The sequence below is a fragment of the Gastrolobium bilobum genome, unplaced genomic scaffold (assembly GCF_033153095.1).
Source record: "Gastrolobium bilobum isolate Gb01-03AN ecotype WA unplaced genomic scaffold, APGP_CSIRO_Gbil_v1 utg38240, whole genome shotgun sequence".
NCBI lineage: Eukaryota > Viridiplantae > Streptophyta > Magnoliopsida > Fabales > Fabaceae > Gastrolobium > Gastrolobium bilobum.
In genome coordinates this window covers 15,163-86,195 of record NW_026896106.1, presented here as the reverse complement: position 1 = coordinate 86,195, position 71,033 = coordinate 15,163, and the positions used below count along the sequence as shown (strand labels likewise).

Below are 71,033 nucleotides of genomic sequence, written 5' to 3'. Positions count from 1 at the left end.
CAATCTTTATCGGTACAAGCTATAAAATATTTTTAAGAATGAATTTGGATTTATTTTAAGAGAAAATAGTTTCTTCTTTTAAAGGAATTTTTTTTTCTCTTACTAAAGATTCATAGTATAAGTGGAGCCTAAAAAATAGTGAAGAAAAAAAAAATTCAAGGTGAGACTTATTTATGTTATGAGTCACTAATAGGATAAAAAAAATTTCTTTAAAAGGAAAAAAATATTTTCCCTTATTTTAAATATAAGGAAAGCGGGAGCAGTTAGTTGAAGGTGGTTTTTTTTTTTTTTTTTTTTTCCAGTTAAGGGGACTTGTTTTAAATAGAGTCAAACCATGAGTTGGGAGTTGGGAGGGGTAAGGAAAGAAAATATTACCTAAGCGAATTGTGAATTGAATCAGATTGCACCCCAAAATAAATTACTGAACTGTTTAAAATAATTCAAATAATTAAATTTAGGATTTTGATTTTTTCATATAATAAGAAATAAGTATTTCATACTATAAATATATATTGTGTGTAGTCTATATCTATTTAAAAAAAAAATATACTGCACGGAAAATAAAAAAGTCATTGTAGAAAAAAATAATTGAGAGTTGTTTTTCGAATTTTTGACCACTGTAGTCTTTTTTTAATAATTAAATATCAAATTGACCTTCATTTTAAACTATTTCGAAAATTTGATCTTTCAAAAAAATATAATATCAATCTGTTCCTGTTTGACCGTTTGACCACCAAGCCTACCCAGATATTTTTTGAAATTTTTTATCTACTCGGGTAAGGAGAGGGATACCCTGGTATATTGCTTGAATATAGGAAAAAACAAAAATTATTTACACGGTAGGAAGAGTGCTACTCGAGTAAATGAACCATTTTTCTTGCATCCAACAGCCACCAAAGCATTATTAGACACAAACTCACCCCCAAAGCAACTGGTGCATAATTGAATGTATTCCAAGAAATTGGGTACACAGTTGGCAAAAGGAATACAGAACATGTGTAACAAATTCACAGAAATGCCACCAGGCAGATTGGTCATTCAATGCACAGAGCCAAACTGCATTTGAGGGAACCTTGTGTTTTGGGTGCAGTTTCCTCCATATGAATGAAAAAGGAACTCCCTTATCTCTTGACAGAGCATAAACCTGAAAATTGTTTGAGATACACCACACTGGTAAGGAGGCATTATTCCCCCGAGTGAGTTACTCTTAATACACCAAAAGAACATTAAAATTGTTGAACATATTGTGAAGTACGTTTCATAATATTTTCTGATAGAGATGAACTATAGTAAGTTTATTTGGGTTTAATCAAATATCTCCCACTTCTATTCTCTCCTCTTAATCATAGAATAAGCAAGCTTAGGCCATCCTGTGGCAGTTATAGGTATATATAAAGAAGCAAAAGTACCTGCCACCATTTACCTAGGAGGCATTAATTTCTTATGGTCATTTAGGAAACTTTACATACTAAAAATACTCTATTCCTGCTGCAGAAATGAGTAAATGAATTTAGTAGTTTACAGAACTAACTAGTACTTCCAATTAATATAACAGACAACTGGTTCTCTATACTTTTGGGCTGCCCATTTAGCCGGTCCCAAATAGGGACCATTTTCTTCATGGTGCAGTGCTTGGCTCGAAGCCATAGGGCTTATTGCTGGGATTGGGACTCAGCTACTTACCCGAGTAGGATCTTTGTATCCGGAGAGATAATTCAAGCATTTTTTCAGATTCAAAAAATATATTCGAGTATCTTCGTCTATATTCGGATAGGTAAAAATTTTTAAAAAATACCTGGATAGGAAGGGTGATACACGGGTAGACTTGGTGGTCAATAGTCAAACATGAGTAGAGGGCAGATTGGTGTTATATTTTTTAGGAGATTAAATTTTCGAAATAGTTTAAAATGAAGGTCAATTTGATAATTAATTATTAATTAAGGGTTATAGTGGTAAGAAAGTCGTTGTTTTTCCCTTAAACTTAATTTTTTTTTTTTAAAGAGGTTTGTTAAAAAAAAAAAAAATTGGATTCATTCTGGAATTTTAAAATTACAAGAGGTTTGCTAATTAATAAATGGTTCAATTTCGTCGACCGCAATTAATGAGAGTGACAAATAACACATTAGAATTTATGAACCCTAAACACTATTTCTGTTTTCATAGTACACTGATCCACAACCCTGCTTGGTCTTTCCACGACAAGTATATTCCGGCATTGGAGCACAGGGTCATCAACGACCCTTTGGCTTTGGGTGATCCTTATATGACGGGAAGCCCGGAACACTAAAATATATCCCATTTATGAACTTCTAGTTTTTCATTTTCATAATTGTCATCATCCAACCAAATACATATTTCCTGAAGGGATATCCGCAGCATCTTCCCTGAAAAAAGTGACTGAAACGTACCAATTCTTCTTCTCACGCTGTTCAGATATTCTGATGCATCCTCAACAAGGAGAAAAAAAAAATTGTGCAATAGATGTAGGTATATTCATATTAAAAAAAATGGAACTTAAAAGAAATTATAAAAAGAACATATGGGTTAAAAAAATATTTACAAAAATAGAAAAAATATAAAAAAAAAATCGTCTTTTAATAAAAGGAAATACCAAGTTCGGTACTCTTATAATACTAAAGAAAATTCCCTCAACAAGATTATGTGGCAGCCTATCTGCTGCCTAGGGACATTGACCACGTTCATGAGCACACTTTCTACGCTACTGGAATACTTACTCCCTTTTCAAAAAGAAAAAGAAAAAAAGAGATATAAAAGAAAATAACAATAAAGACATGAATAGTGTAATTATATTACTTTTTCATATTTGGTAAAAGATGCACTAAGTACTCTTGTAGCATTTAAAATATTGTCAAAATACCACGACGGCAAACCGGCTATTTGTGGCAGCGGATTTGATTTGTCACGTGGCAAAATTCTTAAGGCCAGGTTGTCAAGTCAGTCAGAGAAGCTTAGAAGCAGAGACACATGGCAGCCAATATGGGACTCGTTGTCAATGGCAACGACTATATAGAACTACACGGTGATGACATGTGACACAACTTTTTTATAGTTTTACCGTAAACTTCGGAAAGTCGTAACTTTTGTCTTCAGTATCCGAATCAGATTTTTTTTAATTCCACGTAACTTTTCGAGATCTACACGCTCACAAATTTACAAAGGACTATTTATTAGTGTTGGAAAGTAAAAATAAGAATAAAAATTAAATAACATCACTAACAAAGATAAAATGTGGCAAACGAGCACAAGGGTGTATTTTTAAGGAAATTTTTTTGACCAAATCCCCTCCGGGAATCGGTAAGTGCATAGATCTCAAAAGTTATGACTTTCAGAAGTTTTATGATAAAATTTCTCAAATTTTGTGCCATGTGTCATTTCTGTGTGAATCTAGACCCTTAAACTTGCTGGCACTGTCAACGAGTTTTAGACTGCTTGACAACAATTTGACTCGTTTGACCATTAAACTTGCTGTCAGTTGTTGGGTATCACTCATATTTCGCATACTAATTAGGGCTCTTGTTGGTGGGGTCAGCAGAAAGTCAACTCGGGTCTTGCTCAGACTTGATACTGTTGTGGGCCAATGACTTATTGTAATTTTCTTTTTTCTTAGTAGTTTGGACTTGAGCCCATGAATAGATGTTGTTATGGTTTTCCTAAATCCTATTTATATTCCTTTGTAAACCGAGTGACTTGTAACGAGTGGCGGTGAGGTGAATATAGTATAGACAAGCTGGACATAACCTACATTGGGTGAACTAGGATAAATCACCGTATCATTTCTCTCTCCCTTTCTCTTTTCATTTTCGATTTATGTGTGTTGTGCGATTGTCGATTACCAACATCAGTTGCAACGAGTTTGATAGCCTAAGGTTTCGTGCCTTGTGACTTTTGAAATTGACAACGAGTTTGTTACCGAGACATTTTGGCAAAAATTTTGCCCTAACAGCGTTCTAGTAAAAAAAATTTGGTAAATGTAATAGTACGATCAAAGTCTCTCTATCTCAAGGTATTGCTACCCGCCACGTTTTTATACTTTTGCAAGGAATTTCAATGTTTTTATGTTTATAATATGAAAATATTATAGTGTAAATAAAATATAAAAATAGATTAATGAAATGTAAATAGTGATTAGTTTTATTATGATCATTTTTTGTGTGTATATTTTGTATGTGAAAAGTGTTTGTCCTTTTAAATGACACAATTTATATACTTTCACTCTCACAAAGAGGTGGGACTCACACTTTTATTTTTTTATCCACTCTCTCCTCCTTTATCTATCTCTTTCTCTCACTTAAAATGACACAACTTTACATCCTTTAAAATGAGACACATTTTACCCATTTTTTATTAGTAAGTCATGTTAATAAGTAAGTCGAGTGAAACCAAAATCTCCTGTGGACTCTTTATAAATGTTTCCTCCTCAACTATTCACTAGTTTCGCCTACAAGTAGGGGTGAAACTGGGCCGAGTCGGCCTACAGGAACCTACGACTTAGTCTATATCAGGTCAGACTCGGCCTATCACATATAATTAAATAGAACAAGATCGAACTTTTAAAAAAGCCTATTTATGAAGTAGGCCATAGGCTTTTTTTTAATATATCGGGTCTATAAGTCTACGGGTCAGCCTATATTATATTATTTATTTTAATTTAAATAACATAATATTATTCATAGTAATACCAAATTATAATAGTTCAGTCGGTGCATGTGAGCTGAGTAGGTGGTGGAAGGACCTAGGTTCAATCCCCCATGAAATACTACTTTTGGAAGTGTCGTAAGATCTGTACCAATCTTTATAGTATTAGCAGACTCAACATTTAGTGTTGGAAGAAGAGTTATTGATGTCTATCATTCTAACTTGGCTGAAAATACCATCCAAGTTTTAATATATGGTAGACATTGGCTACGTAATAAGTATGGCTTGAAGAAAAAACAAAAGGTATAAAAATGTTTTTTGATTTTAATCTTTTTCTTTCTTTCTATTCTTTAATATTGTTTTTTGTTTTCCACAATTACAAATTGTTTGTTAACTTATGTAACCTCGGAGTTGTACTTGCAAGGGAGAAAAAATGATGAGAAGTTTTTGGCTACTACAAGCATCATGATGCATTTGTTAGATTCATGCAGTTATTTTAATTTATATAGTATCAATTGATTTGTTAGATCTGCTGAAATATATGTTATTTAGTTTGGGTATCTTGCTTTTGAAAGTGATTTAAATGCATATTGTGATAAGTTGTTGTTGTGAATAATGATTTTGTTTGAACTTTGAAATTGTGATTTTTGTTTTAATAATAAAATTTGAGTATTTTGTTAAATTGATTCATGTTCTGCTTGGAAGTTAAGAATTAACAGACTAATGGATTAGGTCAGACTATTTGTTGTTGTATAAATAGGCACAGTCAGACTAGTACTATTGTAACACCCCAAATTCTAACAATTTATAATAGCATAAATAAATTCAATAATTTTATAAATAACAGCGGAAGTTCAAAATAATCAAATTTGGGAAGTGTTACCGCCGCACTTGTACAGGGACAAGTGCAAGGCTAACTCTATTACATTCAAATAAAAATCTAAGACTACAGTTTTTTTTTTTATACATAATATTTATGACAGCTAGAAATATCCGAGTCGTGATCCTCACTACCCACAGCTAGTCTCATCCTTTGCAACATGCTTCACTGAAAATCTGCTCCCCCGTGAAGGATCATTGCAGTTAAACAAACACAAAAGTCAGCAAAGCTGGTAATCCCAATCAAAATACAATTAATGTAATTAATAACAAATTAAATCAAATATCAAATAGTGTTCAAATCAATTCCACATTAATCAAATCAAATATCAATATAATAATCAAAATTCCATTATATAATATTTATCTTTATTAAGTTCATTTAATGTATTTGGTAATTATCAACTAACATATTTAGCACAACATTAATCATAATATGATAATATTCACAACTCAATGACATTCTTCATAATCAAATCAAATAACAAATTTCATTATTGATAATGTTTAAGTTCATTATATTTAGTGGGAAGAGAACCATGGTAGACCCGGGAAACCCTGCCAGTCTACCCTGTGACCCGTGAAACCCTGCCAGTCACAAACAAATCACATTGGCCATAATCAATTCACATCTTCCTAGTGTGCACACCTCTTCCCAAAGTTGCTACTAGTACACCGGAAAAAAACCACTGTTACCAGATACCACTTTGGGAAGAACGTATATAATCTTTTTCACATCAGTTTCACATCGGAGGCATAAAGCTCAAAAGTTGTGTTCATCACCTTGGGAGGTACCATCCCAAAGCTATCCTCCCACTATTAATTTATTCAGTCACATACAATCAATTCAATCTTGTCACAATTCTCATAATTGTCAAATAGTTTTCATGATTTCCACATCAATTTAATCAAGATTATAATTTCCAAAGTCAATCTTTCAATAATAACATAATTTCCAAATCCATTATAATTTTCAAATCCATTATCCAAGAATATCATAATTTTCATATTCAACATATAACAGAGTAAAACTCAAATCCAATCATTATATCATAATTTTCGAAATCAGAATTCAAAGAGTAAAATCCAAATCCAATCGTCATATCATAATTCAAATATTCACATCTATTATAGTAAAGCCAAAATCTAATAATTAATCCAATTAATTTCTAGAGGTTAAAATAATTTAATTTAAATACCTTAAGGGTTACATATAATATATGAAAACATCCTAAAATTTCCTAAGGATTGAGATTACATATATCAAACATATAACTACCTGAATAATAGGACACCCAATAAAATTTTATACACAACAAATCTACAACCACCTAGATATTAGGATTACCTGGTCTCCGCGCTAACTTCTAGAAGAAAAGAGTAATTTGGGGCAGAGAACCGGTTGATAAAAAAAAAATATAAAGATTGAAAATAATTAAAATAAACTTTTTGGAGTGAGAAGAGAGAGAGAGTAGCAGAAGAGAGTGAATTGGTTTGGTTAGGCTAGGTCTCTATTTATAGTTGAAGTTTAGGGCTTATACATTACTGACTCAATGCTGACTCATCATATCTAAACAATATATGTTTGTTGACTCATCATATCTAAACAATTTATGTTTGTTGACTCATCATATCTAAACAGTTTATGTTTGTTGACTCATCATATCTAAACAATTTACTAATCAATCATTACTAATCAAACATAAATACATAAATCACATATCAATTAATAAATCAATTAATCATAATTTATCATCTAATATATATATATATATATATATATATATATATATGTATATAATTATATATTATCACATAAATAAAATAATATTACTATTATTATCTTACCTCTTATTATTTTAACTATTATTAACTCATTAATTAAAAATATTAAATACCAATATTATTAATTACAAAAATACTAAATATCATCATTATCCAAAAATATTTATTATTATTATACTATTATTATTATTTTATTAAAAGAAAATATGGGGTATTACAACTATACTATCATGCCACTATGCCAGGTCAAATTAAAAAAATTTAGCATAAATTTAAACTTTTTGAGACAAAGTTCGGCCCAAACCAACCCTATTTCACCCCTACTTACCACTCCCAATCTTCCCCAATTTCAACTCCATGGCCATGGCTGCACCATATCTTGTCCTAATCCTTGAAAATCCACACCCTCATTTACAAGTTTGGTGCATTTTTTTTTTTTTTTTTGGTACCCTCAAGTTTGGTGCATTTACTTAAACTTGTATTTAGCGCATTTTGTAATTTTTATATAATATTGATAAAATTATGTTTTTTTATATTTTGATGAGTTTATTCATTAAAATATTCTAAGCAAAAATTAAAAGATCAGTCAAATGAAAACTAATGTAAATAGTATCGTATTAAATTAGATTTACAATTAAAATACAATTTAAATACAACTAAATGATATTAAAACCGATTATATTAATTTAGTTAACTTTTTCTTTCAAAATCAATCAAATTCAATCGGTAAACACACTTTATTCCGAGACGGTGCTAGTTGTTATTATATGCTGAATTCCATATGAAATGATGCTCATCCGTAAATAGTGTTCATTTTCGTTCTACTTGATATCAAAAAAGAACTGTGTTGATATTCTTAAAGGTTCTTCTATTATTTTGTTCCAAAATGACGGAAACCCCTCCATGAAATGTTACGTTCCGATAAATAGTCCGTTTGAAAAAATGGTTTAATTAAACAAATCGTTTTCTTAAGTTTCAATTAAAAATAATTGATTAAAAATATTTTCACACTTAAATTTAATTAATTCAAATACATAATGATGAAAAAACATCATTGAATGTGGAATGTAACGGGACAAGGTAAGCACAAATGAATATTAATTTATCCACTCAATCAATATTTAAATCCATTCATTTATTTATTTAATATCGAGAATCCACGACCACATTCCAAAATTGTGTGTTTTTTTATGGACCCGTTTGCTTTCTATTCATCCACTCGGTCGGGTGAGTCGGTGACAAAGGACAGAACATATTTTCACCCCAAAAAATGACAGAACATATTTATGACAATTTTGTTGTAAATATGTGATATTAGTAATTCAGAAAAATATTTCTCATGTTAATACAGATAAATTATTTGTATTTATTTTCAAAATTTGTATTTACTTCTAAAACGACGTCGTTTTGGAATTGAAAGATTAAAAAATTATAATTATAAAGACTATAATAACTCTGAAATAAATTAAAATTACAAAAATACCATGATTTCTGTCCGAATACGATGTCGTATTGGGCTTACTGCCGATAACTTATCTGCAGTAACTGCAGAAAAAGTGAACTCTTTAGTAATTAGATACCAAATTATAAATCTTAGAGTAAAGCTCTTTTTGAATCTCTAATAAAAAAATACAATCTCCATTTTTGTCTCTTAAGAGAAAATACTCATATTAGTCATTTTTTAGTGACTAAATTAGATTTTTATTAAATTTTTGAGGCACCACATTTTCAAAAATTAAAATTATAAAGGGAAAAAAAATTAATTTTTTTTTATAAAAAACAAAAATAGAATCCATATTTTTTTTATTGAGGGACTCAAAAAAGAGCTTTATTCTAACTATATCAAATTTACTACTAGAAACCTGTTTATATCTGATTCCAAATCTAGAGCCAGAGTAACTAAAGATCTTATCACCCGCTACAGTGAAGGTTTGGAAATGTATATATACCATCTTCCTCTTTCTATATTTATTTACAATTCCAACCTTCCCTCTATTCTTGAGATGCTCGCCAAGTGTCTCGTACTGTAAGAGCTGCCTTATTACTTTTATTTTATTTTTTTAAATTAATTCAATTTTAATTATTTTTTGAGATGAGTTACTTTCTTCGATATTCTTTGAGTTGATTATGAGACTAATTCAAATATGGAGTAATTCAAGGTTAAAGATATTTAAATTTCTCTCAAAAATAATATATAAAAATTGAATTAAAACCTTTTTTCTTTCCACTTCCTCAGCTTCGTTACTTCTAATTGGTACTTTATTTCTTCTTAAGAACAAAGACCAACCTCTTCTAATTAATTCATTGAGCACCATACATTTTTTACAGCAATTGGAATTCTCTGCGGCCGAGTTTCAAGACAGTATTGTCTTTGTTGAAGTAAGTGGAGTATGATACTTGCAACCAGTTTGAGCCATGTTCATTGCTCCAAATCCAATCCTATTTCCTAGGACCTAAGAAGCCTTTTTTACCCCCTTGTTCCATAATGTCAAAGTGATAAAGTTTATACCATTCACGCAATATTTTAAGGGGGGTCACTAAAGTAAGGTATAAATAGTGGGTCCAAAATACGAACTCGACAAATATATGGACAATCAAGAATTTGCATCGTTTTTACTCTTTTTATAATGGATGGTGGTTTGAGATCGAACTTGGCATAAAGGAAATTTCGCTTCTCCTATAAAAATACTTTATTTGATATGATTCATTTAACTTTACTCTGAAATGTAATTCAATCAGGTTAAAAGTAATTAAACAAAGGAAAATAATTATCTTATATTGCATGAGATAAGGTCCACAATTTTTATTTTTATTTTTTAAAAATGATGGACCCCATTATTTTGTCTCTGTTGCATGAGATAATCATGAGATAAATAAACCCCTTAAACAAATTATGAATTTTGCGACGAGGGCCACGTTGGCCAAATGAGTCTTCGTTTCATATATAAAAAGTAGGATTTTATAATTCTCATGTTAAATGAGAATTGAAATCTTATGTTGTAGAGACAAAAAGCATGTGGGACCCATATGTTAGAAAAAATTATATGTAAGACTCATGTCAGCACCGAAATCGAAGGGTGTGTAAAAAAATTTCAATTCTCATATTAAATGAGAATTATAAAACCCTAAAAAGTATTATAACACAATGTGATATTACAAAATAAAATGTTTTGCTTTTAATTTGAATTTGAATATTTTATGGAATTCAAGTTAAATTCAAGTCAAATGTTTGGATATATTTTTATTTCAATTATTTTCTCTGAATTCATGATTATTTTCTTATTTATATAAATTCATTCTTTTCCTCAAACAAATAAACTACCAAGTGAGTAACATCTAATTTTCTAAAGCACTTAACATGAAGCTTAATCTCCATTGTTCCACCTTCTTCCAACTCATACAACGTCACAATAAGTTTGATCAAAGGTTAGGTGAGTAATGAAAGAGTAGTTAGCATGTCTCGTTTTAATACTTATTTACTATTTTAGATTTTAGATTTCATTCAAAATTGTTTACGGAAACTTGAACTAAATGGAGAGACTAATAAAACACATCCCTTCATTAGGACAAGTATTTTTTTCCCCATTGCTTTCTTTCACGAAAGATAAAGTTATTCAAGTTTCATGGATTGTGGACGTATTCTCCATTTAGACTTCAGACCATATGTACTTACATCCTCAAAAGGAAACAACTGCCACAGTAGACAAATTACTTAGTCATATATTAGCCCATAAACGAATTACGTACCTTTCCACAACTACAACTTCCCACTGTAGAGATTAATTATTGATTTGCAAATCAGTTAGATCTTCACTTGTGCGAGCTACAGTTTATTTTTGAATTGAAATAGATCCTGGTCCCAGTTAAAAATGTGGCCAAACCTTTAGATATCAAATCTTATTTTAGTATAACGACTTCAAGAAGGAACCAAAGTCATTCGTGAGGGTATGGAAAATTTCAAATACGTCAAGTTTCCAACAAATCTTTTGGATAAACATCAAAGGTTTATACTATGCAAATAAAGCTCAATTTATGATGCAATTTAATAAATGCTACTTTTTGTCATACACCTATTAAAGGAAAAAGATGAGGCGGAGAAAGAGGTAAACAGACCAATAATTTTCTCCAAAGAGCTGAATAGCACCTGTTACAAAAAAAAAATGTATATGGTAAGAAATCAAATACTTATCCTGATTGCAACAAATTGTTGGACCACTTTCAGTGTTATGTTTACCTGAACAAAATTAACCAACGTATTACACACGGAACAGCAAGCATGGTCACATCAATGTAAGAATATGTCCAAAAGTGTCTGTTTTGGATAGGATCATTTTGCAAATCTGCAGTCAATTATATGATCAATCTCAAGATAGGGTATAGGAAATTTGGCTCTTCTTTTGGACTCTTTTGGGTCCATATTAAGGATAATTATTCTTCCGGACAATCCTAGCGTGCTGTGGGTTTTGTTGTTTTCTCTCATTGCCGTTGGACCTTTTTTTTTTTTTTTGGATCAAAGACAACCTAACAACTTAAAAGGGTGAATTATTCAAGCAACATCATCCAGAACCCTCCCTCCCCCTGACCCTTTTTTGTTTTGATTCGTTGAAGAGACTTCTTCGAATTGTAAATTACAAAAAGGTGGCATTAATTTGTCTCTGGTTTCTAGAATCTTTCACCAATGGTTTCCGATTTCCACTAGGTGGGATATGCTTCATGGAGGAGGGCATAGTTTGCCGTTTGAAGAAGGCATCAACTTTTCCTAACTCACATAAGCAGCTTTGTTTCCTAATAACCTTGTAGAGATTGCTTTAGCCAAAGTAATGATACTCACAAAACTTAGCTATTTGAGCTTTTGATAATGTTGGCCTTAAAAGATCAAGATAAGTTTTGACGATGACAAAATATAAAAGATGAAAGGTTATACTTATTATTATTTTAGTCGTACTACTCTTATTATTTAATTGTTTATTGTTGCATCAATTTGAAGTCAACGATTGAAAAATGAGAAAAATTAACTACCATTGATTTCAAATTGATCCAACGATAACCAATTAGATAGTAAGAGTAGTACGGTTAAAATAATTGTAAGTATAATCGCCCTTTAAAATTTGATATGTGTTAAGAATCTTAAGATAGTAACATTTTGTTTATGATGCGTTTAGCAATATGCTTATTAATTTATACTATTCCTTGCTTTGTTAGATATAATCCTTATCTCGTGGGTTATTCAAGGTTAATCTTGTTTAACACATGTTCTGTAATGATATATTAAGCATTGCACACAAAAGATTTCATTCCCATATATAAATATTTCACCGTGAAGAAAACACATTCAAAAATATTCTCAATCAACAATAGCTGCAAAAAAATTACCTGCAACTATATTTCAAGCCATCTACACCTATAATCAATAAGAAGACTTTGCCGCCTCATCCACTAGTTGGGAACTATGGATTCCCTAAGCTAGATCTTCTCCTAAACTTATTTGCACAAATTTGACTTGAGCATCCGAGTATCTTGTAGGTATACCCTTCGCTTTATTCCATTAAAGGCCTAAAGAGGAGCAATTTCAAATCAGCCTCAAAAGATTTTCAATAGCAACATTATGGTTAGCCGATATAATCCCAAATAGTTCAACACCTATATTAATGTGCATATGATGTTCTAGATCATGTAATTCTTTATAATGAGAATAAATGTATGGTTATAAATATGAAGATAATTTGAAATGATATATATTTTAAGAGAATTTTTTTTTTGATTTCGCTGCAGAATTTTTTTTTTTTTTTGTCATACTTACATAAAAGTTAGCGGTTCCCACTAATCTTTTCTCTATCTTCTCTTTACAATGGGATCCACCCACTTTTGTGTGAGTGTGGTAGAATTTTTTTTTTCTAAACCTATATTTTAATGTGATTTGTACTAACAAGGGTCTGAGCTTTATAAAAATGCTACATAATTAATTCTCTGTTTACATGGTGCTCATTTCTTTTTATGCCAAATGTGATTTAAGTTACAATGTCTAAGCTTTATTTATTTATTTATTTAAAGTGGTTTAATTAGGATCATTGGGGGAGACTCTTCAAATAGCATTTTCTTTATTACTGGAATTCAAAATCTCTGATTAACAAAAACAAACCCCTATCCACTCGATACATTTACTTTGCATGATTGAAAAAACCTTGGTTTATTTAATGAACATGGGTTAATTTCTCATAAGGGATAGGTTATTGTGTCTCTGTGTACTCATCCCCAACATAGGTAGATTAAAATTTTTAAGAAGAGAGAGAGAAAAAAAGTAAAAATTAGTTGAAATTTTAATATAACAATAATGGAAATGAATAGATAGAGTAAGCATGGAAAAAAAAAAATCATATATTTTATCTCTTTTTATAAAATCAAAAAATGGGCGATAAGCATTTGTAGCAACATAGGCCCATGTCCTCAATAACCATAATTTTGGGTATTAAGGCCCGAGCCCTTTCTTTTTGTCAAATTCAAAACTTGGCCAGACCGAAATAATGGACTAGAAAATGGGCCTCAATAAAGGCACTATTCGTATTTATGAATAGCGCTCATTAAAAGGTGGTCGATGATGTTGTTCTAGATTATTAAAAAAGGCCCAACCTCCAAAGGAAAAGGAGAAACAGAAGTTAACAAATTATGCTGTTCAGTTGGCTCTATGTAGAAAGGCTACGAACCGGTCCACGTTCACAATCGGATCGTCCGAGAACTCCTGACAGTGTGACACGTGTCAAACCTAAATACTATCGGTTCAATGTATCGGTGCAACAGGGGGGGGGAAGGCATTACCTGAGTGACACGTGGCGAGAATTGGCTCGAATCGGAAAGTGACGGCCGCCGCCACCGGTGTGGTGCAGAAATGTGGCGGCCAGTGGCGTCCCCTGCTTCATGCAACCGCACATTTGGCTGTCGCACCAACAAATAATGCAAACGTTATAATTATTAACCCATTAATTAATTATTGGGTGGTTTGTGCACGTGCGACGAGGTGGTGATGAACAGAAAATATTGTGGACCCTGAGTCCTCCGATATGACGAAAATGTCCCTGCCCAATCTCCTAAAATTTGATACATTAAATGTCTTGCGTAGACCCACTTGGAAAATTGAATTGATATTTATCCACAAACTTTGAGAAGTCAATTTCTTATTTGTTTTGCGCGTATTTACATGCTTTGAGAAAAGTACTCTTGAGAGAAAGTCACTTGGAAATTACCCCCTTTTATAATTTTTGAGCAAACGTGTAGTGTTATTTTTTGAGCTTTTTTTAACTTATCTAAAACTATCGTGAAATTTACTGAAGAATGTGCATATCTACTTTGAGCTTTTCATAGCATGATCTGTTTTATATGTTGTTTTAATAATTATAGAAATGTATTTTATTTGTAAACTATTTCTTATTTTTAAGATTTTACCAAAAATGATAAAAAGTTGTTTAGTTTATTCTTTTATTAATGATTATGAAAGTGTCACATATTTTAGTTTGTTTTTAACTTTAAATTTTTTGTAAAAAAATTATGTAATTCAAAAATTTTATTGTTTTTGTCATTTCTTCCATAAAAGTTTAAAAACATAAAACAAAATAAAAAATAAGGTAATATTTTTAAATTACTAATAGAAATACATCCATTGAAAGAAAAAGAAAAAAACCAAACATAGTATACAATTTTGTTGTTTTTTACTATTTACATCACAGCATCTTAAAAATAGGGCACATAATGAAAATGAAATGACATTATTATAATTATTAAGGTAAATTACTCTCTCTTCTTTTAAGAAAGCTTATGTTGCTCTTTCTATTATTTTATTTTAAAATTTCATTTACCTCCCTTAATTAATCAATCTGTGATACACTTTAATTTATTTTAATATGAACAAGTTTTTTGAAAATATTTCTCCACTTTTGGGATTGTTAGCGTTATTGGTGATTAATTTTTAACCCCACAATCGATTTTGAGACTTTATATAATAAAATGAAAATTTTAATTAAATTTCAAAAGTTAATAATAAGACTTTATATAATGTTTTTAATATATTTGTTTAGTTTCTAAAAATCCTTGAGAAAACATATCAAAAAAACGAGAGGGTGGGTATTTTCGTCCATGTAAGTGACCCTCTTGTTTAAAGTTTGGGAACCCCACATGAGCACATTCTCCCATGGTCGTTTCTTTGTAGTTTGTACTTTCACTTCTCAATTCCGTCCCTGTTTTTTCTATATTTATAGCTATAGCTCTACAAATATCACAGAGAGAGGAATCAGAGACAGAGACACACAGAGAAATTAGATTATTTTATTCATTGTGTTGAATCTGAATCTCAGGGAACCAATTGTTGCACTATAAAAAAAGAGAGAAGCAAGAGACTCTGCTGATTAATATAAAAAATAATGCAAGATTCCTCCATTTTTCACACCATTGTCGGAAGCAGTACATGTCTTGTCAAGCTCGCTGCTATAGCCACCATTGTTGGACCTTCCTCTTCAGCTTCTTCAGAATAGTGCCTGTCTGTCTACATTTACTACTGCTTGCCTACCTCTCACGGTATCTACATACATTTCCATTTTCTTTATTTTTTTATGCTCCTCTCCTTCTGTGTGTGTATTTTGGTTCATCTCATTGAATTTGTTATCCATGCAAAAAAGTGTCAAAACATTGAAATCAGGTTGCTAAAGTTTGCAGATCAGGTATATTACCTCCACAGTACACACACTTTTTGCTCCTTTTATCTATTCAGCTTTCTTATTTTATGAACCTTTTTTTGGAAGAAAGTTTAAACGATTGAAGGTTGTTATTTCAAAGTTCAAGTTATCATTTTATAAAGTATGTTCTTCGTTTACTTTATTTTGTAAAGAATTATTTCAATCTAAAATCTTATAAATTATTTTCGTCTTTCTCTCCCTCTGTTTCTCTTTTGTTATAAAGAATCATCTTATCTTAAAACCTTAAAATTTTAGTTGAATTATTTCTTTACATGGGAGCTTCTTTGACCATAAAATTATAGACTTTAATCTTTACTATGATTATTTTTTAGTAGAATTAAATAAGCATTAGATTTGTGTATACACACTTCAAGCCCTAAAGAACTATTGCACTGGGGATATAAATCATTTAAAAAATTCTCACCGCTCAAGATTTTAGATTGAAATAATTTTTTATATTTGTTTTTTAAAATTTTATTGGGGTTTTGATTGGGTGCATTTTACTCTTGTCATCTTGCTTATGTATATCAACACACTGGTTTCGATTCCTCAATTTGCTTGTTCAATTTTTAGTCATTGTACAGTTTTTCTTTTTCAGTCAATTTTCCTAGTAAAAATTGTTCGTAAAACTATCTTTTCATTTTGCAATTTCCCTTTTTTCTTTAAACAAATAACAATTTGTAAAATATGTTTGTTTTTATATTTATATAATCTTTTCATATTAAATTATTTACTCGGAATTGATTTTTGAAATATTCGCTTCGCAACTAAGCATGTAAGATCTAAGACGTGGTTACACCTGAATCTATTTAGTTCGGTATACTCAGGCACTAACAACCATACAAACTTGCCTTATTCTTTACCTGAATTTATACGCATGTGCAAGGATCATTAATGCTTGTCCAAATATTAAGTTGGTGTGAAAATAATAAGTAAATTAGCAATGATTGGTGGCTTGGTGCTCTACACTGTCTCTCTAGCGCTTAGCCTCTTTTTTTTCTTGCAAAATACGAAAGAATATGTTAGAAATATTAGGGTTAAAATTCCGAGGTACTTACTTTATAGAGTTTTTTTGTTGTTGTTGTTGTTGTTGTTGTAGGGTTAGGTAACTTGGAGGAAGTCTTTTTCTTTAAAGTTTCCTTCCTACCATGTCGGTCGAAAGCTTGATCTCTTAAATGATATGTGACAATTCCAAGAAAACCAGCTTACAATCTCAGATGTAACCTTTACTAACTAAATTAATGAAGGATGTTTTGTTTTCAAACCAAAAATCAGATTTGTATTCACCAAAAAAAAAAAAAACCAGATTTGTTTTGCCCTTTTCTTTATCATTGTTTACTGTGACTTTTTCTGATATACTATCTCCATGTATACATACGACAAATAGCTAGCTAGTGCATGCCATTATTCAGAATTATAGAATTGAACGAGCGTGGCATGTCTTTTCCTTTTGGCTCAATGTTCTTATAGTCCAAGTCAATATCCGACACAATGGTTTAAATCGTCAGAGTTTTGCAATAAAAACACTGTCTCGAACTTAACTATGTCTTGGCTTTGGTAGTAACACACACAAGTTAACGACGTTTTTGTCTATACCTTGATATAGGAGTTAATTTCATTGATGGGTGGGAAAACTAATTTAACTATGAGATGTCTATAAGTTTTAGCATCTTTAAGAAGGTTCTCGTTGATAACAAGAAACATAGTTCTTGTAAGTTTTCTTATAAAATCCATATCCGTATGTCAGGCTAGTTTCAAGAAGCAAATCTCATCATATCAAGCTTTTGAGGTCTGATGATTTGTAATTTACAGAAACCAAGTAGAGCCGAAGGATCTTGCTGACTTGCATAAAAATCAGAAGCCATGGCCTATGCTGCAGCTGGCATGCCTACCTCTCCAGCTACATCTGCAACTGTGGACATAACAAAAGAGCTGAATGGTCTTCGCCGCTCGCACTCCAGCAAAGACCTATGCACACATTCTATTATTATCCGGCGGTCTTATTCTGACAATCATCTATGTTGCTCCATCAATCGCATACAAGCCACATCAGTGCAACCAGAACTTAAGAACAACCGATCAATGGGAATTTCTCCGTTTCAATTTCCGAGTTCCATTTTTCCAAATTCTCTACGTTCCTTCTTATTTTCCCCAGAAACAAGCAAGGACATGGATATGGGGGAGAAGGGTGTAGATATTAAAGAAAACACGGTGGAAAGCAGTGAAGAAGAGAGAGTAAATAGAGCCAACTGGGTACAGAGGCTTATGGAAATTAAGAAACATTGGAGAAACAGACTACCAAAAGAAAGCATGGATCCGGATATGACATGCAACATGTATGATGAATGTGATTGTGATGATGACAATGTTTGTGTGGTGGGTTATGAAGAAGAAGATGAGCAAGAAGTGACATATGATCGTGACTCATTCTCGAAATTTCTGGTTCAAGTGCCATGGTCTGATACCAAACTATACTCTCAGCTAGCCTTCCTGGGCAACATGGCTTATGTAATACCACAAATCAAGGTGAAGCATCAACTTCCTTCTCAAGATCTTCATATTTAGTAATGAGATTTCATGTATGTTTTTCTTTTTCCCTTTTCCATGTATGAATCAAAAGAGAAACACAAACAAATAACTCTTGCCAATCAATTTGCAGGCTAAGGACTTAAGGAGATACTACAGCCTTCAATTCATAACATCTTCTTTAGAGAAGAAAGCTGAAGTGGCCAAGTTAAAAGCCAAACTTGATCAGGACTCCACTCGCGTTCCTATATATGACTCGGTAGACTCTCAAGATGGCTTAGAGAAAGGAAAAGATAATGAACAGAAGGATCAAATCAGGCTTGCTTATGATATTGCTGCCTCAGCTGCCTCTTATGTCCAATTGCGAGCTAAGGACCTCTTGTCCCTTGCTGCTAAGTCCCAGCAGCAGAGTGACAATGAGGATTCTAACAGAAGAGGAGACTCACCACGAGAGGAGGCAGAAGGAACTTCACGGGATTATAAATCAGAGGTTGCAGCTTATGTGGCGGCGTCAACAATGACTGCTGTGGTTGCAGCAGGAGAGAGGGAAAAGCAGGAAGCAGCTGAGGACCTCCAGTCGCTTCATTCCTCACCTTGTGAATGGTTTGTTTGTGATGATTCCAGCAATTATACTAGATGCTTTGTAATTCAGGTAATTCCTTAATTACTTTTCATTGTCCTGAGCTATACCATGAGGCTGCATATTGTTGAAATTTGATTTGCAATTTGTTTCATGTTGCAGGGGTCAGACTCCCTGGCATCTTGGCAAGCAAACCTCTTCTTTGAGCCCACCAAATTTGAGGTAAGAATAATTCTTATTTTATGGAGACACATTCATTCGCTCTGAATTACTATTTTCAGATGTAAGAAAACCACCAAAGCACTCATAATCTATTCTCTTACAGGGCACGGATGTTCTTGTTCACAGGGGAATTTATGAAGCTGCAAAAGGAATATATGAGCAATTCATGCCGGAAATAATGGACCATTTGAAAAGACATGGGGATCGTGCAAAGCTTCGATTCACAGGGCACTCCCTTGGGGGTAGTCTATCTCTTTTGGTTCATTTGATGCTATTGACTAGGAATGTTGTCAGTCCCTCAACTCTATTACCAGTAGTGACTTTTGGCTCACCATTTGTATTCTGTGGAGGCCGAAAATTAATCGATGAGCTAGGCCTGGATGAGAGCAACATCCACTGTGTGATGATGCATAGAGATATTGTTCCCAGGGCTTTCTCCTGCAATTACCCTGACCATGTAGCTGTAGTCCTTAAGCGCTTAAACAGCACATTTAGGTCACATCCTTGTTTAATGAAAAACGTAAGCATCATCGTTCTATCGGTTCTTCCATAACACTCGTGAGAAATTTAGTTTCATGCATAATTCGGCTGGCAGGTTCATATTGTTTTCTGCATGCATGGCCCGGGGTCGAAACTTGAAATTTGGGCTTGTGGGACAAAAATCATAAACTCATAATGAACTTACTGAATATATATTATGAAGGACTACTGTCAGATTTTTTTGACCATTTACTTTCTATGGATTTTTTCAGAAGCTATTGTACTCACCATTGGGTAAAATATTCATTCTCCAACCCGATGAGAAGACATCTCCTCCGCATCCTTTACTCCCCTCGGGAAGTGCCTTCTATGCCCTGGACTATACAAGATGTGGATACTCTCCAAGTGTTCTTAGAAGCTTCCTCAATCAACCACATCCCATTGAAACACTTAGTGATCCAACAGCATATGGTTCAGAAGGCACAATCCTAAGAGACCACGACTCGAGCAACTACCTCAAAGCTGTCAATGAAATCTTAAGACAACATTCAAAGATTCTTGTTCGCAGAGTAAGGAAGCAAAGGATTAACGAATTGTGGCCACTGCTGACTTCACCATCTCCACACTCGTGGAGCCATGAGCAGAACTTGGAGAAATACAACTTGATGACAAAGGAGATAGTGACGGGGGTCTAAAAAGCCTTTCTTGCGAGGTTCCTACAGATCTTGATAAAATTAAATCATGAAATTAATTAGTTAGCGATGTACATCATTTTGTTTTTAAGTACATTTCTAAACATCTAACTAGTGTCTTGTATCCATCACTCCATATTTGATTCACATTGTGCATAAAATGTAAATAATTCCAATAGAAAATAAAATAAAAACTTTCTACTGATTTTTCCTGCATGACACCTACGAGCAAGAGAACACTTAATGGCATGGAAACCATCCGAACCATCTGCTAGCCTAGCGTAATGTAGTCTGTACAGTGAATAAAAACTCAAGGCAAAAAAATACCTTCACCTAAGACTAAGATAATCTTTTCGTGAAAACAGTATAATCTATTTCAATTATCAGGAATAAAAATACATACGTGATTATATGTAATAGAGGCACAATTCTAAATAAGTTGCCGACAAAGCGGCGATTTATCATGGTGCAACGATCCAATCCTAAATTGCACCGAAGCAACGAAATATTCTAACCTGAGGCAGGTAAACAAACCACAATAAATGTGAATGACTTCATAAGCTTTTTCTGTAATGTAGATTCCACGAAGCAATCTCTTGTTATTCTCATCGAGAATGGTAAGTATTAAAATTAAAAACATCTATTCAATCTTTTCACCAGATTATCTTAACATATCTACTGCGAAGACAACATATTTGATTGAAGTCTTGCCAAATCTACAATGAAGACCAAAAAGTGCTACAATAAGAACTGTGATATTGAAGGTCGTTCTATTCAAAACTAGTCAAGTATCAAAGTGAGTTACACTGCAAAAAGAACCACATCATGTACTACTAACGTGCTATTTAATACAAACAGATAAATGTCTTTCACAATCAGACATTCCGGGATTTATTAGTAAAAGAAATACAACACTATAAATCAGACCTAACCCCACTACGCAAACCTCTTTCTGTTATCAACACATTACACAGCGTTACTCTTAAAGACGGAAAAAAAATGGGGAAAAAAAAAAAGATAACTTCTACTAAGCAAAGATCCATGGATCCTATCGAGTGAGATTATTTACCCTCAGCCATCTTCCTGCGTATCTCATGAGCAACATTAAAAATGCCAAGCGTTGGCTGGTTGCAGACAAAACACTTCTTATTCTTAGCATGATGCTGTCAATAAAAAGAACAGAAAGTTAGACATGATTAAATAGAAATAAATGAAGCATTACTACAGTAGACACGTCACAAGCATAAACCAACACATCCTTGTGCTTATGCCCAAAACACAAAAATAAAAGAATACCACATAGTATTAATTATGACTGATAAATCTACAAATCTTTCAGAGATGAATAATCTAATCAACCATATATTTTATAACAACTGAAACCAAATATAAACAAACTAGAATGAGTAAATAAAATCTTAATTATAAATAGAGTCACATAATCAAAACACTAAATAGCTTCAAACTGTTACCAATTGAAACTTATTTGCAACAACTGTAAGGCTATACCTTCAATGCACAATGCTCACAGAAGAAGTGCTTGCACTTGGTTACAACAGGATCAACAAAAGGCTGTCTACAAATGAAACATGCAAATGGTAATGCATCATCATCTTCTTCATCAGTCAAATTAGCACCCTCCTCATCCGGATCCGCATCCTCGCCTGCAGCCAATCTCATCTTTCTTGCTTTCTCAGCTTCTTCCCATTCCTTCTCCATCTGCCACCCAGACTTGTAATCCCCTCGATCATGCATAAACTTGCATGCATCCCCATACCCACAGTAACCAGTCTCCTTGTAATCCTTACATATGTCAGGCTGATAATCAAATCTTGCTGAAACTCTTATATGAGCTGAAGCCCTGAGAGGACCATGTGCTCCGCCAGCTTTTTCACTAGCAATTGTTTGCTCCCTACGAAAGCCAGCCTTGTGGTCTTTGTAACTGTTCATTCCCTTATATAATTTTCCATCTTCAGAACTTGTGCCTTTTCCCTTCAGGCTCTCCACTGCTTGCTTAAGAGCTCTTTCACGGATGGCACGAGCATCTTTTGAAAACTCAGTTTCAGTCTCCAGAGTTGCTGTTGCTTTGTTATCATGTTGAACTTGAATCTCTTTGGAAGACTCAAAATGAAAAACTGGTTTCCCAGACTCTTCACTTGGTTCAGCAGATGCTAAGCTTTTTGAGGAGCCCGAGGAAAAGTACAACTTATTGTCAGGCTTCAAAGTCTTTTTCTGAATATGCAGCAAAGAGCTTTCATTGTTTGAATCCTCCTCGTCATCTTCATTATCAACAGCACGCTTCCTTAAATTCTTCTTATTAACCGGTTTTCTGAAGAAGCTACACACTAAAAATAAACAAAATATAGCAAAGAATAAAAGAATTGAAGATAGTAACAAGCACAAAAGCAGAGAGCAAAGGCAAAGAAGATTAATGTAAAGACAAAGATTTAACAAATTATAGATAAAATAAGCAGACATACCTTGTTCAGATTGCTGGGTTTCAGCAGATTTGGCGAGTTCATCAGAATCTGCCATACTTAGAATTTGATTTATGCAGCAGCTGTCACAATTAAACATCCGAATCAAAATGAGAAATAAGGCTAGACCAGATTTATGAATCAATCGTAACGAATTGAAAATTTTCTAAGTCCTAAGCTGACCAAACGTTAACAGTCTGAGAAAATCTACACAACAGAAAATTCATAAATTGCAGAAAGGCCCATTAAATAAATCACATTCTGTACAAGCATAAATTAGGGGAGGAAAAGAGGAACTTTAGTCACAGCAAGTTGAGAGAAAGAATGAAATATCAGAGAGGAGACATATATTAGTAGAGCTACTTAAAATCGTGACCATAGAACAGAGATGCACCAAACACAGATACAATCATAAATGCACACAAATTTCAGCAAGTGGTATGCGTAGGACTCTGTATAAGTATATAATAATAGTGAACTCAATGAGTATAATCAACAATGAAAGCAATAATGAACGAAAATAATAGTTTCATATCAATACATTGATTCTCCGAATAATCGGACCATAAAAGTTCCAAGAAAGAAAGGAAAGGGGATGAACCGTACAGAGAGCAGAAATGAGGCTTTCAAATCGCGTGAAGTGAGACAGAGGAACCGTGAAGAAGAATAAAGGTCGGTGTCGGAGAGGTTCCAGTAGAGGACGAGTTCGTCGATGACGGCGAGGTTGTTGCTTGCGTGTCTTGGTGAAACCCGAGAAGATCTTCTTCACATCGCTCTTCGCCTTCTTCTTTATCAACCGGCCCAGTTTCGTGAAGAAACCGGCCTGACCGGGCGAGCACCTGAACCGGGTAGAACCGGATCTAGAATTAGTGGTTCCGGTTCGATGAGGGAAGTTGAAGAGAGGATAAATTGCGAGCATTGAGCATGGGCATTGGGCAGCAAGCCAGTCCGCAATACCGTTAGCCTCCTTGACGAGCGATAAGGGTTTTGGGAAGATCTGACATGACAATATGGATTGAACTCGACACGTCAACCCGTTAACTCGTTAAAATAGGGCGGATTGGGTTACATAATTTAATCCATCAATTCGTCTCAACCCGTTCCGTTGAGTTGTGGGTCAAAACGGATTGGTGGCGGGTCAGCCCGCCAGGTCAATTTTTATTTTTATTTTTTTACTATTAGGTAGTTTTTTTTTTTTGAGTTTTTATGATATCCAATTTTTTTGTTATCTTAGTATTTTCTAGAAGAAATATAGAAGAAAAAATTTATTTATAACAAAGGTATTTATGTATGGAAATAAAAACAAGTTTGTAAAGAATATCTGACTAAATATTAACATACATTTTGACTTAAGATTAAAAAAAACTAAGGAAAATGTGATATGAAAATAAATAATATTAATAAATAATTATTTATTTTTTATTATTTTTTATTTTTTATTTTTTAAACGAACACCCACCAACCCACCATAAAATGAAGCGATGTGAGTTGAGGTTTTCAACTCAAATTCAAGAGGCGAGGCGGGCCAATCCACTTTTGACGGGTCGGGGCGAGCCGATCTTTGGGATTGGGCAGGAGGTTTAAGACTAGGGTTGATTTACTATTACATCTTATTTTCCACCTTTTATTTGCTATATAAATTAAAAATTATTCTTATTTATATTTTGGATTTATTTTTTCTAAAGTTACTTTAGATAACTTTATCCAATGTTCATCGAAACGACATCGTTTTAGAACGAAAATCACGATGTTTTTATACTTTTAATTTATTTCAAGATTATAATAGTCTTTATCATTCTAATTTTTTAATTTCAAAACGACGTTGTTTCGATGAATATTAGATAAAATTGTCTAAAGTAAATTAGATATTTTTTTCTTATATTTTATATAAAAAACTATTCTTAACTCACATTTTATCTGAGTTCATTCTCTAATGTTAATCTTCAAAATTTACTACTACTAAGAATACATTAAAATTTAAAAACTTTATAAATATATGATTGCGAGAAGCATTGCCTCATGAAAGATGAGCTATTATTTTATGAAAATGGGCTGGATCATTTCTCTCGACAAGGCCCGTTAACATTCACAAAAAAGGCCCATTAAGAAAAAAAAAGAGATTTGCCCTCCCTGTTTCTTGTTTCTCTTTCTCTGCTTGTTCTCTCTCTCTCTCTATCTTTCTTCCCAGATTCTATCATATCACCCTCTGTTTGCCAATAAATTTCGCATTTCAAAATCCTTAAACCATCACAACACTCTCAACTTCAACACCCATTCTCTTCCTTTCATTTGTATTTTCTACCCTCCATCAATCCCCAGCACCACTCTCCCCCTCTCTTTCTCTCTCACCCAAGGCCTGTTTTTGATCGGTGCCCAACTCCCCTTAGCCATTGGATTTGATGCCCAGCATCTGTTCCCAGCATTTCCACATTTTCCCACTACGCTCCTTCCATCGCTGTTGGTATGCCCCACACTTGAACTGTTTTGGGAATGGGATTCACCACTTTCCATTAGGGTTTTAATCATCTTAACTAGTATTATGTTGATTTTAGAACTTAATTTTTTCAGTTCCATATTGTTTTTCAGGTTCCCCCTTTCCGGATTCATTAACTATTGTTCTCGTATTTTAGTTCATATTTTTAAATAATCGATTTTTTTATTTTTATTTTTTGCTCTTTTTTTGGATTCAGTTATTATTATTTGCGCACTCTGAAATTGTTTAGGGTTCTGTGTGTTTGTGTTAATTTGGGAAAATACCTACCATTGGTTACGTGGTACTTTATTGCTCTTGCCATTTGTTTTTACTTCAGAGGGAATAAAAATGCTTAACTTTGTGTTGTTTGTTCTGCACTAGAAAATTTCCCTTCGGACGAAACCAGAAAGGTTGTCATGTGTTGCTTTTGTCAGTTCCATTAGTTGTGTGGTGGTGTATTGGCTTGGGTTGGTTGGTTTACTAAGAAGTATTCGAACGGAAAGCTTAGGCTTGCATGGGCGAGCATGAGCCACCAAGTGGGATATTGCCAAATGGCCTGTTTCCCAATGAAGCCGCATCGGTGATGCGAGTGCTTGACATGGAGCGGTGGTTGAAGGCTGAAGAAAGAATTGCAGAGTTAATTGCCTGCATTCAGCCTAATCCACCCTCTGAGGAGCGCCGGAATGCAGTTGCGGATTATGTGCAGCGGCTGATCATGAAGTGCTTCCCTTGCCAGGTGGGTCTTATGTGCAGAAACAAATATAATCTATATCTGTTCTGAAATTGTGGATGATTGTTCGGTCAAGAAGTTTAGATTACCATGCACTATTTAGCTGCGTTATCCTATGATATGTAATGAAGATAGCTAGGATTACGCATGACTATTTATGATTACAGGTGTTCACCTTTGGATCAGTACCCCTCAAAACTTATTTGCCTGATGGAGATATTGACTTAACAGCATTCAGTAACAATCAAAATCCGAAGGACGCATGGGCACATCAGGTTCGTGACATGCTCGTGAATGAGGAAAAGGACGAAAATGCAGAGTTTCGAGTCAAAGAAGTTCAGTACATCCAGGCTGAAGTAGGTTCTATAATGACAAAGCATCTTTAAAATTGTTTGCAGTATTAATTAATTAATCATGGGTATAAAAAAAGTTTTGAGGTGTTATTGTGGAAGTGATAAGACTTTAAGTGGTCGTGTAGAAGCTCTAGGTCATTAACCTGATAATGGATGAGGTCAATGGATAATAACCATGAAATACAAATTTTTAAGTTGTATTATATGACTCTGATGAAAAAGGACTGGTTTATTATGAAATGTTGACCTTTACCAACTCATATGACTTTACTAGGTAAACTATTGCTAGCTCGAACAACCCATAACTTGATTACTAAATATTTTAAACTTCAGAGTTTTGGTCAAAGTGTGTTTAACATGTATTCAAAAAAATGTAAAAGTCAAAATATTGAGGTATAAGCTAATTGTTTTATAATTCTTATTAGCTGCCTGGCTTAAATTAAGCTTGTCTTAGACAGTTAGTTTTTCCTTTGTTTTTTGGCCATCTACTGGTATTGTAGAATTCGTATTTTACATTGTTTTTCTTCATATTTACAGGTGAAGATTATAAAGTGTCTTGTTGATAATATTGTGGTAGATATTTCGTTTAACCAGCTTGGAGGATTGTGTACCCTTTGTTTTCTTGAGGAGGTAATTTGGGGAATCACAGAAGTCTCATTGCATCTTTCTCTTTGAATTTTGACCTTGATACTTGATGCTACTTTTTCTAGTATTGACAAGAATTTTATTTTTTCTGCTGTAGGTTGATAGTTTGATTAACCAAAACCATTTATTCAAGCGTAGCATTATACTTATAAAAGCTTGGTGTTACTATGAGAGCCGTATACTTGGTGCCCACCATGGACTCATCTCAACTTATGCGTTAGAAACCTTGGTTCTTTACATATTTCATGTTTTCAACAATTCCTTTGCTGGACCACTTGAGGTAGCAAATAATTAAATGTCTTTTCATTTGTGTTTTTTAGGTGATCCAATTGATTTAGTGTTTTGTTTGCTTATGTAGGTATTGTATCGGTTTCTGGAGTTTTTTAGTAAGTTTGACTGGGATAATTTCTGCGTAAGCCTATGGGGTCCAGTACCCATTAGTTCGCTGCCAGATGTGACAGGTAATTACAATCTGATTGAAGATCCGTTTTTAAATAATTATATAGCTCCATCTTGCTCATTGTTTTCCTCCTTCCCTCCGTCAACGTATTCCACAGCTGAACCTCCTCGGAAAGATGGTGGAGATTTACTGCTTAGCAAGTTATTTCTTGATGCCTGTAACTCAGTTTATGCTGTTTGCCTTGGTGGCCAAGAAAATCAGGGGCAACCCTTTGTTTCCAAATATTTCAATGTTATTGATCCTCTGCGTGTCAACAATAACCTTGGGCGAAGTGTCAGCAAAGGTGTGCTCTTGAAATTTGGATTTGGTTGATTTTATGCATTTGTATTACTTTTTCTCAGATTATAATTTGGACCGAGTTGGTTTATGTGCGGATCTGATTCTGTTACTAGGTTTTAATATGACAAGTGAAGCATTTAAAGAATTAATTAAAGATACATTTGAGCTATTGTTACCATCTTTGAACCAGCATGCATCTTTTTTACTTTATTTTGGTACCCATTTGGGATTTGAAAAATTAAAAAAAATTGAATCTTCAATATATTTTTCTTATTATGATGAATGGTAAAAATTATGGGAAATTTATGCATACTGGGGAATATTAGCTCTTTATGGCTGGGATTATTCTTGTATTGATATTAGTAGGTTATTAGTTTCCCTGAACTATCTGTCTGCATTGGTTATGGCTAATAACTTCATTTATGATATGCATGAACCAGGAAATTTCTTTAGAATACGCAGTGCTTTTTCTTTTGGGGCCAAAAAGCTGGCTAGATTGCTTGATTGCCCAAAGGAGGAATTGTTTTTAGAAGTCAATCAGTTCTTTATGAACACTTGGGACAGACATGGAAGTGGGCAGCGGCCTGATGCTCCAAACAATGACTTATGGAATTTGAGGTTATCTAGTCAGGACCAATTACAGGGGTCTGAGAATCTCTGGAAAAATAGCCAAAAAATTGACAGTGCTTCTAATTGTGAATTTCAAATCAAAGGGGCACATGCTTCACAAAGTGGTCTATCTCACCACCATAATTTGTCCTCTGAAAGCTCATCTAAGAGTAGTGATGTTTCTACAATACCTCATTCTTATGCCAACCACAATAATGCAAGGACCTTTGATCAGGTCCGAAGGGAAGCTAATTGCAATCAAGGTGCTCATGTTGAGAAAGGTAGAAGAAATGTTAAACCTGATAACCCCCTGGGTGATGTTCCGGGAAGGTTTTTATTTGCAAGAACACGTTCTAGTCCTGAGCTGACTGACTCATATGGTGATGTTTCTTCACAAGGAAGGCGTACAAGAACCCCAGAAAGTGGGAAAGGCCTAAATTCCTCCACAAAGTTAGAGAATATTCATAGGAAGCATCTTGATTCTGACACGGCTGTAAGTTATGGTGTTAGAATTGACAATTCATCTGCTAGGCACATATTGTCTCATCAAGTTCTTGATAGTGCTACTGATTCAAACAATGGTTCAAGTAGTTATGATGATGAATCAGGCTCTGGTGTCATGGGTGAAGAGTATGCATCTGTTGCAGCAGGAGGTGGAACACACATGATGCATCAGGAGGAGCAGGATCTTTTGAACATGATGGCATCTACCACAGCTCAAGGTTTCACTGGTCAGGCTCACATTCCGGTGAGTTTAGCTCCAGGTCACCTACCACTTCCATTTTCACCTTCCATTATTGCGTCAATGGGATATGCTCAGAGAAACATGGGTAACATTCCCTTGATCCAGGCTTCTTGGGGTACTAATATGCAATTTCCCCATGGTTTAGTCCCTTCACCATTGACTCCATATTTGCCTGGCATAGGATTGACCTCAAATCCTGAAGATTTAACTGAAACTGGTAATGAGAATTTCAGTTCTGTTGAAACGATCCCAGCAGAAGCTGACAATGATTTCTGGCATGATCAAGAAAGGGCTTCTACTAGTGAGATTGAAGTTGATGATGGAAATTTTGAAATGCTTCCAGATGATAAGCAACAGTCAACTTCAGGTGGTTATAACTTTGTCCCATCATCTCATGATGGCAGCTCTAGTAATTCTGCTAGACTTCAGCCAAAGTTTACTAAAGAAAACAGAGGTTCAACAAGAGAAGAGCACAAAGATACTTCTCAATATCAAGATGGCAGAGGAAATGACGTTTATTTTGATGATAGAATAGCAAATTCTAGGTTGTATGGTGCACCACCTTCAAGTTCCTTCAGGAGTAAGACATCTTCTGGAAGCTCTTGGGAAGGATCATCACCAAAATCGTCAAAACCAACCAGGGATAAAAGAGGGAAGAAAAATACTCCCTCAGTGTCGTCTACTGTTTACGGGATGGGCAAGAATGCCTCAGATATTTCATCTAAACTAGAGGATGATGAAAACAGACAGTGGACTTCTTTGTCAACTGTGGCATCCGATATGTCAGAAAGAAGCACTGGGTCACTGGCTGTTACTCCCATGCATGTTCCAAGGCAGCAATTATCTGGTTTTGAAGCAGCTCAGACAAGTGGATCAGAGTCTCTGTTACCCATAGCTCCAGTGCTTCTAGGTCATGGCTCTCGCCAAAGAGCAATTGATAATTCTGGGGCTGTTCCATTTACATTCTATCCTACAGGGCCACCAGTACCATTTGTTACGATGCTTCCATTATATAATTTTCCTACTGAATCTCCTGATACATCAGCAAGCAGTTTCAATGTGGAAGAAAGGGTGGATAACAGTGATTCTGGTCACAATATTGATCCATCTGAAGTATATGACCAACCTGAGGTGTTGAGCCCTTCCAATTCTATGAGAAGAGTTGCTGTTGTCTCATCAGAGCCCAATCCCAATCCTGACATTCTTAACAGTGACTTTGTTAGCCATTGGCAAAATTTGCAGTACGGGCGATTTTGTCAAAATTCTCGCCATCCTCATTCAGTTATCTATCCTTCGCCTGTTATGGCACCTCCTGTTTATTTGCAGGGCCGTTTTCCTTGGGATGGTCCTGGAAGACCACTCTCAGCTAATATGAATCTTTTCACTCAGCTTACAAGCTATGGGCCACATCTAGTACCTGTTGCTCCTCTCCATTCAGTTTCTAATAGACCAGCCAATATTTACCAACGGTTGGTAGATGAGATACCACGGTATCGAAGTGGGACTGGAACTTACCTGCCAAATCCTGTAAGATTATTTTCTGAGAAAGTTAGTACTTTGTACAGTAATTTGTTTTTTCTTCCTGCAATATTAGTGTGCGTGCATGTTTGTGTGTACTAAACTAAAGTAGTGGTTCTATTTCTTAACCTATGGTCAGTCTGCTTTCGGTGCGTGCATGTTTGTGTGTACTGATTTTATTACCTTACATTCCAAATTTATTTCAGAAAGTTTCTGTTCGGGATCGAAATTCTACAAGTACGAGAAGGGGTAATTACAACTACGATAGAAGTGACCACCATGGTGACAGAGAAGGAAATTGGAATATGAATTCAAAATTGCGAACAACTGGGCGTGGCCATAATCGCAGCCAAACTGAGAAGTCTAACTCAAAGCCAGAAAGGTTGGCAACAAGTGAAAGCCACGCCGAAAGACCATGGGGTTCACACAGACATGACTCCTATATTTCTCACCAGAATCACAATGGTCCTGTCCGCTTAAATTCCTCACATAACAATTCTGCAAATGTGGCTTACGGAATGTACCCTCTACAAGGCATGAGCTCCAGTGGGGTCTCATCAAATGGACCAACAATTCCATCTGTTGTAATGTTGTATCCTTATGATCATAATGCTGGCTACAGCTCACCGGCTGAACAGCTTGAGTTTGGATATGTGGGACCCATGGGTATCTCAGGTGTCAATGAACTATCACAGCCGAATGAGGGAAGTCAATCTGGCGGAGCATTTGAGGAGCAAAGGTTTCGTGCTGGCACTGCTCAACAATCCTCACCAGATCAACCCTCTTCACCCCAGGTTCCAAGGTAGTTGGCTTTTTCAGTCTCCAACATACCATTTTTGCTTAGGAGAATAACTAAATGAGTGTAGCAGCTTGCACATTGATTTAGTCCTATTATGTTTAGGGTGGTTAGTGTCAGTATTTAATCTTTCTAAATTTGCTGCTTGTCATCCCCTCAATCTTTTAGAGTCCTATCATTTTACCCAAAAGATGTTTTCACTATATAGGTCAAACTCCTTTGCTGAAGAAGTGTCTTGTTTATTTTAATTTTTTTGGAATTTATGATGATTTAATTGGACTGCTTTATGAAGTCTTAACTGAATTTTATGACTTTTTAACAGGGGGCTTTAATTTTATTGGCATATCAGTGGCCAGGGGAAATTATCAAATGAAAGAGGAGGATTGTCCTCTTGCTTATCAAGACCAGGCAGGGGGGAATGTAAGCGGCGAAAACTATGATGTGAAACCCGCCCTTTTCAAGACATTCTTGTTCTCACCCCAATCTTGAAAAGAAAGAACTTAGCTCTATCACTGATTCATCTTTCTTGTGAAGGCCCCTCGTTTGTTCCCCCTGCCTCTTGCATGTACACTTACAGGTGATTAACCCACTTTGTTTACATTTTCCCATCCAAGACCCTGTTTAAGGATGATGATGAAGAACCGTAGTGGCTAAGAGGATGCAGTATTCGGTGATTAGTTTTTCATTTGAGGTTTGGACACAATTGTAACCCAATCAAATTACAACACTGGCTTAGGTTCAGAAATTTAACCATGTTACATTTTTGTCAGCTTCTCTCTCACACAATGTCGTAGCGTAGGGCTTCTGTTTTACAAGATGCAGTAGATCTATGTTGAACTCTTGAAAAATGTCAACAGTGTAACAATAACATTGTCAGAAAAATAATATTAGATGTCATTTGCATGTGGCTTCCTCCCAATCTGCACCCTCTTTCTAAGGAAACCCGTGACTGAATTCAAACAATACTAAATACTGGCCATGACTCGAGCCGGAAGATGGAAATCAGTTCTACTATGTAACAGATGAGTGTCCCAAATCCCAATAGTTTGATATGTCAAACTATGAATAGTGTAAACATAATCTTAAACAACGCAAATTTCTCGTGAAAACGGGCCACTCATGAATCCTTGTAATCTTCATTGTTTGTTTTTGGACTAAGTATAGGTGCAAGGTCGGTCCCACCTGCATGTGGGGTCCGCCCCACATTTATGTGTCTTAGGCTGGCTTTTTGACTCTTATAACTTTTTATTATTAATTAATTACCGATTTGACCTTGATTATAAACTATTTCAAAAATTTAACCTCCTCAAAAAACATAACACCAATCTGCCCCTGTTTGACCGTTGACCACCAAGCTTACCCGGGTACACCCCTCTCTACCCGGGTATTTTTTGAAAATTTTTGTCTACCCTGGTAGAGAAGAGTGTACCCGGGTATTGTTCTTCGCACCTGAGAAATTGCTTGAATTATTTACCCGGGTAGAGAGGGGTGTACCCGGGTAAATCTTCGACTACCCATTTGGTACTTGCTATAACTGGAGCAACTTGTAGCTGATGGATATAAGAACAGATGAATGGTAAGATCGGTTGAGAGTGAGATCGGATGAGATCGACTTCTTAGATCGTAAAATCCCACCGTTCCGGAGATTTTGAAAAAATTCAGAAAACTGAACCCAGAAACCATTGAAGGGACTCAGGGGAGAGAGATAAAGGAAATGATTTAATAACGACATCTTTACTTGCAAGCTGACAATTTCTTGTTGACAGGTTTGGTGTGTTGTGGATTTACATTGCCAAGCTCTTCTCTTTCTTGCTAGGTAACCAAATGTTAGATCTCATCTTAGTTTCAAAATCGATTCGACGGTGATTGTGAGGACGAAGAAGGGGTGGTGTTCACGTTGCTCCTTTTTCCTCAAAATCAAATAAATCATATCTGTTCTTATATCCATCAGCTACAAGTTGCCCCAGTTATAGCAAGTACTAAATGGGTGGTCGAAGATTTACCCGGGTACACCCCTCTCTATCCGGGTAAATAATTCAAGCAATTTTTCATGTGCGAAGAACAATACCCGGGTACACTCCTCCCTACCCGGGTAGACAAAAATTTTCAAAAAATACCCGGGTAGAGAAGGGTGTACCCGGGTAGGCTTGGTGGTCAACGGTCAAACAGGGGTAGATTGGTGTTTTGTTTTTTGAGGGAGTTAAATTTTTAAAATAGTTTATAATCAAGGTCAAATCAGTAATTAATTAATAATAAAAGGTTATAAGGGTAAAAAAGCCGTCTTAGGGTAATAGCACCGCCCTTACGGTCGATATTAGTCAATATCATGTGTGCTGTTTCTTCATTAACATATTTCCTTATTAGCCATCTAATTGATCGAGGTGATGTCTTTAATTTATGCAAAAATCAAATAATGAGAAACTCATAATTTAGGTATCTATGGGTTGAAGTCGCTACTCGCTAGTAAAAGGTTTCTCCTACAAAAAAATACAGACACTGTGAAGAAAGGAGATAGAAGTTGACATGTTGTGGTCCTCCCAATAATTTCTCTAATAAGTTTAGCTAAAGTTGGGTTCCCTCCGTTAGTCGTCAAAATACAAATGGGCACCACGATTGATGTGCCATCCATTCAACTTTTGGCATCTATTTTCTGAGAATTGGATCTTGTGTGAACTCATGGTTTTCTAAGTTGTCTGAGCCATGTGCAACAAAACTATCTCGTGGCATCTATCAAATTGGTTGTCCTTTTAAGGCAAGGCTATGATATACATATATGTCTTCTCTGTTGCTAGTGGCCATATAACAGCACCACACTGTCTGATGACTGCTATCATCTAAATCACAGCGAATTTTTGTGAAGACGACCCTTGACTAATTCATCTTTCAAACTTTGGCCCTTTCTATTTTTATATTGCAGCAATTTTGGTATACAAATTTTTAAATTTACATGTCACAAAGAAGCTTTAATATCATATCATGAAACTTATATAATTAGAAGAAATTGGAGGGAACAAGGTTGCTGAGTTAAAAAAAAAAAAAACATAACAAGAGATAGAAAATAGAAATGAAAAGGACATTTAGTTAAGAGCGCTAATTCTTAACTATTTAGTAAAAGATATGATATTTATTATTGGGAATCAGTTCAACTTCAAATTTTAAGATATTAGAAAAAGGAAATATTATCTCTCTTCTTGTTAAAATATAAAACCAATTATGAATCTTCCCTGCATAGCAACTGAGCTTTCAACTATTCCTTGTTCTTATTTGTCCTTGACTGTAATCATTGTAAAGATTTTTTTTTTTAATTTCCTTTTTTTTTTTTTTGGTTAAAGGAAAGGGTTGATGCACCAGTAGGCGGTAGTGATATATGAAAAGTATCCGTATTGACAATGTTGCATGCACATTTTAGAATTTATTCATTTTTCATATTTGATGAAATGGGGAAAATTTATTACTAAATATTTAATAAGCCTAACCATAGATCTCGATTATGGGATATGAATAAAATAATTAACAATTAAGAATTTAACTTGTGTATACTAATAACGTAAATGAATTTTATAGAAACATGATCATTTATTGTCTTCATTTTAATTCTTTTTTTTTTTTTTTTTGAAAGATTCTTCATTTTAATTCTTGAAAAATAAAGATAATTGTAAATAATATATGTTAAATAATTAATGATTACTATAAAACTTCTTTATATTGATAAAATATATCAATTAAATTTATAAATTAATGTTGTTTGGATTAACTTATTTTGAAATTAAAAAAATGACAACTTCTTAAGAAATAGATTGAAATATTGATAATTTTTCAATATTTAAACTAAATCAAATATGGAATAAAGTCTCTTAATCAAAAAGTTGAAACCGTAGATATTGATTTAAAAAAAAAAGATTGTGGTAGCTTTGCTGTATAAGTTCGTTCAGTTGTCACCCCAGTCTATTTTTTTATAATTTTTTTCGTTATTTATTTGAAAAGCCCGTTACCGCCTCATCATATAAAAAAACATTTTTGATACTTCCGTGATGTCAAAAAATTGGTATATCATTTATTAAAATGGAAAAAAAAAACTCACCAAATATATATTTATAATTTATTAAACTAAGTGTATTTTTATGAGTTTAATTTTTTTTATTTTTGCTAAAGAAAAAATTTATCTGTCACACTCACATAAAAATAAGTCAATTTCACTAATTTGTTCTCTCTTTCTCTTTACAATGAGACCTATTTATTTTTATGTGAGTGTGGTAGAGAAATATTTTATGCAATAAGAGCAAAAATATTTTCTCCTTTTTTATTTTATGTAAACAAATATCTACCACAAAAGTATTTAAAAAATGTCTCCTTATAAGGTTTAAAATTTCTTATATTATAGGAGATATCTCATCTACACATAAAAATGTGTGAGTTCCATGTAAGGTTATCTGAAGAGAAAAGAGAGAAAGAAAAATTTGAATCTCATATACTCTTATATTATCTTCTATAACACGAGAAACTTTAAATCTCTTGTTATATACATTCATATATCACAAAAGAAAACATTAAATACTTTCAAAATTTTAACTACACTTACTTTTATAGTATAATTTGTAGATGAATTAATTATAGGAATGTAAATGAGTAGTTGGTTACTTAGGACATACGACTTGGTCAATGTCAAGATAAGTTTGACTTAATATATTCATTAAAATAAAATAGACTCAAACCTTTTAAAAAAACTCGTTTAGAAAATTTGTCATGGACCTACCTTCATAAAGCCTTGCCTACAAGTTTTTGGATCGATTTATATTATATTATTTATTATAATTAAAATAATATAAAATAAATATTTAAATAATTTTAATTAATAAAATAATAGTAAGATGACAAACTTAATTTGGCTAATAAGGTTATGTCTGACATTTTGGTTTTTTAATATATATCAGTCAAATTTATAATTTAACTTATATCAAGCTAATAACTCAAACCAGACTCAAAAATATTTCACATGGATCTATCTTATTTATACCAAAATCTAATCGAACTCATCTTATTTGCACCTCTAAAATTGAATGTTGAAAATTAACCTAAAAATTAAATTAAATGGGCACATAGGAGAATACACTGGAAGTCGAAAGGCGCGAAAACGACGAAAGAAGAAATTAAGAAAACCAGTACAGGGCCCCATACTATGCACGGGAGAAGAATGGTCACTGTTTGTCATACCATCAGCGTTAATATGAAAATAAAATAAAATAAAGTTTAATTTTGATGTATTATAAAATTATATTAGGCACCTGCCCGATAAATCGATTAGAATATATTTAAAAAAATTATATTAATAATATAATTTTATATGTTATTAAATTTATTAAATGCTATAGTAACATACAATTAAATGACAGAAGAGTTGTTTTATATTAATAAGTGCATATTAAAAATGTAATATAGCATGTGAGTTGAGTAAGTAGAAGGAAAAACATATGTTCGATACTCTCTGGTATCATATTTGGAATAAATTTAAAATTTTAATCATGAATCTGCTCTGAATAAAATTACCTTCCAAAAAAAATATTTGTGATTTATCTAAAAAAATATTATTGTAATATATTCAATAAACAATTTTATGAAGCCAATTAAAAAAGCTTCTAGAATATCAGAACATACTTAACTTACGATCATGACCATCTAACCTAATAAAAAAATGTCACAGCTTTAGATCCATACATTGCCTTTTCATCTAATAATAATAGGTAGCCACATCATTATCTTCAGACTTAGCACTGCATGTTAAAACAAAAGAAATATGTTATTGACATCAATCTAGTTTTATTTTGCCTACTTTAGTTTTATATATATATATATATATATATATATATATATATATATATATATATCGATTATTTAATTAATGTGATTTGAGTTGGGTAAGATTATATGAGCAATAAAGATCTCCTTATCAAATTTTAACACAATTATATTTATAGAAATCGACTTAAACTCAAAATTACTGATTAAACGGAAACAACTCCTACGTCAATCTTTTTAAAACACTTGGTACGTGAAAACCCCAAGCATCTTAGTATTTAGAGTAAATATTCTTTTTGGTCCTCAGCAAATTTTATGATGCCCATTTTAGTCCTTAGCAAATAAAAAGGTCTATCATGGTCCCTAAGAAATTCAAAAAGAACTCATTTAGTTGAAATCATGGTCCCTGACAAATTCAAAATAGACCCATATTAGTCCCTCAAAAGGACTAAAATGGGTCCATTTTGAATTTCTTAGAGACCACAATGAGCCTTGTTATTTGTTAGGGACTAAAACAAGTATCATGAAATTTTCTGATGACTAAAAAAGATATTTACTCTATTTAAGAGTCTCTTCTTAGGTTGTTAGGTTTTCTCAGAAAACTTGAGCCCAAGTGGATAATTCACAGTGAAGTTGACCGTTACTTTCTACGTCAAGTTAAGGATTTTGATATGGAATATATTAAAGGAAAACTATGTCATTTTAAATTATGTAAAGTTATATTATTTTAAGTGAGAAAAAAAAATTATGAAAGATAATGGACAAAAACAAATGTGGATCTCATCATTTTGTGAGAGTAAAATGACACGAGTTGTGTCATTTAAAAGGATAAATATTTTTCCAATATATTAATACCTTCGTACTAATGGCAGATTTAAATTTTCTATAAAGGAGGCAAAAATAAAACATTAAAATTACAAGTATTATTACAATTAATGGGAGAAATAAACTACTGCAAAAAAATTTAGGAAGGGGCTAATTATTTATACTAATAGTCTATTATTATTAGAAATATCATTTTATATATTTAATAAAGTGTTCGTTTTTTCTGCAGTAAGCCTAATACGACATCGTTTTGGAGCGAAAATTATGATATTTTTATAATTTTAATTTATTTCAGGGTTTATAATTTTAATTTATTTCAGGGTTATAATAATTTTTATTGTTATAATTTTTTAAGATTTCAATATCAAAACTACATCGTTTTGGGAATAAATACAGATAACTTATCTGCAGTAACTGCAGAAACATTTTTTCCTTTAATAAATTGTAGGATATTGTAATAACCAATTAGGGTTACTACCAATGTTACTATCAATCAATTTCACCGTTAGATCGATTGTATTGATCCGGTTATATTTATTTTCATCTTTGTATGATTATATGATTCTTCGTATTTAATGTGAAAGCATCGTTAAATATGAAAAATCATAACTATATAAAGATGGAAAAAAATTGGTTTGTTCTTATCAATTGATGTCTTTTTTCCTTCACTCTCAGACAAATGGTTTGTTTTCTTTTAAAATATTTAAGTGATCTATTGCTTATTGATTTACAGAGTCTATGTACCTACAACACTAATATTTTTTGGTTATGCAATATGCATTAAATTTTGTTTTGATTTGTAGACAGAAACATCGTCTACTGAACCTGAAGCACCAGTATTATATGTTTGATTGATCTTTTGTTGGATAATGATGTATAATTTATTGTTTTTCATATTAAAATATTTGGAACTTGTATAATTATTTATTTTTAATATAAATTATAGATTTACATATATTTACCGCGTCATGCGATTGAATTAGTGATCCACTGGTTGAACCAGTGACCCAATGACTCAGTGCCTCGATCGGGTCAATAACTGGGTCAGGTTTAATAACATTGCCTTATATAGTGGTGTAGCCATGTAGGAATAGAGTGTGCAGTGAGTCCCAATAATAATGGCTATATAGTGGTGTGTTGTGTTTGAAACTGGGATCATCATTTTAAGTGATAATGATGAGATACGTAGTTACTTTTTCTTATGCTAACAAATGCGGGAATTTTTTTTTAAATATTACTATTTTAATAATTATATACGAAAATATAGTTATTTTGAAACTAAAAATGAATTTATTGCACTCTATTAGATATTATGTATAAGGGTAGTCTAATATTTCAATGATACTCTAAAATCTTCTCTTGCTCTTTTATATAAGAGCCTCGTTGTACAAATTAATTACCTAATCAATGAAATCAATATTTTTCATTTTCTCTCTTTTACCTTCTAACATGTATCAAAGCGATACCACCCTCCATGAGGGATTTTTCGTTGCGCCATTTTTTCTGGCATCTACTTATTTCGGTTGTGTCTAGCCGTGCTTTCTTTTTTCGGTTATCATCTCCAGCCGCATCTTCTTCTTCGGCTGCGTCTCCTTCTCATGTTATCGTCTCCGACCGTGTCTCATTCTCCGGCCGTTTCTGTTCCAGATCGTGGACAATTCACATTTGCGTTTTAATCTCCTCCGGCCGCATTTCTCTTATTTCAACTTGTCCTCCTCTTTTCCGGTCGTGTCTCCTTCTCCGGTCATCATTTATGGTCGCATCTTCTTTTTCGGTCGCGTCTCCTGCTTCTTCGATGACGTCTCGTCTCTGCCATTCCAGATAGTTGAAGTTTTCAAATCTGCGTTTTCTTCTTTTTCGGCCGCTCTTCGGTAGTGTCTATTTTTTCCTCATAAATGAGATGTGAAACTATATAAAGCTTAAGCAAGGTTCACAATAGAGTCAAAGGCATTGATTGTACGTTTCTATATGAGCTTTTTTTAGAATGAAATACTTTTTGGGCCCTCAACAAAAATTACGGAGCCTAATTTAATCCCTTAGAAAAAAAAGTTAATTTGTGATCCATCTGAATTCTAAAACAGACCCAGGGTAGTCCTTTTGAGGGACTAACATGGGTCTTCTTTGAATTTTAGAAGGACCACGATTTCGATTAACTAGATCTATTTGGGTCTATTTTGAATTTTAGAGGCACCACAAGTCGATTTTTTCTAAGAGATTAAATTGGGTCCCATAATTTTGTTTAAGACCCAAAAGGTATTTTATTTTTTATTTTTTCTACTAGGATGATGGATATAATAGCAAGAAACTGCGAATAAGGATGGAATGTCAACCGGTATAACAATATGGAGCTATTATGGGAGCTGGAGATACTAAGAGTCTGTTTGGATCATCTCTTTTTTAAGCTAGAAGCTATTTATAAATTAAGAGTGTGTTTGGATTGCCTTTAAAAAAAAGTTATTTTTATGCCCTACTTATTTTAAAAGTCCTTTTTATTAAAGTTAAAACTATTTAGATTTTTTTAAACATATTTTTTTTTTGAAAAAAAAAATTAGCTTTTGACTTTTGCTTTTTTGATTTTTTTTTATGACTTCTGCTTTTTTTAGAAGCACCATCCAAACGCACTTTAAAATAAAAGTGATTTTTTTTGGGGGGAAAAGTAATTTCTGACCGAAATAAAACTAATCCAAACGGGCCCTAAAGCTAAGAAAAAAGCTTAAAAAAAAGCTAAAAGCTGTTTGGTGAATATTTAAAATTTTTTGTTTAAAAGCTACTTAAAATGACATATTTCAACAAAACTCTTTCTCTCTCTATATATCTCTATAGCTCTTCATTTAAAAAACACACACAATAATTCAAGAAAAGTACATAAGAGCTTAGAAAAAAGCTCTTTCGATAAGCTTTCGACTTTTAATTTTTCTTTTTCATTATAAAAAAAGAGTTTTTTATTATAAGAGTTTTTCTCAAAATTTGTTTGGTCTAACTTATGCTTAAAAATAACTTTAAACTTAAAAAAAAATATCCAAACAAAGGAGAGAGATGTTCTCACTACCAAAATTTTCCAGTAACAATTTAATACCTATCTAATCACCGTTAGATTAACATTTTCTCTCTCTTCAAAAACTTTTTAACATTCTCTCTCTTTGATCCAATGGTGATGTGATTGGTAGTAAGAATTTTTAGTAGTTAGAATATCTTTACTCCCAAACAAATACTAAGTAAAATGAATAGTCTATTCAGACTAGACCATATAAAAAGGAAAGTGTGTATTGCTGAGTTGGTCAATAAGGATTTGATGAGAAAGGTTGGCAGCTGTGATGAAGCATGTAATGATGTAACACTTCATTACCTAGTAGCTTCATCCGCATGTATATAACAAGTTCATTTCGCATTGATGAGATGAGGTGTGTATGGGTGAGGGAATGAATATATAAAATGTGATAAAGACCATAATATTATGATGAAAACAGAATGAAAGAGCCTTGAATTAGGCCTAAAACCCTCCTCCGAAACCTAAGCAAATTACGTAAACATTAAAAATATAGAAACACACAGCTTATAATGGAAAAAAAACGCAACATAACACAACCATAAAAGAAAATATGTTCATGAGTACAAAAATATGAAATAAAATAAAATACACACAACATGCAATGACCGCGAAATGTATTAGTTAGATACTAATCATTCACCGACATAATATAAGTAACATAAGAATGTAGCATCATAAATCAAAGTAAAATAAAAAAACCCAAAATTAATTCTGAGTAGCACAGCAAGAAAATTCTGAACTTTAAAAAGAAATATTAGTTTTATCATAACAAAGCAAGAAAAGTCTTAACTTCGACTTCAATTATGGAATATGAATAAAATAATTAATAAATTAAAGTTTTAATTAGTATGTACTGTAATTACAAAAAAAATAAAATATCAGCATCTAATAATATTTAAATACATAATCATGTATTCAGTTGCAGAGCGAGTCTCTCAAGTCAACTAAGGCTAAATTTTTTTTAAATGATACAAAACACTAAAATGTGAAAAGTTATTTAGTCACGTTCTTAGTGTGGTTAATTTTTAAAATTTTAGCTAGGGCGAAGACTCTCCCCCCACAGCTAACGTGATTCTGTCCCTGCATATATTATCTTTATTTTAATTATTAAGAGAATGAGATGGTAAACATATTCATTTAACTTAAAAATTAAAGCATATATTATTTTATGTTCAGCGACTCCTATTTTATTTTTTTCTCCCTTGATTATTTGAAAGACTCATTAATATATGCCTTATCATATGTATTTATATTTCACAAAAAAATTAAGATTTTCCAAATAAATTCGACTGCACTTATTTTTACATAGTACAATTTTTTAGAATGGATTCCTTCATTTAAAGCCTCAAAAGATGAAATCATGTTAATTTTTAACACAATAGAATCAAATTTCTTATAAATTAAACGTTTAAAAAGTAGAAAAATAATTTTATCTAATACACATACGTAATTATATATGAATCTCATGTGTAGTCATGAAAAAAAAACAGAGAAAAACAAATATGAATCCATATACTTTTTTTTTTGATAGTTTGAATCCATATTTTTATGTTATGTATTTATATAAAGGGTTCATCTAATCTCATGTTACATGAGAAAAGATACCTTATGTTGTAGATACATATGTTGTAGGACCCACTATTTTCAAAAAAGGAAAAAAAAGAAAAAAGAGTGTCACGATTTTCGATGGGTCTATAGGAGATAAACTACTCTTATGTTGCATAAGAGTAGTTTTTCCCTTATATAAAAGATAAAATTAATTTTTATAACATGAGAAATAGTAATAACTAAAAAGTAAACTAAAAATTAGATTTGGCGGGCAATATTTACGGTGAAACGAAAGGCGCCAAACGACGAGAAGGGAAATTAATAAAACAAAGTTAGCGGGAATTTTGAAAGTCGTTCCTTTCAGACGATATAATCATTGTTTTTGATTTCAGATTCCAATGAAAACGGTCAAGCGTTCGCCACGATCAACCGTTAACTTCATGCCACGTGTCATTCCAAACAATTTTATTCAAATAATTAATTATTTATTTAAATATAAAATTATAAAAATATGTATAATTAATTTAAATTTATATATTTAAAAATGTAAAACATATGGATACTTAGTTTAAAATTAAAATATAATTAAAAATGCCAAGAAGAAAATATGTTGTTTTTAAAGATTAACATAGAAAAATATCAATCAATTTTAGAAAAATAAATTTGAATTTAATATAAAAGAAATAAATTATGTAAATGAATTAATTAAAAACGGATATAGAGTAACCTTGGCTCCAAATCTCATTGGTTGGTGTGCACAAGGAAACAAAATCTGTTACACGTGTTGATATTAACTGCGGCGATACTCTGGCTATTTAATTTGTATTTTTGGCGCTCATAATCAGGGAATTGTTTAATTAATTTAATTTAAGTATAGAGTTAATTCAGCGACCACAATAACTGAGTATTGAGCAATGATGCAATGCTGACGAAGAATGTTTTAAATTCATTCACGTGTCACCGCACGCGCAGCTCGTGAGCGGCTCAGAGTCACGAGCCATGATGCATCGCAGCCTACTCTATCCGTTTTTTCAATCTGAAAAATAAAAAATGTAGCAATCTTGAATTTTATGGATTTAGATCCTCTGACATGAAAATTCATATGATCATATTATATTATGTGAAAAATTATAATTATACAATAGTGAATTAGTTGTAATAATAGAAGAGAGAAAAAAAATATTGAAATAGATAATTATGAAATCATAACCATTAATTTATCTTTGTAAGATTGTGATTTTCCCACATGATCATATCATATTTTTTGCGTGAGATGTCCCCTTTCCGAATTTTATAGTTTTTGTAGAAATAAACGTTTTTTATTTCTTAAAAAATCTTATATCGTTGTAATAAATTCTTCTCTTAAATAGGTATTAAATTAGGAGAAAGGATATTCTAACAATTAAGTTGTGTTACTACCATGTTACTACTAATCAATTTTACCGTCAGATCGATTATGTTGATCCATCGGTTATATTTATTTTTATGGTCATGATTTCTCAAATTTAATACTTTATATTTATTTTCACCTTTATATGATTATGATTTCTTATATTTAATGTTTTCACTTTAAATATAAGAAATCATGACTATACAAAGATGAAAATAAATATAACCGTTAGATCAACATAATCGATCTAACAGTGAGATTAATTGATAATAACTTAATAGTAACATATCTCGATCGTTACTTCTCCTTAAATTAGTAAGGATGAATAGAGGTTCTGTACCAACGCCTAAATTCTCGAAATCATTTACAAAAAAAAAATAAAAAAATTCTCGAAATCAGCAACCTTCTGTCAAGGTATTGTACCAATCAATTGCAGAATTTCTTTTCCCATGAAGCTATGCCATCCTTTATGGGAAATTTCTACAATATTATACGTGTCAAACTTTTTGATTAAGATATTTTGAATTATTATTTATTTTATAACCAAATTTCATTAATTTTGTCTAATAAACTTATTTTCATTAATAATCAAATTACTTAATTATTCTTTGTAAAATTTTCACAATCATCTTAAAAGACAATTTAACAAAAAGAATAATGAAAGGTGTAATCCCTGGCCAAAAGGTAAAAGCAGGAGCACCCCCACCCCTATCGCTAAGGCAAATGGCTAAAAAGCTTAAATACATAATTATTATTTGAATTTTGATAAGGTAATTTAACAAATGAATTAATATTTTTCATGTGATAGGAGATAATTTTATCTTTTATACATCATAAAAATATCTAAGGTGTATATAGGATGATACAAATTGAAGAAAGAAAAAAATAATCCCTACATATTTTTATGTGTTATAAAAAATAAAATTATCTTCTCAGAAATATTAATCCCTTTGATAAATAATATTTTGATTTTTTTAATAATACATGGAAAAGTTTAAATTAGGAATGATACATTTAGGTTAGGAAAGACCCTCAAACTTCAGTAAGAAGAGGAATACATATTTTATTTTTTAATATGTATAATAAGTATATATGTTAACTATTAAAACAGTTACTTTTATTATTTACGTTACAAAATAATTTATTTAATTTAGTCATAACAAATAAATATGATTTTTTTTTTTGGATACATTCGTTACAAAATAAATGTGACTTATTTTACAAGAGAATGTGATTTTTATTTAAGCGGACAATATTCTTACATTGATAAACTTATTTTTACATTTACGTTCATATATATATATATATATATATATATATATATATATATGTATATATTTAATGATTAAAAACAATATAGCTTGACAATTACATGGTTGAGTATATGAGTAATAAAAAAAAATCTAACAAATTTTTTTTTTTTGATATATATATCTAAGAATTTTTTAGCTACATGATTCATAAAATGCATGGATGCTGATGGTCTGCACGATCGTAAGTGGCAAAGAAAAATTAATGAAAAAAAATTATAAACACCAATAAAAAAAGGGGTTTGATTTTCTTACGTTGAGAATTTAATTATCATGTTATAGAGATAAAAAATATGTGTGACTCATGTCTTAGAAAAATTATATATAAGACTCATGTCAGTACAAAAATCGAAAGGTGCGTATAAAAATTTTAATTCTCGTGTTGAATAAGAAGTATAAAACCCATAAAAAAATCATAACCGTGGTGACCGCAAAGTATCGGTTTGGGAATGCAATAAGATTGAAGAATGTGCAGGGGTGGACCACGCGAATGATGGATGGAGTGTGGCATAGCATACTCTACACTACACTACAGGTCAGTCAGGGATGAGATTGAGATCAACAATTAACAACTTGGGATTGTATTACCCGAGTTTTGTCAATTTCTTTAGATCCTCTATTTATGGCAATCAATGTTACGTTACGTTACGTACGAGCTCCTCCTTACGCTTTTATTTCTTTCTTTTTCATCCCGATTTTTTGTAGGGGTTTTGTGTAGCAAAAATTTTCTGATTTTTCTAAATCTTGCTCCTGAACTCATGCTCAAAACAAAACCTTAAAAAAAAACTCTCTTTTTTTTTTTGGTACATAAAAAAAATAAAATAAGAGTCTTTTAAACAAAACTTATACTATTTCATTAATAGAATGTGAATAAAGGCAATGAGGAACTGGCACGGACCTCGTGACTGTGTGTTGTACATAACAATAACATAGCGCCGTTACGACCGAAGCCGAGGACGGAGTCGTTGGAGCCGTGAGTCAATGTAACTTCCATTTAACGTCTCTCTCTCTCTCTCTCTCTCTATCTTTGTCTGTCGACTCAATGTAACTTGTTTAACCTTTGCTTTGAAGAATGAAGATCCTTCGCCCTCTGTAATTTCAGCAATACCACTATCATTTCTATTTCTATCTATCTCTGATTCTCTGACGTAAATATCATTTTCTACTCTTCCTGAAATATCTCTTAAACCTCCTCAATGCTTCATTTCCATTACACGGAGGATTCTGAACTTAACAAATAGGTACTGAGGTTTTCTCAATTCGTTGAGACAAACAGCGGAATTGTTTGTTCGAGTTGATATTTGCTAGATCTTCAACCCCCCCTCCCTTCCTTTTTATTTATTGTCTCGTAGCTAAAAAAGTTTGTTCCTTTTAAAAGTTTTTTTTTTCCCTTGATCAACTCTGATGAAGAGAGAGACAAGAAAGGTAGTTGTAAGCTTTGGACTTCATTAACAATTAAGATCTGATTCATTTCAAATTTATATGTCTGCTTCCCGTTTCTCATTGAGATTCAAATAGATAGTTTGTTAGTTGTTCTATTATTTGAATCGTTGGAGAATGGAGATACTCAGTATTTGTCGGTGAAGTGCTTTGTTTCTCCTGTTGTCGTTTTTCTGTCTGATTTCATCTTTCTTTCCAGTGCTTGCTAAAATTGATATGGTAATGCCTAGCTTTATGTAGAACCAGAACCAATTATGGTTTTTATTTCTTCTTTGCTCAAGAAAATTTTAAGTGGTCTCAAAAACCATGTAGAGCTTCTGATTTGCAGTGTACTAATAAATGTAAACTTGTCTGTGTACTATCATTGGACGCCCCATTTTGTTTTGTTTAGCAACTGAGATAAAATCGCATGGTGATTTTATTGGGTATTTATAATGTTGCAAAATAAAAATAAAAAAATGTTTGTTTGGATATATGACAGAAGGATTTTCAAATACCCGAAGGATTTCAATAGGATAATTTATAATTTATTTCCCAAAATACGGAATTATAGGGTGGATTTCAAAATTCCCTCTTCTAGTAACTTAACTCATCCTATACAAGTTCTTTTTTCTCTCCATGGCTTCTGCCAGTCAAGTTTTCTCTGTTGCAAGTCTTTACCAAAATACACAGCTCATCTCGCTCAAGCTGGTGAATTTCAAACTTTGTATCTTCAGTTTTCGATTCCATGTACATCCCAGTTAACAACATTTCTTTTCCCCCAATTTTTTGGTACTGTCACTGGTTATTTGTAAAACTGTCTGATGGTAAATCTGCATCAATGCTGCATTTGTTTTTCCACTGTTTTCCATTTTTAATTTGATATTTTTCTTGCGGTTTCTATTGTAAACTTGTATCTACGTGATTTGGTTAGACAATTAGGAAATATAGAGACCAGCTTGTAGGAATTAAAGAAAGAGCAGTGGAGTTTGCAACAATGTAGATGAGGATCTAATCATGCTTTCGGCTTTTGCTCTGTCTTCTCTCTTCCCAATTGCAATTACTGTTTCCACTTTCTCTGAAAAACTAAAGAAAAAAAACGAAGCTCTATATCCCTTTCTTCATTTGAAAAGAAAGTTACTCAAGGCCTTAGGTATTACCGTAATGTTATTCATCGAGTTTGTTAATGTGCTGTAGTAAATTTCCAAATTAGTTTTTTATTTTTGTTAAAGTTAATGATCCAATCAAGGAATTTTGTAAATAATGGAATTCAATTACAGCAACTGAATTTCCTTTTAATTTAAATTCCATAAAATTTTTAAAATACTCCATCCATACACACAAGTGCTTTTTAGATGGATTTGGATTTCTTTGTAGATGGTTTCGTTGACTTCAAGATTAATATAGTTGTCAAAGTGATATGCTTTACAATATCATTATTGTTCTTGTTTCAGATGAAAACTACTTCAACTTGAGGCTGTTATAGACATATATGCAAAATATCTTGAATTCAAAGTGTGGCAGTTGGGCATTTCCTAAATTTCCCAAAGACATGCGGTCAGCCTATTTTCAGCAGAAATGAAGAACTTGCAGGTTCTCTCACGTTACATTCCTTTCATGTTGTTACTTAGTTTGCAATATCCGCAAGGATGACCCTATCTCATTAATTTTATGGGTATATTGCATCCGACCATATTGGCAGTTAAAATCAAGATGTGAATGCCTGATATTGTTCCTTTTAAAATGCGATTATACCCAACAATTCTTGTATACATGCTGTGGTGTTTGCAGGTGAAAGGACAACTTTTCCATAAGGAAACCATTTAATTCAATCAATCAGATGCATGTTATCCCCAGATTAGTTGAACATATAATGTCAGATATGAAACATTATTGGGGTTTGTTATTATATTTTAGTTAAACATTTTATGGATTGGCAGAGCACACAAGAATTACAGTCTTCAGCTCAAGCTTCTCATGAGTCCCAGAGTGAACAACCAAACAATCACACAACTGATGTTCCCGTCAAAGACTCAGGTTCACCATCTGCTTCAAGCAATGAAAGCAAAAAAGTTTCACGGCAGGATATTGAGCTTGTAAGACAATCCATTATTTGTTAAAATTTTTACTGAACTCTCTGTTTTTCCACCTGCTTTCTATCTTTCATACTTTACTGGATAGTTAACAGAAGCTAATTTGGACTAATATGTTTTTTTCTTTCTTTCTTTTTGAATAAATATTCAAACAAATTTTGTAGGTCCAAAATCTAATAGAAAGGTGCCTACAATTATATATGAATAAAGATGAAGTGGTCAAAACACTCTTGACTCGGGCAAAGATAGATCCTGGATTTACAACTCTGGGTAGCCTTCTTGAAGTCTCCGTCATGCCATTTTTATATTTATTCTAATAATAATAAAAATAATCTATTGTATCAGTTGTTCAAATTTTTATTTACATAAAGTGGTTATCTTTTCCATGAGTTAATGATGTGGAAATAAATATAATTTGATTGTTGAGACATATTGCTTTTGTAAAAAATGGCCTTGGCTGCTTTTTTTTTTTTTTTTTTTTTTTTTATGTTTTCCTTTAAAGGTAGATGCTCCCAGATCCCATTGCCTTCTGTTTGAGTTTATTTTTTTTCCAATTCAGTATGGCAGAAGTTGGAAGAAGAGAATGCCGATTTCTTTAGGGCCTACTATATCAGGCTAAAATTGAAAAAGCAAATACTTTTGTTCAATCATTTGCTTGAGCATCAGTATCATCTGATGAAGTGTCCCTTGCCTACAAAGGTTCCATTGGCTCCTATACAGAATGGAATCCATCCAATGCCTGGTAAGTTCTTGCCTTATACTGTATGACTATTAGTAAACAGTTAGTTTTGAGGGATGCCACTTACATTTCCTTTATTCTGTTATGCAATAATTATTCTGACTGCACTGTTAAATTCCTAGTCAACATGGGTCAGACCATGTCTTTCATGAAAAATCACTAATATATGTAGGTCTTGGCATATCGAGCGACCTCATGTATGTATTAAGGTCATAAGCTAAATGTCTAATATATTGGGCAAATCACTAATTGCACCGCCCTCCCCTTTAAGAATAGTTAAGCGCTAGAACATTGGTTCCTTAACCTAATAGATACTTGTGTTTTTTTTTTTATTTGCCAATTTGCTTTTGCTTTTAGCATTAGATGAGCTTCACCATTTATCTTATTCATAACTGCACAAGTTCAGTTATTTTCTTATCTTTTTCTCTTTTGTCCTGTAATTCTTCAACACCATTTGGTTGCAGTGCAGTCAACAACCTACCTATGGGATACCCAGTGCTACAGCAGCATTCCATTCCAGCAGCCATGGGCGGTGGCATATCAAGCTGTCATGTGGTTAATGGAGTCCCAGCACCCAGCAACTTTCATCCCATTCGGACGAATTCTGGGAATGGGTGAGAACTTATCCAATTCCACATGCTTCTTTCTTTTTTATCATTCGTTGGACAAGAGTATAAGTAAGGTCTTCTCCTTTATCCATGGGTTTTCCCAATGGCCTTACCCATTGGCGGCATTTGTATTTCAGTTTGTCTAAAATAGTGAAATATTTAATGGCTGCTGTGTTCATAAGTTACAACTGGTTTTGTCAATGAACTCTTAAGTGGCTTGACGGATAATGTTTTTCTATGTGTTTGCTAAAGTGACCATTGTCTTGGCAGGCATTTGATTTATCTGTAGTGGTTACCACACAATATCCAGCAAAAGATATTCTCCATCTAAATTTATTGAAGATATAAAAACAATCATTTACCTTCACCTAACAACTTGAGCTTTTAAAGAGACTTGATAATTGACATGGTATGAGAGTTTCTATCATGGAGTATTCAACAGTTCTAATTAAAGTTGAATTTCAGCACATTGTCCATACTTCAAGTCTAAAGCGCTCTTGTATTAGGGTACATGTTCAAGATATAAAAGCTTAAAGCTTTTAGGAGAGTTGGCCGTTGATAAAATTATAATGGCTCAAACACTCAATTGTGTCCCTTTTGGGTGTTTCTGCATTACGCACATTATGCTTGGATTGTTGTGGCTACTTGAATGTTAGTTAAATTGGTGTCATGTAGAGCAACTTCCTGCCCTTCCTCTTTTTATGTAATTTGCTTGATAGAATAATGGCAGCTGCTTTTATCCTTGTTGAAGTATGGTGATGGACCACAGTGCTCCCGGTATTGCTCCTATTATTCCACCAAATAGTGCAATGTCATCCTTATCAGAAATGCCAGTGAGTCCGGCATCAGTAGCATCCAGTGGCCATTTCCCCTTCAGTACGTCTGAAATATCAGGAATGGGCACAGATACATCTGTTCTTGATACGGCATTTACATCTGATGTGGCAAACTCTGTAGGACTGCAACTTGCACCAGATAACGGCACTGGCATTTCTAGATCACTGGATCAAATTCAGTGGAATTTTAGTCTATCTGATCTAACAGCGGATTTGTCAAACTTGGCAGGTAATTTCTTTCTTTTACTCTGAGATCCGTTTTTGGATATATTGTTTAAGCTAGTCAAAGGACATGTGGGAGTAAAATTGTTTTAGATTTAAAACTTACGAAGTTTCTGGGACCTTTGGGTTCTGCTTTAATTTATTTTGTGTGTAAATATATACCCTTTGTGGACATCGTCATGCTTTGTTTATGAATTATCTTTCTCTGCAGATCTCGGAGCTCTGGGGAACTATCCTGGTTCACCATTTATGCAGTCCGATTCAGATATTTTGCTTGAATCTTCAGATCAAAAGGACATAGGTAATGGTGAGTGCTTATATGTATTTTTCCTTTTGTATATTTATTTTTAATCTTAAATTTCAATAAGTTTGGTGAATAATATTGGCCACAATAGATTTAGATGTCAATCAATAGGATCAACTAAATTCTGAACTTACGCTGAGTGTAGAAGGTGCCAAGGTACTCCGGGGGCAAAGAGTAATGTCAAGCTTGCATTAAAAATCAATTTTCAGGGACTTCAAACCGGCCTGGTTTACAGTCATTAAAGATATCTATAACCTAGACGTAGACTGTAAACTTCTATAAAACCTGGTTAAAAGAGGCGAACATATTAAATAAATCAAAATACAAAACTTGAATGTGAAATACATTACAAATAAATCAAAGCCTGAAGATTTAGGTTAAAATAGGTGAGTATGCAAAACCATGGAGAATTGGAAAACTTAGGAGAGACAGAAATTTAAACAATTTAAGTAAGATAGAAATTAAAATATCAGAGCTAGAATACATTTAATTAATTATGTAAAAACTTTAGGTAGTTATCTTCATCAACATCAACATCAACAACACCTTTATCCCAAATTAATTGGGGTCGGTGGTAGATGAACCCACATGAAAGATACAAAACGGTTGAAAAAAAGTAAAAAAAAATAAAAAATAAAAAATAAAAAATAAATAAATAAATAAATAAATAAAAATACACAAATAAAATAATAAAATAAAATAAAATGAAATAAAAATATATGTATATATAAATAAATAAAAGTAAAAAAGAAAGGGACAAGAAGAAGTGGGGGAAATGAAGGGGAAAAGGACTAAAAAAGGACCATCTGGAACATAGGAATAACAACGAGTCTAACTCTCCACCATACTTATAGCTTTTCTCCATTCCTTTCTAAGACATACTGTCCGCCAATCTATATCCCACTCCATTAAATCTTGTTTTACTACTTTCCCCCAAGTAAGCTTCGGCCTACCTCTGCCTCTTTTTATGTTTAGCTCTTGGTAACAAACTTCTGTTCTTACAGGAGCATCCATGGGTCTTCTCATCACGTGCCCAAACCACCTCAATCTATGTTCTCTCATCTTTTCGGCTACCGGTACTACTCCGACCTTTCGTCGAATATCTTCATTTCTTATCTTATCCATCCTTGTGTACCCACACATCCACCTTAACATCCTCATCTCTGCTACTCCCATCTTATGCTCATGTTGCCTATGTGCTGGCCAGCATTCCGCTCCATATAGCATTGCCGGTCGTACTGCCGTTTTATAGAATTTTCCTTTTAACTTCAGGGGAATTTTGCGGTCACACAAAAATGCAGATGCACTACGCCATTTCATCCACCCTGCTCTGATTCTGTGATTTACATCCTCATCAATCTCTCCACCATTTTGTAAAATGGAGCCCAAGTATTTAAAAGCATTTTTTTTTGGGTACCTCTTGACCATTTAGATGCACAGGTTCTTGGTCCTCATCTTGTACCAGAGAAACTCACACTTCAGATACTCAGTCTTGCTTCGACTTAATGTGAATCCTCTGGATTCCAATGTGCTTCTCCACAATTCAAGTTTTCTATTAACACCCTCCTTGCTCTCATCAATAAGCACAATATCGTCTGCAAAAAGCATACACCATGGCACTTCCTCTTGAATATCTTTTGTTAGTTCATCCATAACTAAGGCAAATAGGTAAGGACTTAGAGCCGACCCTTGGTGTACACCTACCGTGATAGGAAAATAACTTGATGATCCGTTACAAGCTTTTACACATGTAGTAGCCCCATCATACATATCCTTGATTGCCTTTACATACTTTAATGGAACCTTTTTCTTCTCCAGGACCCACCATAAAACTTTCCTTGGAACCCTATCGTATGCTTTCTCAAGGTCTATGAACACCATATGCAAGTCCTTCTTCTTTTCTCGGTATCTTTCCATTAGTTGTCGCATCAAGAAAATGGCTTCCATGGTACATCTTCCTGGCATAAATCCAAATTGATTTACAGAAACCTTGGTATCTCTCCTCAAGCGATGTTCAATAACCCTCTCCCACAGCTTCATAGTATGACTTATTAGCTTAATGCCTCTATAGTTTGAACAATTCTGTATATCTCCCTTGTTTTTGTAGATAGGCACAATCATACTTTTCCTCCATACATCAGGCATCTTATTCGTCTGGAGAATCTTATTAAAAAGATTGGTCAACCATTTTATTGCCACATCCCCCAGGCCTCTCCACACTTCAATAGGGACACCATCAGGCCCCAAGGCTTTATTAGTCTTCATCCTCTTTAAAGCCTCCTTAACTTCATGTGTATTAATTCTGCGTACAAATCTTCTATTCATATCATCATACGCGTCCTCTAAGTCCACCTCGCTTGTATTTCCATCCCCATTAAACAGCTTGTTGAAGTATTTCAACCATCTTTCATTTACATCTTCATCTCTCACCAGAAGTTTTTGATTTTCATCCTTGATGCATCTAACTTGAGTGAGGTCTTTACTTTTCTTATCCCTTATCCTTGCAAGTTTATAAATACCTCTTTCACCATCCTTGCTCCCAAGACTTTTATACAACTCGTCGAAAACCTTGCCTCTCGCTTCTCGCACTGCTTTCTTTGCATTTTTTCTCGCCAATCTAAATGTCTCCTTTTGTTAGTTTATCTTCTTTTGTTCAAAATGTCTCCTCCCATGGGTGGTCCTTGGGGAGAAGCAGTGTGAGTGCCTTGGTGCTGACTGATTGCATGCTTTTAATTATTTTTTGCACCAATAAATGAGCTAACAAAAGGTTCAATGTTCAAGGTAAAGCATCCTCGGGTGGCATAAAAGTCATACCCATTCTCATCAATTTAGACATGTGGCATAAAATTCAATTTGTAAAACTAAATGTAACCGCATACAAATGGTTATATAGCAATTTTTTTTATAAATAAAAGTTAAGATATTGGACTGACTGCATTTCAACTTGCAAATTTTGATGGATTGTTGTTATTTAAGTTGGCAATTCTGGTAGCACCTGGTTTCTGGTATTACTTCTTAGTTTCTATAGTTAAAGGTTCAAGTTTGATAGTAACAAAGATACCTTTGTTTTTATTTCAGTGGATGACTTCTTTGTTAATACAGAGCCCCCAGGGTCTCAGTCAGACGAGGAGAGAGATCTTAAATGAAGTTGAGGCATGTTATGTTTCACCTTAAAATTGTTAGTTTAGGTAAAATTAGGATTAATAAATGCTCGGCATACAAGCTTACTGTTAAAGTGTAGGCAACCTGATGTATAATATCATCAGCATGAAGATAGAAAATGTCATTTGCTAACTGTAGTTGTAATCTTTTTAATTCTTTTGAGAAAACTGCTATTTGGGAAAGTTGGGGACTGTTTAGGATGAAATTGATGCATTTGGATATGTATTGGTTGGATCCTTGTCAACGTGAAGGTTGATGTGATTCTACTAGAGAGTTTCACATTACAGTTAGTGACGATGCAGAATAATTTTACTTTGTTGGAGATGAAGTGTAACTGCAATTTCTTGTCTTTAGTAAGGTACAGGAGGTTTTTATATCATAAAAACTCTTGTTTCTGTGTCACTAGCTATATAATAGGGGTGGAAAATTATGAAGGAATATCGCCCATGCATGTTTGTGCTTGTGGCAAACATTGGTGGAGCGTAATTTTATGTTCCCCCCAGTTCATGATTATTATGGACATTTAACAGACGTGTATATGAGCTTTTTGACCTTTTTGTCCTTTATTAATTAATTAATAACCTTTTGTCCCTTATTGAAAATTATTTATTAATCTTTCTTTAATCGATTAACGTGCATATTTAATCAATTAAATGGTTAAAATTGACAAAAATCATTGACTTGAAGATTTAATCGATTAAATCTTCAACTTAATTGATTAAATCTTCAACTTAATCGATTAAATCTTCAACAAAGGAAAGCATATTATGCAATATTCATCCCTGAAAAAGATAAGGTCCATATTCAAGCTAGTTTCTCCATCAATCAATTTTTACAAGTCAATGGGACAATTTACAAAGCCTTATAAACGCGTGCCAGTATTATAACATTTAAGATCAACATCCAAAGTAACTTTCAGAAACATTTCTCTTAGCTTTGAAAGCGTCAAAATCACTTTATACTCAAGTCAACGATTTTTCAAGATTTAATCGATTAAATTGAAGATTTAATTGATTAAATCTTCGAGTCAACGATTTTTGTCAATTTTGACTATTTAATCGATTAAATCTTTAACTTAATCGATTAAAGAGAAGTAGATTAATAAATAGTTTTCAATAACAGGTATATCTCTATATCGTTGCTCGCTGAACATAACATCTCTAAAGTTGTATTGCCCCATTAGAAATACTAAAATTTTAAAACAAGAAATATTTGTTGAATTTGGTTAGGTTTTTTTGTTTTTTGTTTTTGTACTTCTTAACCTTTTTTTGGTACTTCTTGACCTTTTTTTCTGATCAAACATGTTTATTAGTCATTCGTGATAACTTTTGTATATAAAAATTTCATATCAATAGCATTGCAGAAATTATTAATCCTTTTTAGTTTTTTAAAATGAAAAATTAAAATAAAATAATTTTTATAAAAAATTTATATATTTAAAGTTAAAATTTTTATTACAATAAAATAAAATAAAAGTAAGTTATATAGTTATTAGATTTAAAATTTACGTCTTTTTTTATTTTATAAATTACAAATGTATTTAAATTAATTTAATTTACAATAAATTTTGAAAAAATATTATTGTTTAAAAATTTTAATTACAAGTATTTTAAATTATTAATTTAAATATTTATTAAATATTTTGCTATTAAATATTAAAATTCATTGTAAAAAAATACTAAATGGGTAACCTACTATGAAGCACCATACTTCAAAATCCCTGACGTATCGTGTCCGACATTTTCTGACACTCACCGACACTCTGACACTTTCCGACACTCCAATACTCGTTGCAAAGACTCAAAAAAAGTTCAAAGGTTACGTTGCGTTGCATTTTGAGTTCCAACTATTATATTCGTTAGATTACGATTACTATTTTATTGAGTTTAATATAAACATTTGAGATATCTTATGTTTCTTTGCAAAATTGATGATATTATAAGTTTAGCTTTATTTTTTTTTAAATTATTAAATATTAAATATAATATACACTACATAAATTAAAAATATTATATAATATCAAAACGTGTCCTAACGTGTCAAAATTTAATACTTTTTAAAATTAATGTGTCAGAATGTCATATCGTATCTCGTGTCCTGTATCAGTGTCGGTGCAACATAGCTAACCTAGCTATTTCGGTATTTGAAATCTTACTTTCAATTGAACCTCAGTGAAAAATAAAAAAAAATATATAGTCATAAGTCGCCGACACTTTAGCGAACAAAATTTCAAACAAAAGCAATTATTAAAATAATAAGCAAACGGTTAATACACATTACCAAAAATAAAATAATACAGCTTTTTGAAATGGGTTTTATAAGAGTTATGTTATAAAAAAAGTAATTGTGTAATGTTATAGAGATTCATTTTGCGTGCCGTAATTTTTTATTTATTTTTTCTTCAAAAAGTGTGAACTCTACAAAATATTATGTGTAAAAAAAATTATTATGTCATGTTAAATAAGAAATGTAAACATCTTTTTCAAATCGTTATTCTTGTGACGAATGTTTCATTATTAAAGTCTAGTATTTCCGTATCTGAATTTTCCGAGGTTCGTACATTCAGAGATAAAAGTCTAATGGTAATTAATATATATAATATAATATAATGGGAAATAATAATCTTATGTTACATAAGATTGTTATCTTATGCACAAGACACAAAGTAAACGTGGAATCCATTTTAAATTTTTTTTTCTTCCTTATTCTCTCTCCTCTCTCTTCTCTATGTGTGTGTAGGAGATAGCTCTTCTCCTATGCAACATGAGAAAAGACAATCCCTAATATAATATAATTGAACATAGAAACTATTTTGGTTTCGTACTGCATGATCTGTTGTGCTGACTTGACTCTTCTTACAGCGTAGACTCAGTCTATTTCCTTGTTATTTCTCTGTTTTGTTTCTGTCATTGTTGCAATAACAAGATAGCCATCAATATCTCTCTCTCTCTCTGTGAACTGTTAAGCCAGCAAAAGCTCCCTCGAAGCTTCAGGAACAAACTGGGCTACAAAGACTGCATGTAATAGAGAAGGGCAACTTCAAGACTTGGCTTGGCAAACATATATAACCCTTTTACACTTATGTAACAGTCTTTGCATATTTAAGGTTGGTGTTTCCTTTTCCTTTTACTCTCTGCAATTTCTTCTTCACGACCTTTCTACTTTTTGCAAGTTGTTTCGTATGGTTCAAGTCCCTTCTTCTTCTTCTTCTCTCTTAAAAAATTGCCGTGTCTCATGGTTATTTACAAATTCATTTCTGTCCCTGGTTGAGGTGGGTTGGTGTGGTGCGTACTTGACTTTGGTTGGAGATTGACTTGACTTGAATTTAAATATCCAAGTTGTTGATGGCTATATTTTTGTAATCCTAACTTATATTATAGTTAAATAAATCACCTACCCTTTTATTTTCTGGTTACGTTCCGCACTACGTTAACTTTGAGAGGAAAATAAGTTTTAATTTGACGTTGGCTTTTGCAGGCTTGAGTTTTCTGTTGAATCATGAGTGCAAAGGGACCTAAATTTGTGAGGTTTGTTTGCTCAATCCTGGCGTTGCTACATATTTCTATTGTCTTACTTATAGTATTCTTTATGCACACATTTAGAACCGCATATGGTGCCACAGTTATTTGCTTCCTGCATTCAAAAAGGGCTTTACTGACTTGTATCAAAAAATAATGAAATTTAAACAAGTGAAAAGCTCCATTTTTGTAAAGCATGATAGATTGACATCAAATTGCGAAGTTAATTATCCAAATTACCATACTGCAATTATGGTTGAGGTGGTAATACTCGAACAGTAAATACTATGCTTAGTTTTCCAAGTTGGGTAATCACGAATTTTAAATTAATGACAAGATTACCAGCTGCTCTATGTGTTTAGTGTTCTCCATTTTTTTCAAGTTCTCACTCCATTAACAGATTTTGGTAAATTTAAGCCAAATAACTTTCCCAAAAAACACCACTCTAACTCTAGCTTCTTCTAGTAATGAGCTTTGATTATGATATCATTTTGATTTTGGAGTATGTAGTAGTCAACCATTGAGGTGTTCCATTGATGCTCACATATATCTGATAGATGCTAAGTTTATATTTCTCTCCATCCAGGTTTGAGGACTGGAGATCAGAGGCATCTTTTAGTACAGAGCAGGAAGGTTCGGTTAACAATGGATATCAGAAAAGAAAAGGTAGACCAAGTGCAAGTTCTGTTTTAAAGAGTATAAGAAGAAGAATCGAGAGTGGTTCAGAGAAGATCAAGAACTTGAGAAGACCTTCAGCTGTTCATCCTGTAAGCGATGGACAAACCAAAAAGCTGGCTTCTAAGTCCAAAATTCTTGATCCACAAGGGCCAGTCCTTCAGAAATGGAACAAAATCTTTGTAATCACATGTGTGATGGCAGTCTCTGTGGACCCGCTGTTCTTCTACACTCCAGTGATCAATGAAAATCTCAAGTGTCTTGATCTGGATGGAACATTGCAGATTACAGCTAGTGTTCTTCGCACGTTCTTTGATCTTTTCTACATTCTTCACATAATCTTTCAGTTTCGAACAGGGTTTTTTCCTCCTTCTTCTCGTGTTTTTGGAAGGGGTGAGCTTATTGATGATCCTGTGGCTATAATGAAAAGATACTTATGTTCGTACTTCATCATTGACATTCTATCAATTATTCCACTTCCACAGGTATCTCCCTCTTCAAATCATTCTTAACTCTTTTTTTTAAAAAAAAAACTTTTATACATCATTAGCAGTCAAATGGCGAGTGTTAATGGATACACATATAGCAGTCAATTGATTTTCAGTTCAGTTTGATGTGAAAGACATAGTTTGATGTTGTTTTTAACACTTCAGGTGGTTGTTTTAGCTATTGTCCCAAGCCTGAAAACCTCACTTCCATTCGTAGCAAAGGATTTGTTGAAGTATATAGTATTAATCCAGTATGTGCCAAGACTTGTGCGGATCTATCCACTATTCAAAGAAGTAACTAGAACTTCTGGCATATTGACTGAGACAGCATGGGCTGGAGCTGCTTATAATCTTTTTCTCTATATGCTAGCAAGTCATGTAAGCTGATTTTATTACTTATTCAGATACACTTATCTATGTTCATAGTTATCATGCTAAGTTTTATGATGATTATTATTGTAAAGAAACAATTCAACTCAAAAGCTTAAACTATTAAGTGAAGGTCTTTTTAATGATTTTTTATATACCTTCAACTCACCTCGTGACATGAGAGTCTACTGGGCTTGAGGGCTGGATAATGCACAGGTCCACGTGATAAGAAACTCCACAAGAATTAATTAATTATTAATTAAATGGGGGGCGATAATAATCGAACCCGTGACACTGAGACTATGATATCATATAAAAAATCATTTCAACCCAAAAACTTAAGCTTTTAAGTGAAGGTCTTTTTAATGCTTTTTATATATCTTTAACAATTATATTTATCAGATTGTTGGATCCAGCTGGTATCTGCTTTCAGTAGAATCAGAGGTGCGGTGCTGGAGCCGAGAGTTGAAGAATGCTTCCCTCTTTCATGAATCATACTTGGGCTGTGAACACGGCAATCAAAATGTCATATCACTTCTCAATAGTACTTGCTCTTTCATTGACCCTGATCAAATCCAAGACCCAAACGTCTTCAATTTTGGAATATATTTCGATGCTCTAGACTCACGTGTGGTAGAATCAACAACAGATTTTCCGCAGAAGTTCTTCTACTGCTTTTGGTGGGGATTGCGTAATTTAAGGTTGGTGAATAATCTCCTGTGTCCTTGTCTTCATATGCAACATGCACATTTTATGAACTATTCAACTTTTATATCCTTATCTTAATTTCGACCCAAATTTTATATGGATTTATTTGTGTTTGTAACATCTTATCAACAAATTTATTAGAAGATGGAGGCTAAAAGCATGCCAAAGGTAATAAATTTTGTCATCTTTTGCAGTTCTCTTGGACAAAACCTCAAGACAAGTACTTATGTCGCGGAGATAATCTTTGCAATCTTCATTGCCATCTTTGGATTGGTTTTGTTCTCATTACTTATTGGAAATATGCAGGTAAGTAATCTTGGTCAGGACTATATTAGATCATAGACATAATTGGTGTTTTTTTTTTTGTATTAATAATTGGTGTTTTGCATATATTTGTGTGTTGATACCCATATGGGTTGTGTTGAATATTAATTGTTGCAGAAATATCTGCAATCTACAACAGTTAGAGTTGAAGAGATGAGAGTGAAGAGGAGGGACGCAGAACGATGGATGTCCCACCGTATGCTACCAGAGAACTTGAAGGAAAGAATCAGACGGTATGAACAATACAAATGGCAAGAAAATAGGGGTGTTGAGGAGGAGACATTGATTCGTAACCTCCCTAAAGATCTCAGAAGGGACATAAAGCGTCATCTTTGCTTAGCTTTACTTAAAAAAGTGTGTATCATCCATAATCATCTAATTATTTTTTATCTACCTATAATGTGCATGTTACATGTTTAATATGAACATTTTATGTTCTTATTGTTGCTCTAGGTGCCATTGTTTGAGAAAATGGATGAGCAGTTGTTGGATGCGTTGTGTGATAGACTGAAGCCAGTACTTTATACGGAGAAGAGCTACATTGTTCGTGAAGGAGATCCAGTTGATGAGATGCTTTTCATTATGCGTGGAAAAGTTGCTACTATGACAACAAATGGTGGAAGAACTGGTTTCTTCAACTCCTTATTTCTCGAGGCTGGTGACTTCTGTGGAGAGGAGCTTCTAACATGGGCTTTGGATCCCAACTCCTCCTCAAATCTACCCACTTCAACTAGAACAGTAGAAACTATATCAGAAGTTGAAGCCTTTGCTCTCATGGCTGATGACTTGAAGTTTGTTGCTTCCCAATTTCGACGTCTTCACAGCAAACAGCTCCAGCACACTTTCAGGTAAGGCTTGATATCATTGTTAATTTCTTTTTCTTTTCTTTTTCTTTTTTTATCTTTGATGATGCATCATTACATTTTGTGGAAACAGGAAACAAGGTACAGATATAATTCAAAACCATAAATTTTGTTTAGGTTCTTACTCTCAGAGTAATTTGCTAATATAGTCCCATCAAACTCATTTTAATTATGAGTTCGTTTTTTCTAGAGTTACTTTAGATAACTTTGTCTAATGTTCACCGAAACGACGTTGTTTTATTTCGGGTTGTAATAGTCTTTATCATTCTAATTTTTTTATTTTTCAATTCCAAAACGAGTCGTTTCTAAAGTAACATTATATACTTTTTTCCTTTGATTAAAAACTTATATATATTAGCAAATAAAAGCGTTATAAAAACTATGTGAGGACCAATATTATAGTAGTAGTCATTCTTCATAAAAGCACTAGAGCGTATCACAAATGCATGGGGACATATATATGGGGTTATGGTAAAGATCTTAGAATCAATTGTCTCTTAAAATTAGAAGGAAAAAAAAAGTTTCATAGCCTGATTCAGCAATTTGTTTATTCAGGTTCTATTCCTCCCAATGGAAGACATGGGCTGCATGTTTCATACAAGCAGCTTGGCGTCGATACTGGAAAAAGAAGATTGAGAGGTCATTACGTGAAGCAGAAGACAAGCTACAAGATGCTTTTGTAAATGAGGATGGATCCTCTCTAAGCCTTGGTGCAACCATATATGCATCAAGGTTTGCTGCCAATGCATTACGAACCTTGAGAGAAAATAGCACACGCAACAGAATGTCACCGAGACTCCTACCTCTGTTGCCACCAAAGCCAGCTGAGCCAGACTTCACTGCTCAGAAACACTAGGGGAGTGGTCGTTTTAAGCAATTTAATGCGAGTTTAATTTTAGATAGAAACTAAACTCGCAAATGGGAGCATGGTTAACATACCCATACTCCATGACAGTTGTGTGTGCATATGTAACTTGAGAGTGTTGCTTAAGAATTCCTTCAATAACCATTTGTGGATATGTACTAGCAAGAGTTCACTATGAAAATTTACTAATTTTGAACGTTTACACTATGCTGGTTCTATAAGACAAGTATATTCATGCTGAAGGGGGAGCAGCTGAAGAATGAATTTCCTGTAGAGTAGTCTTATTTATAGCACAAAATTTTATCCTTATTAGACAATTCTGGATATTTGTGTTTAATCATATCCACTTTAATTAGCAGATACCTGTTGGTTAATTTTTATTTATATCTACTTTATGGCTCGTTACCAAAAAAAAAGAAAAAAAGAAGAAACTTAAAAGAAAGAAGGAATTGAAATTTGGAGAAGAAAATGAAAGAGAAATATATTTTTCATATATTTAAAAGATATTTTTATTTATTCATGGCTGACTAGTGCAACCCTAGTTGGCAATTTATTTTTCCAATTCCTTGTCACGCTTCTAGTTGCAGCACCCGACAAGTAAACATTCCAAGCAGGACTAACAGTCCTAAATCATAAAGGTTACTGCATGACGAGAAAAAAGAAATAATATTAATCATTATCCAATTTCTAAGTTGCAGTTAGAATTCAAATTGAATTTAAAGAGAACTAAGAATAGTCTTACTCTTGGTGCAATCAGTGTTCTGGTCAATAGGAGGAAATGTAAGAGAAACGCCACAATCTTTGGTAAGTTGGGGTATACGATTAGGATCATACTTTCCAATGGTGGCCAATCCTTGCTTGAGGCACTGGCATATAGCTGTTAGATCTTTTTTAGTTGTAGCCTCGCCACTCAGTTTCTTGACGCCACTGCAACAAGCCTGAGAAGGCATCTTAGGGCTGTTTTGCTGCAGAAAAGTAGTGCAAGGTGCGAGCTCCCCAAAAACTGTGGGGCATGAGATTGAAACATCAGTAGCTTCAGAGCTTAAAAGGAGAATAACAATGGATAGAAGCCAAGCTAGGCGATGAATGGTTGCAGCTCTTGGCATTTTCATTGTTAATGAAGTAACCAACCCGCTTAAGAACTATGATTAGTTACTTGACTGCTATTAATTGAGGACCAAATATAATTAATATATATAGAGGTTTGTGCAATAGTTTGGTTGGCTCGGTCTACTTGCATTGCATGCATGCAATCTTCATGACTTCCAACTAATGAGAGCCCTATAGTATTGGCAACTAAGGTGCCTTCCTAGGTTGGTTTTGTCAATGTCATTCCAAAGGCATGATTAACCACGAGCCATGCTATCTAATGAGTCACTCACAGCAGAATCTCTCTGTGTGTTTTCCTTTTTTTTATTCTCTCTCTATTTTTTAATTATTTTGTCAAATAAATGGAATGGATATTTTGTTAGCTGTTAGCTCTGTTATGTTAATTAGCATTTATTAATAGTAATTTTGGGAAGAACCAAACGACGTTGTATCTGCTGGCTTCTTGGTCTTTCTTCTTTCCTTCCTTCCCATGAATTTGGATTGAATGGTAGTACAAAAATGATAACAAAGGTTAGGGACTATGATATGAGGCTTTATGTTATTGCTCAGCACTCGCTTTATTGGTTCTTTTCTAATGGTTAATGAAGGAATATTGAGGGAGAGATTCTTGGGATTTTTTCTGGCTTTTAATTTACCATCCCAATTTGTGTTTTGAGAGATGTTCTGACTCAGTTTTTAGTTCTTGTTGCTCTTCCTTTTTATAATTATGTTTCCTTTTATAACTATCAACACCTAACTATGGAACATTGCCTCCTGATACTCCTGCTTGGTGTCAGGCCCCATTTGATCCTCAAGGACTCTTAAGGTGAGTACACTTTGTCATCTTTCTCTTTTAGAATGTCATTTTCAATGATTGCTTTTTCTTGTTGTCCTTAATTTTGTGTCACTTGTGGAATTGTAGTTCAGTAATGGCTGTTGTTACCTGCTTGATTGGCTCACACTACGAACATGTTATTGTCCATTTTAAGGTAATTCTCACATTTTCTTATTTATTATCTCTTTCCTCATTTGGTTACAAGTATCGAAGTTGTTTCCTTATTGCTGCATGCAGGATCACAGAGTTAGAATCATATACTGGATGATCCCAACCTCTTGTCTTTTAGTTGTTGGTAATTGCCTTGGACTTATTTGGGAAGCATTGTCTTTACCTATGTCTTACATGTGACCATTGTGCTGTTGACATTTCTATTCCTTTGTAGATATTAACGTAGCTCTTCTTGTAGGAATGCATATAAACAAGGTTCTCTCTTCTTTGTCGCTACTTGATGGTTGAGAGATTTAATTTCTTGCTTTAGAAAGAACTTTCTAACTATTCTCTTTCACTTTTATCATCTACTTTTGCAACATGTAGCATAAAGTTATCTAGCTCTATATACCGGTATTGGTCTAAATGGGCCGAGTTTCCTTCTTTTCATACTCATTCATTTTTAATTCTCATTGAATTTGCTCAAGTTAGCACCATTCTTTAATCATCTTCTCGATGAATTCTTTTTCTTCTTTTTTCCTTGCAGGTTGATGTATGTGGATATAGTCGCATGACTATGGTTATGGAATGGATGGGCATGCATGCACTAATGATTTATATCCTTGCGGCTTGCAACGTTTTCCCAATTTTCCTCCAAGGATTTTATTGGGGAAAGCCTCAGAATAACATTGTAATTTTTATGTCCCACTCAATTTTCCTCATAATTTTTAATTTGTTATTACTTACACAATGTTTTTACAGATAATCATAATTTTTTATTATGGCATATTTGAAGTTATAGCAGGAGTTCTATATGCTTGTTGTAACATCCTCGTCTTGAGTCGGTTCATTAACATACATATGGTACTAAAGCGCAACATAATTAAACATGCATAAGCAAAAGACTTAATTTAAATTTTACTTTTAACTTGCATAATTCTATGAGTTAACTTTTTCCTTTTTTCTTTTCGCCTGATGTATTGTATAGCATAATCTTTTCCGAATTAATTTTACTATCAGACAGCATAGTAGCTGTAAACTGGACAAATCCCAAGACTGAATCCCTCTTGTTAATCAATTCCTGATATACAAAACAATCCAGTATACATATATAGATATAAAATATCCATCAAACCTGAGACCATCCATAGGCACATATAATTGGCTCCATGCCACTACATATCTAATCATTTACATAAAGCGTACACATGCAACTGACTAAATACATATGTACATATGTGCCTGACCATCGAATATACATAAGTAATGACAGAACAATCTCTCAAAATATATACAGGCTATATACACGATGAAACGGTCATACATCATGACCTCAAAATAAACACGTAACATAGTATCTCAAAAGAATATAGTTTAACATAATAACACTAATTGATAGTAACAATATTCTATCTCATATTTATTATATAATTTAATATAAATTTAATTAACCGATTGAACCAATAACTCAATACTTTAACCGAATCAATAACCGAATAAAATTTCAAAACACTGCTTCCGTGTATTCACAACACAAGAATTAAGAGGTATTAGGATATCCTTATTTATTGATGCCTACACTATTACTATCCTATACTTTATACAGATAATTAAATATTAATTAAGAAGTCACTAACAGCACCGATTGGGTGGAGAATTAATCCAGAATAGTTTATTCAAGAATTGACAGATCAGTTGACCATGCACCACTCACTACTAGCTGCTTTTTGCAGAATGTGAAGTTTTCAACAATCATTCGAAAGTAACCCTGTCAAATTTCGAGGCCACGTCCAAGGCACCAACTTCAACTTGTTACGTATATACACAAAACAGCTCTGAACCATTGATACTGGGTTGTATAACGTAAATGATCAAGCTTACTCTATTAATTTTTATGAAGCACTACTTTATGGCACATTACCAGATAAATAAATGAAAGAAACTTAAAGAAAGAAGAAATAGAAATTTGGATAAAAAAATTGAAGAGAAATATATTTTTCATATATATTTGCAAGAGAGGTTTCATATATATAAGATATTTTACATATTCATGGCTAACTAGAACAACCCTGGTTGACGACCTTACTTGAACAGGATCTGTTCTATAGGCTCGTACCTCTGTATCCTTGAGTTCTAAGGAGACAGGAACCTCAGAACAACCCTGGTTGGGAATTTATTTTTCTAAGTCCTTGTCACTTTTCCTGGTCAAGCTCCTGGTAGAAGCACCCCACAAGTGAATATTCCAAGCAGGATTAACATTCCTTAATCATAAAGATGATACTGCATGACCAGAAAAAAGAAATAATTATCATCATTATCCAATTTCTAAAAGTTGGAGTAAGAAGTTAAATTGAATTTAAAAGAGACCTAAGAATAGTCTTACAATACTCTTGGAGCAATCAGTTTTCTGGTCAATAGGAGGAAGTGTAAAAGGCAGGCCACAATCTTTGGGAAGTTGGGCTAAACGTTTAGGATCATATTTTCCAATCTTTGCCAATCCTTGCTTGAGGCATTGGCATATAGCTATTCGATCCTTTTTGTTTCCAGCATCACCACTCAGTTTCTTGATGCCATTGCAACAAGCCTTAGAAGGCTGTTTAGAGCTGCTTTGCTGCAGGAAACTACTGCAAGGTAAGACCTCCTTAATAACTTTGGGGCATGAGATTGAAACCATAGCTTCACATCTTAAAATGAGAATAACAATGGATAGAAGCCCAGCAATGGTTGCTGCCCTTGGCATTTTCATTGTTAATGAAGTAAAACGTTTGAGAATTATGAATAAATACTTAACTGCTATTAGTTTAGGACCAAATATAATATATATAGAATAGAGGTTTGTGCAAGAGTTTTCGGTTGGCTCGTCTACATGCATTGCATACAAACTTCATGACCTCCAACTAAAAGAGAGCCCTGTAATATAGGCAGCTAAGGTGCCTTCATAGGTTGGTTTTGTAAATGTCATTCCAAAGGCATGATTAACTACGTCCCATGTTTGGAAGTAATTTTTTTCAAACCTCTTGAATTTAATGTTTTGTGTAAAACTTTCAGTTTTATACATACGTGAAAATACAAGTAATTAGCTTCATATATAAACCAAGTCGATCTACTAATCAAGTAATAACCATTCCATTTAATTAGCCTCTGGATTTTGATGGATTTCCCATTGCTTTGATCTTATCAGGTTCTTTGCTGCCAGGCTTTTTCTTTTAAAATCGATTCCTCTGGATAAACTTCCAAAGAAGCTGCTTAATACAACTGATACAGAGAATCTAAGAAAAGGTAAAATTCATTCATACTCTATTAATCATCAGCTATGAACAGTGCTGATTTATATACAAGATCTGAAACAGAAAAGTGCAAGGTGTCATAACCACCTGATGCCAGCAAAAACTACAAAAAGGAATATACGTGGTGCAAGGCCAAAATGCAAAGCTGTTGTAACAAACTCTGATATGATCTGGCACTAAATATTATCAGCTAAAATAACTAAAATAAAAATTGAAAAATACAATATATTTAACACTCCCCCTCAAGATGGAGAGTGAATGTTAAGAACACCCATCTTGGACAACAAATTAGACAATGGAGCAGGGTGAAGAGCCTTGGTCATCAAATCTGCAAGTTGTTGAGAGCTAGGAACCGGAAAGGTGAGTAGACGTCCGTGAGTGAGCTGATCGCGAACGATGTGGCAATCAATTTCAATATGCTTTGTCCGTTCATGAAAAACAGGATTGGCTGCAATATGGAGAGCGACTTGGTTGTCACAAAAAAGATGAGCAGGGGCTGAATTTGGAACCTGTAAATCAGTCAGCAAGGAGAAGAGCCATAATAATTCACAAGTTACATTAGCCATGGAACGATACTCGGCCTCAGCTGATGAACGAGCAATGGTGCTTTGTTTCTTAGACTTCCAAGAAATGAGAGATTGGCCAAGAAATACGCAGAAACCGGAGACTGATCTGCGGCTGTCCGGGCAAGAAGCCCAGTCTGAGTCACAAAAAGCATGCAGCCGCAGGGAGGATTTGGAAGAAAAAAATATTCCCTGCCCAGCAGTAGATTTGAGATATCCAAATATGCGTTGAGCAGCTAGAAGATGAGGCTGGCGAGGAGCAGACATAAATTGACTTAAATGATTGACTGCAAAGCATATATCCGGCCTGGTTATTGTCAGATAAAGAAGGCGACCAATCAGCCTTCTGTATGCAGTAGGGTCATCCAAAAGAGAACCTTCAGATGCTGATAAATGAAGATTAGGTTCCATAGGTGTGGAACGAGGCTTACAACCAATGTGGCCAGAATCTTGAAGAAGAGAAATGGTGTACTGGCGTTGACACAAGAAGATGCCAGTAGATGATCTTGCAACTTCAAGTCCTAAAAAATATTTTAGAGGACCAAGATTTTTGAGCTTAAAGGAATTATTTAAACTCTCAGTTAAATGCTGCACAACAGGAAAATTGTTAGAAGCCACAATAATATCATCAACATAAACTAAAATGGCCATGAAACAGTCAGGTGAGCTGCGGGTAAATAAAGAGTGGTCAGCATGGGATTGAGAAAAACCAAGAGAAAGAAGAGTTGAAGAAAATTTGGAAAACCATTGTCGGGAGGCTTGTTTCAATCCATAAATGGATTTTGTTAAGTGACAGACAGCATTAGGAGGCAGAGACTCCCCCTGTGAAGCATATCCAGGAGGAAGACGCATGTAAACTTCTTCATTCAATTCTCCATGAAGAAAGGCGTTGTTAACATCCAATTGAATTAAATGCCAGTTGAAGATGGCAACAAGAGCAAGTAAGGTTCGGACAGTGGTGATTTTGGCCACAGGGGAAAAAGTCTCATTAAAATCGATACCTTCTTGCTGTGAGTAGCCTTGGGCAACTAACCGTGCCTTGTAACGTTTAAGGGAACCATCCGAGCGAAGTTTAACACGGTAGACCCATTTACAACCGACTGGATGCTTGCCGGTGGGTAGGGATACAATTCTCCAAGTTCTGTTTTGTTCCAAAGCATCAATTTCAGCAGCCATGGCAGCACGCCATTCAGGGAGTTGGGAGGCTTCAGAAAAAGAGGAAGGTTCATAATGGGTGGAGACAGCATTGATGAAGGCTTTGTGATTTGGGGAAAGTTTATCATAAGAAATGTGAGAGGAGATAGGATACTTGGTAGAAGCTTGGCAAACATAATCTGTGAAGTGGGGTGGGGGTTTTCTGATACGGGAGGAAGGAGTTGATGACGATGGAGCAGCAGTGGTGAGAGATTTAGTTGGAATTGAAACCAGAGGAGGTAATGCAGGAGGGGATTTAGTGAAGGGAAAAACAGTTTCATGAAATATGACATCTCTTGAAATGAAAATTCGATTGGACTCAATGTCAAGCAATTTGTATGCCTTATAGCCAGGAGGATAACCAAGGAAGACACAAGGCAGAGACCGAGGGGAGAATTTGTGACGATGCTTAGGTAGAGTGGAACTGAAACAGAGACAACCAAAAACACGTAAATGTGAATAAGTAGGAGATTTGTGAGAAAGAAGCTCAAAAAGAGTCTTACCATGTAGAAGAGGAGAAGGAGTTCTGTTGATCAAATATACTGCAGTGAGAACACATTCAGACCAGTAAGCAATTGGAACATTAGATTGAAAATGTAAAGCACGAGCAACATTTAAAATATGTTGATGTTTTCGCTCAACAACAGAATTCTGTTGTGGGCGATCAACGCAGGAATGAAATACCTGAATACCTTTGGATGAGAAAAAAGAGGTGAGAGACAACTCTGGTGCATTATCACAACGAATGGCTTTAATGGAAGACTGGTACTGATTGAGCATCAGTGTGAAAAATTGAGGAAACACAGTAGCAAAATCAGATTTCTGTTCAAGCATGTAAACCCAAGTGAATCGAGTGGCATCATCAACAAGGGTTAAAAAATATTTTGCACCCGTAACAGAGATAGGGATGAATGGTCCCCAAATATCACAGTGGATCAAGTCAAAGGCATGAGAAGAAATTTTTGGATTTAAAATAAATGGTAAACGTCGCTGTTTAGCAATCGGACAGACAACACAAGGAGAATTAAAATCAGAACATCCAGTAAAATGCAAAACATTTTTCATTGAATGTAAAACAGAATGAGACAAATGCCCCAAACGGGAATGCCAAGTATCACAATGAACAACCGAATTAACAAGTGAACGGGGAGGGGGAACATGCACGGAGGGGAATGGTACAGC

General features: G+C 33.5%; 7 protein-coding genes and 1 pseudogene across 10 annotated transcripts; 5 read left to right on the top strand and 3 right to left on the bottom strand.

Moving 5' to 3' along the window:
* The first annotated feature begins 17,903 nt into the window (after window positions 1-17,903).
* LOC133297825 (phospholipase A1 PLIP1, chloroplastic) lies at window positions 17,904-20,650 on the top strand. The gene is made up of 6 exons (XM_061497034.1): window positions 17,904-18,566; window positions 18,700-18,933; window positions 19,021-19,218; window positions 19,309-19,368; window positions 19,472-19,888; window positions 20,121-20,650. Exons 1-6 carry the CDS (start codon window positions 17,904-17,906, stop codon window positions 20,541-20,543), a joined length of 1,995 nt encoding a protein of 664 aa, XP_061353018.1. The 3' UTR covers window positions 20,544-20,650.
* A 659-nt stretch (window positions 20,651-21,309) lies between these two features.
* LOC133297823 (zinc finger CCCH domain-containing protein 1) lies at window positions 21,310-24,006 on the bottom strand. The gene is made up of 4 exons (XM_061497032.1): window positions 23,624-24,006; window positions 23,021-23,100; window positions 22,050-22,885; window positions 21,310-21,703 (listed from the first exon to the last, which is right to left on the bottom strand). Exons 2-4 carry the CDS (start codon window positions 23,073-23,075, stop codon window positions 21,602-21,604), a joined length of 993 nt encoding a protein of 330 aa, XP_061353016.1. The 5' UTR covers window positions 23,076-23,100; window positions 23,624-24,006; the 3' UTR covers window positions 21,310-21,601.
* A 1,231-nt stretch (window positions 24,007-25,237) lies between these two features.
* On the top strand, window positions 25,238-32,538 carry LOC133297819 (uncharacterized). Its single transcript, XM_061497028.1, has 10 exons — window positions 25,238-25,478; window positions 25,872-26,226; window positions 26,388-26,576; window positions 27,111-27,203; window positions 27,316-27,498; window positions 27,577-27,679; window positions 27,776-27,961; window positions 28,398-30,838; window positions 31,036-31,631; window positions 31,948-32,538. Exons 2-10 carry the CDS (start codon window positions 26,005-26,007, stop codon window positions 31,955-31,957), a joined length of 4,023 nt encoding a protein of 1,340 aa, XP_061353012.1. The 5' UTR covers window positions 25,238-25,478; window positions 25,872-26,004; the 3' UTR covers window positions 31,958-32,538.
* Window positions 32,539-46,431: 13,893 nt separating this feature from the next.
* On the top strand, window positions 46,432-55,462 carry LOC133297816 (uncharacterized). 4 transcript variants are annotated; one of them, XM_061497026.1, is made up of 9 exons: window positions 46,432-46,523; window positions 48,414-48,552; window positions 48,900-49,055; window positions 49,217-49,322; window positions 49,612-49,794; window positions 50,261-50,405; window positions 51,151-51,464; window positions 51,669-51,764; window positions 54,840-55,311. In XM_061497026.1, exons 2-9 carry the CDS (start codon window positions 48,538-48,540, stop codon window positions 54,905-54,907), a joined length of 1,083 nt encoding a protein of 360 aa, XP_061353010.1. In that variant the 5' UTR covers window positions 46,432-46,523; window positions 48,414-48,537; the 3' UTR covers window positions 54,908-55,311. The 4 variants fall into 4 exon arrangements, with proteins under 4 accessions (XP_061353010.1, XP_061353011.1, XP_061353008.1 ...); XM_061497027.1 differs by lacking the exon at window positions 46,432-46,523 and adding an exon at window positions 46,538-46,781 and having other exon boundaries at window positions 51,669-51,758; window positions 54,840-55,462; XM_061497024.1 differs by lacking the exon at window positions 46,432-46,523 and adding an exon at window positions 46,540-46,781.
* A 2,387-nt stretch (window positions 55,463-57,849) lies between these two features.
* LOC133297826 (cyclic nucleotide-gated ion channel 1) lies at window positions 57,850-63,008 on the top strand. Its single transcript, XM_061497035.1, has 9 exons — window positions 57,850-58,029; window positions 58,401-58,450; window positions 59,028-59,601; window positions 59,770-59,982; window positions 60,376-60,674; window positions 60,876-60,987; window positions 61,123-61,359; window positions 61,459-61,853; window positions 62,424-63,008. Exons 2-9 carry the CDS (start codon window positions 58,422-58,424, stop codon window positions 62,722-62,724), a joined length of 2,160 nt encoding a protein of 719 aa, XP_061353019.1. The 5' UTR covers window positions 57,850-58,029; window positions 58,401-58,421; the 3' UTR covers window positions 62,725-63,008.
* A 441-nt stretch (window positions 63,009-63,449) lies between these two features.
* LOC133297806 (non-specific lipid-transfer protein-like) lies at window positions 63,450-63,845 on the bottom strand. The gene has a single exon (XM_061497010.1). It carries the CDS (start codon window positions 63,843-63,845, stop codon window positions 63,450-63,452), a length of 396 nt encoding a protein of 131 aa, XP_061352994.1.
* A 3,038-nt stretch (window positions 63,846-66,883) lies between these two features.
* LOC133297830 (small nucleolar RNA U3) lies at window positions 66,884-66,965 on the top strand (annotated as a pseudogene).
* A 104-nt stretch (window positions 66,966-67,069) lies between these two features.
* LOC133297805 (non-specific lipid-transfer protein 1-like) lies at window positions 67,070-67,553 on the bottom strand. Its single transcript, XM_061497009.1, has 2 exons — window positions 67,191-67,553; window positions 67,070-67,087 (listed from the first exon to the last, which is right to left on the bottom strand). The coding sequence occupies exons 1-2, from the start codon at window positions 67,551-67,553 to the stop codon at window positions 67,070-67,072; spliced, it is 381 nt and encodes a 126-aa protein (XP_061352993.1).
* Window positions 67,554-71,033: the final 3,480 nt, after the last annotated feature.

What these genes read in the sequence shown, in the direction of transcription:
- LOC133297825 (XM_061497034.1), top strand. Translation starts at nt 17,904, where the DNA reads ATGGCCTATGCTGCAGCTGGCATGCCTACCTCTCCAGCTACATCTGCA. An exon ending in CTAGATGCTTTGTAATTCAG is followed by an intron (nt 19,219 to 19,308) that starts GTAATTCCTTAA and finishes TTCATGTTGCAG; the next exon opens with GGGTCAGACTCCCTGGCATC. An exon ending in ATCCTTGTTTAATGAAAAAC is followed by an intron (nt 19,889 to 20,120) that starts GTAAGCATCATC and finishes GGATTTTTTCAG; the next exon opens with AAGCTATTGTACTCACCATT.
- LOC133297823 (XM_061497032.1), bottom strand. Translation starts at nt 23,075, where the DNA reads ATGGCAGATTCTGATGAACTCGCCAAATCTGCTGAAACCCAGCAATCT. An exon ending in AACCCAGCAATCTGAACAAG is followed by an intron (nt 22,886 to 23,020) that starts GTATGTCTGCTT and finishes GTTTATTTTTAG; the next exon opens with TGTGTAGCTTCTTCAGAAAA. An exon ending in GTGAGCATTGTGCATTGAAG is followed by an intron (nt 21,704 to 22,049) that starts GTATAGCCTTAC and finishes TTTTATTGACAG; the next exon opens with CATCATGCTAAGAATAAGAA.
- LOC133297819 (XM_061497028.1), top strand. Translation starts at nt 26,005, where the DNA reads ATGGGCGAGCATGAGCCACCAAGTGGGATATTGCCAAATGGCCTGTTT. An exon ending in TTCGCTGCCAGATGTGACAG is followed by an intron (nt 27,680 to 27,775) that starts GTAATTACAATC and finishes CGTATTCCACAG; the next exon opens with CTGAACCTCCTCGGAAAGAT. An exon ending in TGGGCGAAGTGTCAGCAAAG is followed by an intron (nt 27,962 to 28,397) that starts GTGTGCTCTTGA and finishes TGCATGAACCAG; the next exon opens with GAAATTTCTTTAGAATACGC.
- LOC133297816 (XM_061497026.1), top strand. An exon ending in CGGACGAATTCTGGGAATGG is followed by an intron (nt 50,406 to 51,150) that starts GTGAGAACTTAT and finishes TCCTTGTTGAAG; the next exon opens with TATGGTGATGGACCACAGTG. An exon ending in GGATTTGTCAAACTTGGCAG is followed by an intron (nt 51,465 to 51,668) that starts GTAATTTCTTTC and finishes CTTTCTCTGCAG; the next exon opens with ATCTCGGAGCTCTGGGGAAC.
- LOC133297826 (XM_061497035.1), top strand. Translation starts at nt 58,422, where the DNA reads ATGAGTGCAAAGGGACCTAAATTTGTGAG. An exon ending in CAATTATTCCACTTCCACAG is followed by an intron (nt 59,602 to 59,769) that starts GTATCTCCCTCT and finishes TTAACACTTCAG; the next exon opens with GTGGTTGTTTTAGCTATTGT. An exon ending in TACTTATTGGAAATATGCAG is followed by an intron (nt 60,988 to 61,122) that starts GTAAGTAATCTT and finishes TAATTGTTGCAG; the next exon opens with AAATATCTGCAATCTACAAC.
- LOC133297806 (XM_061497010.1), bottom strand. Translation starts at nt 63,845, where the DNA reads ATGAAAATGCCAAGAGCTGCAACCATTCATCGCCTAGCTTGGCTTCTA.
- LOC133297805 (XM_061497009.1), bottom strand. Translation starts at nt 67,553, where the DNA reads ATGAAAATGCCAAGGGCAGCAACCATTGCTGGGCTTCTATCCATTGTT.